Below are 71263 nucleotides of genomic sequence, written 5' to 3'. Positions count from 1 at the left end.
CATAAATAAGTAAATAAATAAAGCTAAATGCTCATGCACCAGTTCTTTGGGAAAATAGGTAGCCCAGTATTTCTTTTTGAAGAATACCCAAGCTAGGCCTATTTGTTTTCTCCGAATTACTGGGCTGCAAATCTTTCAAGACGAGGAGGGATGCATTCCGGCCTGGCTTAAGAGCATGGTCAATGTCTGTTAAAAGTAATATCAAAAAGGGGTTGAAAATTCCAAAAAAATTATAGCAAATGGGATATAAGTTTGTTTTTTTGTTTTTGTTCTTCACTGATATCTTATACGTATTTCATTGGATTTAACATGACATAGTACTAATTTATTTTTAAATTTGTTTTAGTATGGATATTAATTTTTGGATTAAGAGTATTTCGTTCCCCAGCAAAAATTTGCGAATTTCCAAAATTTCCCACATATTTAGTTAATTTTTTGACCCTGGTACTGACCAGAAAATGGCCAGCAATTCTAAAAATGGAAAACGGGCTGCAATAAATTCCATATGAATTAGAAAATGAGTAAAAATTATAAAAATAATAGCAAATGGGCTGTACGCGCCACAGATTTTGAGGCTGACTTGTTTACGCAAGGCGTTGTCAGTGAACACACGATTCTAGCAGCAGTGACTATTGGATGACCATCCAACGGCCAACGTGCTTCTTCAATCTCTGATCTTCCTGCTCCAGCCGCCTAAACTAGTGCCGGCAGGACTGCCTGCTCCCTCCTCTTGTGGCCCGCTGTGATCCCGCGCAGGCTTCCCCGGCCCACCCTACTCCCTCCGCTGGCCTGGCCGCACGCAATCAACTGCCTCCTTATTGCGCGAAAAAATGATTCCTCCCACTGACATCTGGGGCGCACCGGTTGGGAGGCTGACCTGTGGGCCTACTAAGTTGACGCGTATGCAGGGCTTGTCAACTTAGTCAACAAACGATTCTAGCAGCAGTAACTGTTGGATTTGAATCGAACGGTCCTGTTGCTTCTTCAATCGCTGCTCTTCTTGCACCAGCCGCCCAAACCAGCGCCGGGGAGACCGCCTGCTCCTGCCTCCAGTGGCCGGCTGTGCTGCCGTTGAGGCCTCATCGCCCCCTACTACTCCCACCGCTAGCCAGGCCCTGCGGCGACGGCAGCCTCACACCGCAGCCGAACCAGTGAACCCTCGTACTCCTCTCCGCATGGGCATGCACTGCCGCGTCTTCCCCGGCTCTGCGTCGTCCCCTTCCTAGGCCTCGCCGTCGTCCACCACCTTGGTGCTCTCGGCGTGGCGTGGTCAACGATATTCCATCGGAAGAGTACTGTACGTGGAGAGGCTGACAGCTGGGTCCACGGCCACAGCCCAATTTTTTGTAATTTGCCAAGTAAGTCGCTTTGTCAGGCCTGTTGGGCTGCAAATCTTTCAAGACGAGGAGAGCTTTCATTCGGCTGGCCGAGAAAATGGCCCATCAGTAATGAGAAATGGGTTGTACATTTTTAAAACACATCAAACCGGCAATTAGTTTCAAATATCGTTTTTTTTCATTTTGAGATTTTAAATTACATTAATTTTTATGCGTGGAGAATTTGTTGGATTTTATATTGATATACATTTATTTTTAAAATTAGTTTGAATGTGAGTCGAAATTTCGGGATTAAAAACAGTTCGGACCGCACCGAAATATGCAAAATTTCGTATAATTTTTTAACCGTGGCCACAATATGGGCTGTAATGCTAACAAAAAGAATATGGGCTCCAAAAAAACCTTAATAATTAGCAAATGGGCTGTAAATTATTAGAAATAATGGCAGATGGGTTGTATGCTGTTTTCCACAGATTTGAGGCTTTCCTAAAAAAATGTTGACACACAAGCACTGACTGTTGGATGACCATCCAACGGCCGTCGTGCTTCTTCAATCTCTGCTCTTCCTGCTCCAACCGCTCAAACAAGCGCCGGCGGGACTGCCTGCTCCCTCCTCCCCGCGGCCAGCTCTGCTACCGCGCAGGCCTCACCGCCCCACCGTACTCCCATCGCTGGCCTAACCATCCCTCTACTCACCCACACCTGCTGTTATTCTCCGGCGATGGCAGACGAACCAGTAAACCCTCGTAAAGTCGTACTCCCCTCCGCGTGGGAAACAACTGCCGAGTCTTCCCTGCCTCCGTGTCGTTCCCTTCCTAGGCCTCGCTGTCGTCCACCGCCCTGGTGCTCTCGGTGCGGCCAGGTCAACGTGGTCAATGACCGACATGCATCTGAAGTGGACTGTACATGGAGAGGCCGACAGCTGGGTCCATGGCCGCACGCAAGGAAATGCCTCCTTATTATGCGCAAAATAATGATTCCTCCACCTGACATCAGGGACCCACCGAAAGGGCCTCTGTATTTTGCGAAAAAAATGTTACCGCCGCTGACAGCACGGACCCACCAGCTATATCTTCGCACGCAAGGAAGTGCCTCCTTATTACGCACAAAAAAATGAATACTCCCCCTGTTAGCTGGGACCCAGTGTAGTGGCAGGCTGACTTGTGGGCCTACTAAGTTGACGGGGACGGAGGGCTTTGTCAACTTAGTCAATATGCACGATTCTAGCTCCAGTGACCATACGATGTCCATCCAACGGCCGTAGTGCTTCTTCAACCTCTGGTCTTCTTGCTCCAGCCGCCCAAACCAGCGCCGGTCGTACCTCGTGCTCCTGCCTCCCGTGGCCGGCTGCGATGCGGCGGAGGCCTCACCGCCCCCTACTACTCCCACCGCTGGCCAGGCCATCCCTCTACTCACCCACACCCCTTGTTATTCTGTGGCGACGGCAGCCTCACACCGCAGCGAACCAGTGAACCCTTGTACTCCTCTACGTGTGGGCATCCACTGCCGCGTCTTCCCCGGCTCCGCGTTGTCCCCTTCCTAGGCCTCGCCGTCGTCCACCGCCCTGGTGCTCTTGGCGCGGCGTGGTCAACGTGGTCAAGGAACGGCTTCCATCGGACGTGGACTGTACGTGGAGAGGCTGACAGCTGGGTCCACGACTGCAGCAAGGAAGTGCCTCCTTATTACGTGCAAAATACTTATTCCTCCACCTGACAGCGGGGACCCACCGGACGGGCCACCGTATTTCGCGAAAAAAATGTTTGCCCCTGACTGCTGGGACCCACCAGCTACATCTTCGCACGCAAGGAAGTGCGTCCGGGCAAAAAAAAATGATTCGCCCCCCTGACTGCTGGGACCCACCAGCTACATCTTCGCAGGCAAGGAAGTGCCTGACAGTCGGGACCCACCTGGTCGAAGCGTACGTAGCGTTGTCATTCTGGAGGCGAACGTGTACGTACATATATACTGGTGGATGTACAGGCGCGCACGTGTCGTAGTAGAGGTGCGTACGTGTCGTAGTAGAGGTGCCCACGTAGCATGTACACGTACGTACAGCGGCCAGGGTGCAAGAAAGAAAATACGGCCACGTATGTGTACATACGGGCGGGGTCTCGAACGCCTACTTGCGCATACGTACGGCCAGGGCTCGTGTACATGGCTGGGTCGAAACGGAGAAACAGCGTCGTCGTCGTGTTCATGGGGAGGCAACGAAATGCGTGGTGTTCATGGGGAGGCAACAAAATGCGTCGTGTTCATCGGGAGGCAACGGAACACGTGGGAGCCAACCGGCTCGGTCGGAACAGAATGTGTGGTCGTGTTCATCGGGAGGGCTTGGACGGAACAGGCGATGGAAACGAGGCCTGGCGTACCGCACAACGGAGGAAACGGACCTCCTATGTTCGGAACGGGGTCCTGTTGATCGGGAGGGGTGTGGCGTACCGCAAAACGGAGGAAACGGACTTCCTACGGTCGAAACGGGGGTCCTGTTGATCGGGAGGGGTGTGGCGTACCACAAAACGGACGAAACGGACCTCCTACGCTCGAAACGGGGGTCCTGTTGATCGGGAGGGGTGTGGCGTACCGCTAAACGGACGAAACGAACCTCCTACGGTCGAAACGGGGGTCCTGTTCATCGGGAGGGGTGTGGCGTACCGCAAAACGGGACTCCACGGGATACTGTTCATCTCCACCGTCGACCTCCTCCAGCCTCCACGGGCTACCGTCGACCTCCTCCAGCCTCCACGGGCTCCTGTTCATCCAGCCTCCACCGCGCGCTACTCCACCGGCTACTGTTCAACCACCCCTCCACGGGCACCCCTCCATCGTCTACTGTTCATCCAGCCCTCCACACCACGGGGTCCTGTTCAACCACCCCTCCACGGGCACCCCAACACCGTCTACTGTTCATCCAGCCCTCCACACCACGGGGTCCTGTTCAACCACCCCTGCACGGGCACCCCTCCACCGTCTACTGTTCATCCAGCCCTCCACACCACAGGGTCATGTTCATCCAGAGGCAACGCCACCGCTCACTGTTCATCCAAACACCCCCCCCCCCCCCCCCCGCAACGCTCACTGTTCATCCAATCGATCGGCTTCAGTTAGCAGCAGTAGTGAAGGAATCGCTCGATCGGGTTCAGTTAACAGCCATCGATCGATCGCTTAGGTTCAGTAACGCGTAGCCTGCAGTGCAATCGCTCGGGTTTAGTTAGAGCCCAACGCCTCGCTCGGGTTCAGTTAGAGCCAACGCCTCGCACACACGCGCGTACGTGTACGAGAGAAACGCGCATCGCTCGGCCCCGACCTCCCACCATAACCGGGAACTCCCCGAAATTTTCCTCGCCCTCGCTTCTACCACGGTTTTTTCCGTCATGGACGGCCCAAAGAATGTCATGCACCTGCGTCTCCGGCCCGCCCAGGACGAAAAGCCCATTTTCTGTCATGATTTTTTGTCATAGAAGTAGGAGCCCACCACATCTATGATGATACCGGGTTTTGTCACAATTATCGTCATAGAAGTGTCGTATGTATGACAGAATTTTTTTTGTTCGGCCCAAAATGTCACGGATGTGTCTTTTTTTACTAGTGATGACTTCCAGAACCGGATTACCGTACCACTCTGGTGCGGAATGTACTCTGGTTGACCTACGAGGTTTGGTAGTAAATTGATCTGAAGTTTCATGATCATCATCATTAACTTCCTCACTAATTGGTGTAGGCATCACCGGAACTGATTTCTGTGATGAACTACTTTCCAATTCGGGAGAAGGTACAATCACCTCATCAAGTTCTACTTTCCTCTGACTCACTTCTTTCGAGAGAAACTTCTTCTCTAGAAAGAATCCATTCTTAGCAACAAAGATCTTGTCTTTGGATCTGTGATAGAAGGTGTACCCAACAGTTTCCTTTGGGTATCCTATGAAGACGCATTTCTCCGATTTGGGTTCGAGCTTATTAGGTTGAAACTTTTTCACATAAGCATTGTCGCCCCAAACTTTAAGAAACGACAGCTTAGGTTTCTTGCCAAATCACAGTTCATATGGTGTCGTCTCAACGGATTTAGATGGTGCCCTATTTAACATGAATGCAGCTGTCTCTAATGCATAACCCCAAAACGATAGTGGTAAATCGTTAAGAGACATCATAGATTGCACTATATCCAATAAAGTACAGTTATGACATTCGGACACACCATTATGTTGTGGTATTCCACGTGGCATGAGTTTGTGAAACTATTCCACATTGTTTTAATTGAAGGCCAAACTCGTAACTCAAATATTTGCCTCTGCGATCAGATCGTAGAAACTTTATTTTCTTGTTACGATGATTATCAACTTCACTCTGAAATTCTTTGAACTTTCAAATGTTTCAGACTTGAGTTTAATCAAGTACATATACCCATATCTGCTCAAATCATCCGTGAAGGTCAGAAAATAGCGATACCCGCCGTGAGCCTCAACACTCATCGGACCGCATACAGTATGTATTATTTCCAACAAGTCAGTTGCTTGCTCCATTGTTCCAGAGAATGGAGTCTTAGTCATCTTGCCCATCAGGCATGGTTCGCAAGCATCAAATGATTCATAAGCAAATGGTTCCAAAATCCCATCAGCATGGAGTTTCTTCATGCGCTTTACGCCAATATGATCTAAACGGCAGTGCCATAAATATGGTGCACTATCATTATCAACTTTGCATCTTTTGGCATCAATATTATGAATATGTGTATCACTACGATCGAGATTCAATAAACCATTCACATTGGGTGTATGACCATAGAAGGTTCTATTCATATAAACAGAACAACAATTATTCTTTGACTTAAATGAATAACCGTATTGCAATAAACATGATCCAATCATATTCATGCTCAACGCAAACACCAAATAACATTTATTTTGGTTTCAGCACTAATCCTGAAGGTAAAGGGAGTGTGCGATGGTGATCTTATCAACCTTGGAATCACTTCCAACACACATCGTTACTTTGCCCTCAACTAGTCTCCGTTCACTTTGCAGTTCCCGTTTCGAGTTACTACTCTTAGCAACTGAACCAGTATCAAATACCGAGGGGTTGCTATAAACACTAGTACACATCAATAACATGTATATCCAATATACCTTTGTTCACTATGCCATCCTTCTTATCCGCCAAGTATCTAGGGCAGTTCCACTTCCAGTGACCATTTCCTTTGCAGTAGAAGCACTCAGTTTCAGGCTTGGGTCTAGCTTTGTGCTTTTTCATGGGAATGGCAACTTGCTTGCCATTCTTCTTGAATTTCCCTTTCTTTCCCTTGCCCTTTTACTTAAAATTGGTGGTCTTGTCAACCATCAACACTTGATGCTGTTCTTGATTTCTACCTTCGCCGATTTTAGCATCGTGAAGAGCTTTGGGAATTGTTTTCGTCATCCCTTGCATATTATAGTTCATCACGAAGTTCTAGTAACTTGGTGATAGTGACTAGAGAACTTTGTCAATTACTATCTTATCTGGAAGATTAACTCCCACTTGATTCAAGCAATTGTAGTACCCAGACAATCTGAGAACATGCTCACTGGTTGAGCTATTCTCCTCCATCTTATAGGCAAAGTACTGTCAGAGGTCTCATACCTCTCAACACGGGCATAAGTATGAAATACCAATTTCAACTCTTGGAACATCTTATATGCTCCGTGGTGTTCAAAACATTTTTGAAGTCCCGGCTCTAAGCCGTAAATCATGGTGCACTAAACTATCAAGTAGTCATCATACCGAGCTTGTCAAAACATTCATAACATCCCCATCTGCTCCTGCAATAGTTTTGTCACCTAGCGGTGCATCAAGGACATAATTTTTCTGTGCAGCAATGAGGAAAATCCTCAGATCACGGACCAAGTCCGCATCATTGCTACTATCATCTTTCAACATATATTTCTCTAGGAACATATCAAGAATAAAGCAGGGAGCTACATCACGAGCTATTGATCTACAACATAATTTGCAAATACTATCAGGACTAAGTTCATGATAAATTAAAGTTTAATTAATCATATTACTTAAGAACTCCCACTTAGATAGACATCCCTCTAATCATCTAAGTGATCACGTGATCCAAATCAACTAAACCATGTCCGATCATCACGTGAGATGGAGTAGTTTTCAATGGTGAACATCACTATGTTGATCATATCTACTATATGATTCACGCTCGACCTTTCGGTCTCCAGTGTTCCGAGGCCATATCTGCATATGCTAGCCTCGTCAAGTTTAACCCGAGTATTCTGTGTGTGCAAAACTGGCTTGCACCCGTTGTATGTGAACGTAGAGCTTATCACACCCGACCATCACGTGGTGTCTCAGCACGAAGAACTGTCGCAGCGGTGCATACTCAGGGAGAACACTTATACCTTGAAATTTAGTGAGAGATCATCTTATAATGCTACCGTCGAACTAAGCAAAATAAGATGCATAAAGAATAAACATCACATGCAATCAAAATATGTGACATGATATGGCCATGATCATCTTGCGCCTTTGATCTCGATCTCCAAAGTACCGTCACACTAGTAGAAAAGGGGCTTTTACCCCGGTTGGTAAGGGCCTTTTGTCTTGGTTTTTGAACCGGGACTAAAGGGTCATTACTAAAGCCCTAACCCTTTAGTCCCAGTTCTTACACGAACTGGGACAGAAGGTCCTCCATGTGGCCGCTGCTGCCAGCCCAGGCAGGGGGGCCTTTGGTCCCGGTTGGTGACACCAACCGGGACCAATAGGCAGGGCCTTTTGTCCCGGTTGGTGTCACCAACCGGGACCAATAGGCATCCACGCGTCAGCATTTCAGGGGCTGGGGTTTTTCTTTTTTTTAAAGGGGGGGGGGGGGTTGGGGGGTTAATTTAGGTGTTTCATATATTGTGTTAGCTAGCTAATTAATAGAGAGAAGTGTCCTCTCTTATCTCCGTGCTTGGTCGACGCTACGTACTATATACGTATGGAGAGGACTAGACACGCTAGCTAGTAAGCAAATGAAGGAAACAGAAGATCGTCATGAACATATGCATACAGAGAGAAGTGATATCGACCACGTCTCCTTCTCCGAGAGATTGGTCGAACAACAAGTTCTCGTATATCTATCTGACACTACCGGCTACATATATACAATAATTATCTCTTACAATATAATCTCCTAATTAAATTGTAAGAACACAAGGTCCACATAGTATTCTCCGTTTTCAGCGATCACGTGGTCAAGGAAGAATGCCGCCAATTCCTCTTGAATTGCTCGCATACGATCTGGTGCTAGGAGTTCATCCCGCATCCGAAAGATCTAATTTGAAGAAGGGGGTCAATACATATATATGAATAAATGAAACTCGACACAAATGATGGTAATAAAATAAAATTGTGAATATTATTGCTTACGCACTTCATATTGTTCGTCAGAGTAGCCCCGCTCACAGGTCGTGTGGCGGATAGACTCGCAAACGTAGTATCCACAGAAATCATTCCCTTGTTCTTGCCACAACCACTTTACAAGAAATAGAGGTCAATCTAACTGATAAGCAAGCATGCTAAATGGTATTGATGAAACTAGCGCTTGAATCACTAGGAGATGTGCGGAACATGCTACTATAGTACTTACTTTCGGGTGTGAAAATTGCAGCTTCTTCGGCAGTCACGGAGCTTTTGTGGTGAATTTTCTCCAAACCCTGCCAGACAAAGAAAACAATTACTTGATATAAGGAAATGAACAAAGATGCTGATATGGTGGATAATGATCGATTTAACTTACTTCTCGAGCATTTGATTCATGTCCGCATAGTCCTGGGGATCTTTTCGTCTCGAGTCTAAGACGGTTACTACTCCCTGCTCAAGCTTAATCTCTAGGAGAATATAGTGGAAGCTGCGCATGCATGCATAAGTCATCAATTACATTACCATAACCTGGACTAATAAGGGAAACCGAATATGCACAAGACAGTAACACTCACTTGAAGTTGTAAGGAAAGAGTATTATATCTTTGTTTTGATTTAATACCAACGATCGTAGCAAGTTGGCCTCGGCTTCTTTGGCATGTTTTTCAACCGTATATGCATCTATGAGATTTGTGTTAATGAACCCAATATCACCGATTTGTCTTTTCTTCAATTCGGCGATCTTCAATCTGCATAATATAGTGAGGATAATTATAAATAGATGCAATGAAAGAGCTGACCTATATAGAGAGACTTAATGACAGAAGTAGTACTACTTACAGACAGTAGCAAGTGATCGTTGATTTATCGAGGGCCTTTTGATTGAAAAACTGGAAGAACTCCTCAAATGGAACATTCAGCAGTTCAATTCCAACGAGGTCATGCTCCGGTTTAACTCTCAGCGTCAAAGTATTCATCCCATCAGACTCTCAGCAGGTTTTCATGTACCAATCATGTAATCTTCACATCATTGTTGTTAGAGATCTTTCATCTTTGACGAGAGGCTTCCCGTAATGGTATTTGTGTTCGTCCACCTCCATGATTTCATAATGTACATCGTCGGGCAGGTAATCTCCAAGATTGCTATAACCGGGCACAATCCTCGGATCATTAGCGACGATGTCGCTAGACACCTTGAGCGGGGGCACGATTGGTTCGCTTGTTCGCCGAGCTGGGCAATTTTTTTCCCAGCTCATCGTTCTTTTAACCTTTGATCACTGATAGTACTTCCCGACCGCTCCGCTTCGACAAATGTATTTGCAATAATGCGCTCATAGTTGCCTTTCGGCGGAGACTTTGGTGGTTTTGTCAGGGCAGCCAGAGTGCGCTTCGCTTTCACCAGATCTACCTTCAACTCCGGAGGTGGATGTTTCTTTGCTTTCACCCCTTCAAAGAAGTTTGTCACTTCGGCTCGCACGATCTTCGCGTTCTCCTCCGGGGTCCTCTCGTATGGTAACTTCTCTGGAATCTTCAGAGAAGGACCGAATCTGTATTGCCTCCCGCCTCTGGCAGCTGTACTGCTAGACGCCGGCAGAGCAGACGGGCCGGCTGCGGCTATCTTCTTTCCTTGCTTACGAGGCAGAGGAGAAGGACTACGACGCGCCGGAGCTGCCGGAGCAGCGGCGGGTCTCTTCCGCCCTTGTTGATGAGGCGGAGAAGAAGGAGGCTGGCTGCTCTGGCACGCCGGCGCGGGCGGAGAAGGAGGCGGAGTGCCGCCACGCGCCGGAGAAGGAGGCTGAGTGCCCTGATCACTCGCCGGAGGAGGAGGCGGAGAGCCGCCACACGCCGGAGAAGGAGGTTGAGTGCCCTGATCACTCGCCGGAGGAGGAGGCGGCGGAGTGCCCTTACTCGCCGGAGGCTTCCAGTTCGGAAGGTTAATGAGCTCCTTCCGCCATAGGCACGGAGCCTTCAGAGCAAAACCCAGCCGAGTCTCCCCTTCACCGGTAGGGTGGTCAAGCTGGAGGTCCTCAAATCCCTCCGTTATTTCATCCACCATCACCCTAGCATATCCTTCTGGAATCGGCCGGCAGTGGTAGGTTGCACCGGGTTCAGGAGGTAAGACAGAGCCAACAGCCGCCTTGACTTTGAAGTTCTGCCATTGCGCCATAAGGTGGCAATGTTGAGACTCCGTGATAGCATCCACGGGGTAGCTAGCAGGAGCCGTCAAGACATGCTCCGGCTGAAGCAGCTCAGTGGAAGCCACGCTGCTTCTACGCTGAGATGGCGGGGTAGCTTCGGGGGTAGTTTTGGCATGTCGATTGCCGTCTCGTTCCTCTAGCGCTTGAACCCTTTCGTGCACCTTCTGAATTTGGGTCTGCTCCACTTTTTTCCTCCTCTCCTGGCTTTTGTAACCGCCTGCGTCCGGAAAACCAGCCTTCCACGGAATGGAGCCTGGCATGCCTCGTGTCCGTCCAGGGTGCTCAGGATTCCCGAGGGCCATTGTGAGCTTGTCGTTCTCTCTGTCTGGAATGAACGTCCCTTGCTGCGCTGCATCGATAGAGTGCTGAAGCCTCTTGACTGGTATTCTCAAAAGCTCGTCCGTCCAAACGCACCTCCCTGATACAGGGTCCAATTTTCCGCCAGCCCCGAAGAACCAAGTCCGGCAACGGTCTGACCAGTTCATTGTCTGTGGTTCGATCCCTTTTTCAAGTAGATCATTCTCAGCCTTGGCCCACTTAGGCCGGGCTTTGAGGTAGCCACCTGACCCCGTGCGATGGTGAAGCTTCTTCTTCGCATCATTCTTCTTGTTTGTCGCTGACATCTTCTTACTCTTTTCCGATGTCTTGTGGGCCACAAATGCGGGCCAGTGATCTCTGATCTTCTCATACCGGCCGATGAATTCTGGTGTCTCTTCTTTGTCGACAAACGTTTTCAGCTCATTCTTCCACCTCCTGAATAGGTCTGTCATCTTCTTAAGAGCATGAGACTTGATTAATTGCTCTTTAACTGGCTTCTCCGGATCCTCCTCTGGCGGTAGGGTGAAATTTTCCTTCAGCTCAGTCCAAAGATCATCTTTCTGCATATCATTGACATAAGACACCTCGGGGTCTTCCTTCTTAGGCTTATACCATTGGTGGATGCTGATCGGGATCTTGTCCCTAACAAGAACCCCGCACTGAGCAGCAAATGCTTCCTTTGTCCGGATGGGTTACAATCGGTTGGCCGTCGCGCGCGATTGCTGTGATCTCAAACCTTTCATCCGAGCGCAACTTTCTCTTCGGGCCTCGTCTCTTTACCGAAGTTGTGCTTGATCCGGAGGGCTAGAAAAAAGAAGAAAGACGAGAGTTAATTACTATGTGTACATACCAAAACAATGAATGCATCAATTAGCTAGTCAGCACAGGCTTAACTAATATATTTACCTGGCCGGACTCTGTTCGGTCACCGGAGCCGTCACCACGGGCTCCTTCTTGCACCAGCATTGGGTCACCGGAGCCATCATAATCATGTCTTTCCTCCTCCACTCTTCGATCATCGTAGCCTGCTTCGTCACCTGTTCTTCCAGACCATCATTGTCGTTAAGATACGACAGGATATCACCTCCGGCTAAGATTATGTCCCCCAACACCTCTTCTGCTTGCTCGTCTCGTCCGTGCTCCATTGTTTCTGCAAATATTACAACATGGCAATTATTACACAAACATGACAGCAGGTGGATATATTAGTGCAAACGTAGACCTAGCTTATTCCGGGTTTGGGGTGGCCTCGGCAACGCTTCAAGGGTAGGGGCGCGGCGGGAGGGGGTAGGAGACCGACATCTTTTTTTCTAGGGTTTGGGTGTCCTTGAGAGTTTTGGTCGAGCGAGAGGGCCCGGGGGTGCTCCCGTGGTATAAGTTATCACGGTCGAAGTTATCCGGGAGGGGTTTATCCGGGAGGGGGAGGCAACTGGCGATGAAAACTGAAAATTTTCACAAGTGTTTGTTATATAGTCCGACGTCCCCCCCTCATGTCGAAGTTATCGGGGAGGGCCTGGGTAGATCGACAACGACGACACTCTTTTTCTAGGGTTTGAGTGGCCTCGATAGTTGGTCGGGCAAGCGAACCGCCTCTCTCTCATGCATGTCCGACGTCCCCCCTCATGTCAAAGTTATCGGGGAGGGGGTAAATTTTACAAAGTTATCATACAATCAAAGAACTCTATATATATCATCATCATCTATCATCACAATCAAAGAACTCTATATATCATCATCATCATATCATTTACATAAAAATTCTAAAGAAAAAATAACCTATATATCACAATATCAATATTTTTTATATAGATACATCCATACATACATACATACACATACATATACATCTACATTAATTTTATATATATGAACAAAAAAATACTAATTCTATGAACATAAAAAGGTCTATGAACAAAAAAAACATCACATCAATATTTTCATCCATCCATATATACATACATACATATATATATACATCTACATTATATATGAACAAAAAAATACATAAACTTTACTAATAAAAAAGACAGCGGGCCGGGGCGGCGGCAGCTCACAGCGTGGGTGGCGACGGCGACGGCGGGGGCAGGGCAGGGCGCGGGCTCTGGGGCGGTGACGTACGGCGACGACGACGGCGATGGCGGGGCAGGGGCGCGGGCTCGAGAGCGGCAACGACGACGGCGGGGGCGGGGCAGGGCGTGGGCTCGGGGGCGGTGACGGCAACGATGACGGCGGGGGCGGGGCAGGGCGCGGGCTTGGTGATGGCGACGACGACGGCGGTGGCGGGGCAGGGGCGCGGGCTCGGGGGCGGTGACGTCGATAGCGACGGCGGGGCCGGGGCAGGGCGCGGGCTCGGCGACGGCGCGGCGGAGGGGCCGGGGCACGGCCGCGGGCTCGGCGATGGCGATGGAGGGGGCGGGGCAGGGGCGGGGCGGTGACGGCGTCGGGGCAGCCTGGCGGCGTCGATGTGCTCGGCGTCGTCGGGGCAAACTGCAGGTGAACTCTGAAAAATTTACTAAGTGTTTGCTTATATAGCAAAGACATTGGTCCCGGTTCGTGACACCAATCGGGACCAATGCCCCCTTTAGTCCCGGTTGATGCCACCAACCGGGACCAAAGGGCGGGAAGCGGCGGCCTTTGGTCCTGGTTGGTGGCACCAACCGGGACTAAAGGGGGGCATTGGTCCCGGTTAGTGCCACTAACCGGTACCCATGCCCCCCTTTAGTCCCGGTTGGTGCCATCAACCGGGACCACATGACATGTGCTGCCCGCGTCGCGGCCAAAGTTTAGTCCCACCTCGCTAGTTGAGAGAGCTCGAGAGTGGTTTATAAGCGCTGCTGCGCGCACCCTCTCGAGCTCCTCTCAACTGCAGGCTTTCGGGCCTAACCATACACTATGTGCCTGTGGGGCCTACTGGGCCACGTGCGGGCCTGAATCCTGGCCCATGGTTGGGTTTCTAGTCGTATTCAGGCCGTGGTGGCCCAGTAGATGGCACTTTTTTTCTTTGTTGCTTTATTTATTTTATTTTGTTTCTACTTACAACAAAATACTTACTGTTGCTATTTTTATTTATTTTATTAAAGTTTATTTTTTAATTCTTTTTGCTTTTAGGTCAAAAAATTTATAAACTTTCTGTTAGTGCCATTAGTTTTCAAATTTAAATAGTTTAAATTTGAATTCTTTGAAATTTGTGTGAATCACTAGTTTGTGATTAACTTTACAATAAAAATAGATTTTGGAGTGATTCTTTTTCTTGCTATTTAATATTACTGTGTTTTATGATTCTATTCAAAAACAGATTTTGTTATTTTAGTTTCTAACAAAAAAATCTTTATGGTAATGCTTTTTGCTATTAAAGTTCCTAACAAAAACATTCTTTATGAAAATTCCTTTTGCTATTGGAGTTTTATAAAAGCTTTTTAGTTGATTCTTTTGGCTATTGAAGAATATTATAGTTTTGTTTTAGTTGACCATAACAGCATATTTTAATTGATTATTTTTAGTTCATTCTTTTTGCTATTAGTTCATGAGCTATAAATGACCCTGAAATTGAAAAGCACTACAAATGAACTCTGAAAAGGTTGAAAGTTGGCATGGTGTCATCATTTCACCCACATAGCATGTGCTAAAAAGTTGAGAGGGTTACGGCAAAAACTGGATGCACTTCGTGTACAAAATGGACAATCTCTTCCGAAGTATCAGGGTTTCAAACGAAAACTCATCACTTACAAAGGGATTTCATTTTTTTGAACTTATTTGAACTCCAGACTTTTTGTGTGTTCAAAATGCACCATTCAAAGCCACATCATCAATTTTCAACCCTTTCTGACTTCATTTGTTATTTTTCATGCATTTACTGATTTTCATGAGCTATATGACCGTGAAATTGAAAAGCACTACAAATGAACTCTGAAAAGGTTGAAAGTTGGCATGGTGTCATCATTTCACCCACATAGCATGTGATAAAAAGTTGAGAGGGTTACGGCAAAAATTGGATGCACTTCGTGTACAAAATGGACAATCTCTTTCGAAGTATCAGGATTTCGGACGAAAACTCATCTGTTACAACAGGCATTTCAAATGAACTACAAAAAGGTTGAAAGTTGGCATGGTATCATGATAATAGTTGTGGAGAGAAAGTCTTCGCTTGTGTCCTTTGCTTATTGCGCCGTAACCATGGATAATCTTCATCATTTATCAGGATGCTTGGATCAGCCTTGACTTTGAAGGGGGGAATTTCGTGAAACTTTTCATAATCTTCAGACATGTCTGTCTTGCCCCCCACTCCCACGATGTCCCTTTTTCCTGAAAGAACTATGTGGCGCTTTGGCTCATCATATGATGTATTCGCTTCCTTATCTTTTCTTTTTCTCGATCTGGTAGACATGTCCTTCACATAGATAACCTGTGCCACATCATTGGCTAGGACGAACGGTTCGTCAGTGTACCCAAGATTGTTCAGATCCACTGTTGTCATTCCGTACTGTGGGTCTACCTGTACCCCGCCTCCTGACAAATTGACCCAATTTCACTTAAACAAAGGGACCCTAAAATCATGTCCGTAGTCAAGTTCCCATATGTCCACTATGTAACCATAATATGTGTCCTTTCCCCTCTCGGTTGCTGCATCAAAGCGGACACCACTATTTTGGTTGGTGCTCTTTTGATCTTGGGCGATCGTGTAAAATGTATTCCCATTTATCTCGTATCCTTTGTAAGTCAATACAGTCAAAGATGGTCCCCTGGACAACGAGTACAGCTCATCACAAACAGTGTTGTCACCTCTGAGACGTGTTTCCAACCAACTCCTGAAAGTCCTGATGTGTTCACATGTAATCCAGTCGTCGCACTGCTCCGGGTGTTTGGAGCGTAGACTGTTCTTGTGTTCATCAACATACGGGGTCACCAAGGTAGAGTTTTGTAGAACTGTGTAGTGTGCTTGAGACCAAGAATATCCGTCCCTGCATATTATTGAATCCCCTCCAAGCGTGCCCTTTCCAGTCAGTCTCCCCTCATACCGCGATTTAAGGAGACCTATCTTCTTAAGGCCAGGAATGAAGTCAACACAAAACCCAATGACATCCTCTGTTTGATGGCCCATGGAGATGCCTCCTTCTGGCCTAGCGCGGTTACGGACATATTTCTTTAGGACTCCCATGAACCTCTCAAAGGGGAACATATTGTGTAGAAATACGGGCCCCAGAATGACAATCTCGTCGACTAGATGAACTAGGACGTGCGTCATGATATTCAAGAAGGATGGTGGGAACACCAGCTCGAAACTGACAAGACATTGCGCCACATCACTCCTTAGCCTTGGTATGATTTCTGGATCGATCACCTTCTGAGAGATTGCATTGAGGAATGCACATAGCCTCACAATGGCTAATCGGACGTTTTCTGGTAGAAGCCCCCTCAATGCAACCGGAAGCAGTTGCGTCATAATCACGTGGCAGTCATGAGACTTTAGGTTCTGGAACTTTTTCTCTGGCATATTTATTATTCCCTTTATATTCGACGAGAAGCCAGTCGGGACCTTCATACGGAGCAGGCATTCAAAGAAGATTTCTTTCTCTTCTTTCGTAAGAGCGTAGCTGGCAGGACCTTCGTACTGCTTCGGAGGCATGCCGTCTTTTTCGTGCAAACGTTGCAGGTCCTCCCGTGCCTCAGGTGTATCTTTTGTCTTCCCATACACGCCCAAGAAGCCTAGCAGGTTCACGCAAAGGTTCTTCGTCACGTGCATCACGTCGATTGAAGAGCGGACCTCTAGCTCTTTCCAGTAGGGTAGGTCCCAAAATATAGATTTATTCTTCCACATGGGTGCGTGTCCCTCAGCGTCATTCGGAACAGCTAGTCCACCGGGACCCTTTCCAAAGATTACGTGTAAATCATTGACCATAGCAAGTACGTGATCACCAGTACGCATGGCGGGCTTCTTCCGGTGATCTGCCTCGCCTTTGAAATGCTTGCCTTTCTTTCGACATTGATGGTTGGTCGGAAGAAATCGACGATGGCCCAGGTACACATTCTTCCTGCATTTGTCCAGGTATATACTTTCAGTGTCATCTAAACAGTGCGTGCATGCGTGGTATCCCTTGTTTGTCTGTCCTGAAAGGTTGCTGAGAGCGGGCCAATCGTTGATGGTTACAAACAGCAACGCGTGCAGGTTAAATTCCTCCTGTTTGTGCTCATCCCACGTACGTACACCGTTTCCATTCCACAGCTGTAAAAGTTCTTCAACTAATGGCCTTAGGTACACATCAATGTCGTTGCCGGGTTGCTTAGGGCCTTGGATGAGAACTGGCATCATAATGAACTTTCGCTTCATGCACATCCAAGGAGGAAGGTTATACATACATAGAGTCACGGGCCAGGTGCTGTGATTGCTGCTCTGCTCCCCGAAAGGATTAATGACATCCGCGCTTAAACCAAACCATACGTTCCTTGGGTCAGCTGCAAACTCAGCCCAGTACTTTCTCTCGTTTTTTCTCCACTGCGACCCATCAGTGGGTGCTCTCAACTTCCCGTCTTTCTTACGGTCCTCACTGTGCCATCGCATCAACTTGGCATGCTCTTCGTTTCTGAACAGACGTTTCAACCGTGGTATTATAGGAGCATACCACATCACCTTCGCAGGAACCCTCTTCCTGGGGGGCTCGCCGTCAACATCACCAAGGTCATCTCGTCTGATCTTATACCGCAATGCACCGCATACCGGGCATGCGTTTAGATCCTTGTACGCACCGCGGTAGAGGATCCAGTCATTAGGGCATGCATGTATCTTCTGCACCTCCAATCCTAGAGGGAATAGGACCTTCTTTGCTGCGTATGTACTGTCGGGCAATTCGTTATCCTTTGGAAGCTTCTTCTTCAATATTTTCAATAGCTTCTCAAATCCTTTGTCAGGCACAGCATTCTCTGCCTTCCACTACAGCAATTCCAGTACGGTACCGAGCTTTGTGTTGCCATCTTCGCAATTGGGGTACAACCCTTTTTTGTGATCCTCTAACATACGATCGAACTTCAGCTTCTCCTTTTGACTTTCGCATTGCGTCCTTGCATCGACAATGACCCGGCGGAGATCATCATCATCGGGCACTGGTTCCTCTTGATCTTCAGCAGCTTCCCCCATTGCAGCATCCTCGTATTCAGGGGGCACATAGTTGTCATCGTCCTCTTCTTCTTCGCCGTCTTCCATCATAACCCCTATTTCTCCGTGCCTCGTCCAAACATTATAGTGTGGCATGAAACCCTTGTAAAGCAGGTGGGTGTGAAGGATTTTTCGGTCAGAGTAAGACCTCGTATTCCCACATGTAGGGCATGGACAACACATAAAACCATTCTGCTTGTTTGCCTCAGCCACTTCGAGAAAATCATGCACGCCCTTAATGTACTCGGAGGTGTGTCTGTCACCGTACATCCATTGCCGGTTCATCTGCGTGCATTATATATAATTAAGTGTGTCAAAAACCATTACAGAACATTAGGAATAGATAATTAAGTGACCAAATTAATAGAAGTTCATCATCACATTAAAACCAAAGTACATACATAGTTCTCATCTAACAACATATAGCTCTCTCTAGAGCATCTAATTAATTAAACCATACATTGAAACTATGTAAAACATTTCAATGCGAAAACAAATGCGATCATAATCGCAACCAATGTAACAATTGATCCAACGGCATAATGATACCAAGCCTCGGTATGAATGGCATATTTTCTAATCTTTCTAATCTTCAAGCGCATTGCATCCATCTTGATCTTGTGATCATCGACGACATCCGCAACATGCAACTCCAATATCATCTTCTCCTCCTCAATTTTTTTTATTTTTTCCTTCAAGTAATTGTTTTCTTCTTCAACTAAATTTAACCTCTCGACAATAGGGTCGGTTGGAATTTCTGGTTCAACCACCTCCTAGATAAATAAAATCTATGTCACGTTGGTCGGCATATTTGTCATAAACAATAAATGAACCAAATAGTTATAAAAAGATAATATATACCACATCCGAATCATAGACAGGACGAGGGCCGACGGGGGCGGATACCAAAACCATCGCACTATGTAATAAGAAGGAATAATAAAAGTAACAAAATTAGACAAGTATCTATCTAAAGTAAGAATTTTTTTTCTTTCAGAAAGAAGATAAGAACAAGAGGCTCACCACGGTGGTGCTGGCGACGAGATCGGCGCGGGCGATCGACGGCGGTGAAGACGGGGACGGGACGTGACGGACCGCTAAACCTAGACAAATCTCGGGGAAAATGGAGCTCGAAGGTCGAGTTTCGAGAGGAGAAAGATTAACTAGTGTGGCTCAGACATTTCATCGAACACCTCATGTGCATAGGAGGTGAGCTAGAGCACCCAAATGCCCTCCCCTCGCCGGCCAGAAAAAACAGAGCACTGTGGAGTCCTCTGCTGTGGCGATGGGGTATATATAGGCAACTCATTGGTCCCGGTTCGTGGCACCAACCGGGACTAAAGGGGGGGCATTGGTCCCGGTTGGTGCCACGAATGGGTACGCATGCCCCCCTTTAGTCCCGGTTGGTGGCACCAACCGGGACCAAAGGCCTTGTGCTGCCCCGCGTCAAAAGTTTAGTCCCACCTCGCTAGTTGAGAGAGCTCGAGAGTGGTTTATAAGCGCTGCTGCGCCCACCCTCTCGAGCTCCTCTCAACTGCAGGCTTTCGGGCCTAACCGTTCTTTTTGCCTGTAGGGCCTACTGGGCCTTCTGCGGACCTGAATCCTGGCCCATGGATGGGTTTCAAGTCGTATTCAGGCCGTGGTGGCCCAGTAGGTGGCATAATTTTTTTCCCTGTTTTTTGTTTTCTCTTTTGCTTTATTTATTTTGTTTTGTTTCTACTTACAACAAAAAACTTATTTATTTTATTCCATTTTGTTTCTAATTACTTATGTATTTTACTTTATTTATTTTATTTTTATTTATTTTACTGCTGCTATTTTATTTATTTTACTACTGCTATTTTTATTTATTTTATTTACTATAGTTTATTTTATTTTATTAAGGTTTATTTATTTTTATTTATTTTATTAAGGTTTATTTATTTTATTTACTATAAAAAATGAACATAGATGCGCCTATAGAGAAAATTCAACCTAAATTCATAATAAATTTCTATGAAATTCAAAGAAATTTACTCTGAATTTAGGTCAAATTCCCTGTATAAGGGCATCTATTTTCACTTTGAGAGGAGCTCAACAAGGCAGAGAGGGACGGGCTTATAAACCGGTGTGAGCGCCCTTCGGTTGGCGAGGTGGGACTAAACTCTGACCGCAACTAGGACCAACCCTTTAGTCCCGGTTTGTGGTATGAACCGGGACTAAAGGGTGAGCCTCTGGTCCCAGTTCAAGCCACCAACCAGGACCAATGGTGGTGGGCCAGGAGCGAGGCCCATTGGTCCTGGTTTGTCCCACCAACCGGGACCAAAGGGGCCGGACGAACCGGGACCAATGCCCCCACGAGGCCCGGCAGGCCCCTGGCCGCACGAACCGGGACCAATGCTCACATTAGTCCCGGTTCGTGACTGAACCGGGACTAATGTGAATATTGCCCTGTGACCAAAGCCCAGTTTTCTACTAGTGTCATGATCTCTATCATCACCGGCATGACACCATGATCTCCATCATCTTGATCTCTATCAACGTGTTGTCACATGGTCGTCTCGCCAACTATTGCTCTTGCAACTATTGCTATCGCATAGCGATAAAGTAAAGCAATTATTTGTCGCTTGCATCTTATGCAATAAAGAGACAACCATAAGGCTCCTACCAGTTGCTGATAACTTTAACAAAACATGATCATCTCATACAACAATTTATATATCATCACGTTTTGATCATATCACATCACAACATGCCCTGCAAAAACAAGTTAGACGTCCTCTACTTTGTTGTTGCAAGTTTTACATGGCTGCTACGGGCTGAGCAAGAACCGCTTTTCCTACGCATCAAAATCACAACGATTTTTCGTCAAGTATGTGATGTTTTAACCTTCAACAAGGACCGGGCATAGCCACACTCGATTCAACTAAAGCTGGAGAAACTGACACCCACCAGCCACCTGTGTGCGAAGCACGTCGGTAGAACCAGTCTCGCGTAAGCGTACGCGTAATGTCGGTCCGGGCCGCTTCATCCAACAATACCGCTGAATCAAAGTATGACATGCTGGTAAGAAGTATGCCTATTATCGCCCACAACTCACTTGTGTTCTACTCGTGCATATAACATCTACGCATAAACCTGGCTCGGATGCCACTGTTGGGGAACGCAGTAATTTCAAAAAAATTCCTAAGATCACGCAAGATCTATCTAGGTGATGCTTAGCAACGAGCGGGAGAGTGTGTCCAAGTACCCTTGTAGACCGAAAGCGGAAGCGTTATATCAACGCGGTTGATGTAGTCGTACGTCTTCACGATCCGACCGATCCTAATACCGAACGTATGGCACATATGTGTGCAGCACACATTCATCTCAATGACGTCCCTCGTACTCTTGATCCAGTTGAGGCTGAGGGAGAGTTCCGTCAGCACGACAGCGTGGCGACGGTGATGATGAAGTTACCGGTGCAGGGCTTCACCTAAGCACTACGATGATATGACCGAGGTGTGTAACTGTGGAGGGGGGCACCACACACGGCTAAGACAAATCTTGAGTGCCTTTGGGGTACCCCCTGGCCACGTATATAAAGGAGAGGAGGGAAGAGGTGGCCGGCCCAAGGGGGGCGCGCCAGGTGTGGGGAATCCTACTAGGACTCCCTAGTCCAAGTAGGATTCCCCTCCTCTTTCCTATTCGGAGTAGGAGAGAAGGAAAGAGAGGGAGAGGGAGAAGGAAAGGGGGGCCGCGCCCCCACCCCTTGTCCAATTCGGTTTAGGCAGGGGGGAGGCGCGCGCCACCTCTTGGCCCTTCTCCCCTCTCTTCACTAAAGCCCAATAAGGCCCATTACTTCTCCCGGCGAATTCCCGTAACAATCTGGTACTCCAAAAAATACCCGAATCACTCGGAACCTTTCCCATGTCCGAATATAGACTTCCAATATATCGATCTTTACGTCTCGACCATTTCGAGACTCCTCGTCATGTCCGTGATCTCATCCGGGACTCCGAACAACCTTGGGTACATCGAATTCCATAACTCATAATACAAATCACCATCAAATGTTAAGCGTGCGGACCCTACGGGTTCGAGAACTATGTAGACATGACCGAGACACATCTCCAGTCAATAACCAATAGCGGAACCTGGATGCTCATATTGGCTCCTACATATTCTACGAAGATCTTTATCGGTCAAACCGCATAACAACATACGTTGTTCCCTTTGTCATCGGCATGTTACTTGCCCGAGATTCGATCGTCAGTATCCTCATACGTAGTTCAATCTCGTTACCGGAAAGTCTCTTTACTCGTTCCGTAATGCATCATCCCGCAACTAACTCATTAGTCACAATGCTTGCAAGGCTTATAGTGATGTGCATTACCGAGAGGGACCAGAGATACCTCTCCGATACACGGAGTGAAAAATCCTAATCTCGATATATGCCAACTCAACAAACACCTTCGGAGACACCTGTAGAGCATCTTTATAATCACCCAGTTACGTTGTGACGTTTGATAGCACACAAAGTGTTCCTCCGGTATTCGGGAGTTGCATAATCTCATAATCAGAGGAACATGTATAAGTCATGAAGAAAGCAGTAGCAATGAAACTGAAATGATCATAATGCTAAGCTAACGAATGGGTCTTGTCCATCACATCATTCTCTAATGATGTGACCCCGTTCATCAAATTACAACACATATCTATGGCTAGGAAACTTAACCATCTTTGATTAACGAGCTAGTCAAGTAGAGGCATACTAGGGACACTCTGTTTGTCTATGTATTCACACATGTACTAAGTTTCCGGTTAATACAATTCTAGCATGAATAATAAACATTTTTCATGAAATAAGGAAATAAATAATAACTTTATTATTGCCTCTAGGGCATATTTCCTTCAAGATTAAGTTTGACAAGAGCGAGGTTATCATCTTGGGCTTCCCTACAGAGGACCAACAAAGGATTTCTGATAACCTAAACTCTAGACTAACCTCATTCCCCATTACTTACTTGGGGATGCCGATGGCAGACTCGAAGATCCCAACGAGTGCATTCGACCCTTTGGTGGGACGAGTGGCATCTCGGGCAGAGCCCTGGCGAGGACGGCTCACCTCCAAAGGGAGCAAATCGATCCTTATTAGTTCCAACCTAGCAAGCCTCCCCATGTTCATGATGGGGATGTATATCCTACTTGAGGGCGTCCATAGTGCCTTCGATAAGGATCTCGGTAGGTTCTTTTGGCAGGCGGCCAACGGCCGCCAAAAGTATCACATGGTAAAGTGGGCGGATATTTGCATGCCTACGGATCGTGGTGGTCTGGGCATCACTGTCTCCCGCCGTATGAACGTTGCGCTCATGTTGAGATGGGTCTGGCGGATCTTATGCGGCAAGGGAGGACTATGGCTACAACTCATTCAGGCGAAATACCTTAGGGGTGAACCGCTCTTGGCATGCAACCGGACGGAGGGCTCACAATTCTGGCGAGCCATCCAAAGGATTAAGGAGGACATCCACCTAGGGATCTCCTTCTCCTTAGGGAACGGAAAAGGGATCCAATTTTGGCTGGATCCCTGGCTGGGTACTGAGCCATTACGCGTTTGCTTCCGTGGCTTAATCTCGATTTATGTGGATCCATCTATACTAGTGTCTACAGCTTTCCAAGCGGGACAGTGGAACATCCGGTTTCGTTGCACCTTTGGACAAGCCGAGAGTAATGACTGGAATAGATTGTGGGCCGCCCTCCCCTCATGCTTCCAGATTATCCGGACATGGTATCCTGGCGGCTTGCGCCGACGGAGGAGTTCTCAATGAGCACGACATACCATGCCCTTTGCCCGTCTCCGGCCACTCCCTGGCTGTCCCCATCATGGAAAGCCCCCGTACCTTTAAAGATTAAGATTTTTGTTTGGAAACTACGGGATCGCCTCCCCTCGGGGACAGAGGTACTTAAGTGGCACGGACCTGGTGATGGTCTATGCCCTATCTGTACAGTATCAGAGACCGGGACCAATATCCTCTTCTCTTGTACGGTGGCAAGGGTACTATGGACTTATGTCCGCGAGGCGTTGGGGCCCGACTGGGAGGCCTTAAATCTCGCGAAGTTTCTCCAACATAAAGCTTTACAGCTGTCGTGACATCGCCGCCTATTTTGGCTTGTTTTTGCGGCGATGTCGTGGACTCTTTGGACGACTCGGAATAAGATGGTGATCGAGAAGGTTTTTCCGAGGAAGGCATCTGACTCCTTCTTCAAATTCCTTACTTTTCTGCAGCACTGGCACCCGCTCTCGAGGCGGTGTGATCGCGATCAACTCGGCCTTATGATGGATGCGCTCTTGGCTTTGGCGCATCGACTATCGTCCTCGTAGTGCCGCTTCGCGGCTGCCACTAGGTGGCTTTTTCCTTTCTTTTATGTTTTCTTGGGCTTGACTGTGTTGTGGCCCCAGTCGTTGTCTGTCGGGTGTTGTTCGAACATGGATTGTATGGACCGTTGCTTTATTTATAAAGCGGGGTGAAAGCCTATTTCGAGAGAGATTTTTATTGTTTTCTAAAACAAATATGTCCATCCGCCAAATGAGTCCTTCCCGGTTGGGCTGACTTATGGGCCAGCAGGCAAAAACGAACATTTTGTGTCCGCCTAGCCGATCTAAACGAGTTATTTACCCAAAACCACCACATTATGGGCTAGGGTAACAGATCAGTACCACATTTGAGGCAGGGCACAAAAAACCACCAACAATGGGGCTAATCTGTAAGGCGGAGCACTGATTCTTCGTTTTAGCCCAGAAAACGGCGAATCTGACAGGTGGGGCCCGTCTGTCGGGATGACGTGGCAAATACCAAGCACACAAAAAAACTTTGACTAGCTGAGGTGGCAGAAGAGCTGCAGGCCCCGCCTGTCATTGACTACATGGTCATCTTCATCCCATCTCTATTTCTATGGAGCATTGTGTCGAGCAGCTTGTTGCGGCGAGCCATTTCTGCCGATGCAAGTAGAGAGCTCCATGGCCATGGCAGCCGAGGCCCTACCCGACGTCCAGATCCTCCTCTCCCTTTTCCTCTTCGTCTGGAGCTCGCTCCCGTCCTCCAGCCCTCTCCCCGCTGTTGTCCGAGGAGCTAGCCGTCGACGCCGCTCCGCGCTAGCGTGGCCACCGCCGTAGTTTTGCCGACAAATAATGTCCCAGAGCTTTGCCTCCTCGCGCTGGCCATCCTCAACAACGAACAAGAGCCTAGACGCCGCAGAACGACAGAATCGATCGCGTCTTCAACCTCGGAGCCGCCGGCGAATTCGCCACCTTCAGAGCACCCCCGGCCTCGCCGGCCTGCTCATCTGAATCACCATGATCCCCTCTCTGTCTACCCCTTTCCCCCATTGTCAATTCGTTCCATAACTAGTTCGTCCGCCATGCCCGAGAGCTCCCGCTGCCGTGCCTTTCCAGTCTCCACCGCCGTCGTTTGAGCACGAATTGGTCGCGTCTGAGCACCATACTGAGATGCTAGAGCTCGCAGGAGGCCATCTGGACAATTAGGCCGCTCGGTTGCAAACTGTAACCCGGCGCTCGCGCAAGCCGGAGCTCCGCCGCCGCCCAGCTCGCCGCCGTCAACTCTGCCAGACAACCTAGCACTTTCCACCACCACCAGTCGATGCGCACGGTCACCAGCATCCTATAAAACGCTGCCTAGCGTTGAATGGTTGCCGGAATCGTCACGGCTAGCGGCGGTTGCAGCCTGCAGGAGTGCTCCTGGTCTCGCCTGCGGTGGCGGCCAGGGCGGCTGCGGGCCTGCGTGCGTGCCACGGCCAGGGGCGGCTGCAAGTGCGCATGCGTGCCACGACCTGGGGAGATGGCAGGCGTGCGTGGGTGCCTACGCGCAACCGAGGTCAGCCATGGCCGACGGGAACGGCGAGAAGAGAGGAGAGAGAGAGGAGAAAGAGACTAGTCAACCTGCCCACGTGGAATTTTTTTTCCACGTCAGCCCGACAGGAGGGACCCACCTGTAGGATTCGCAGTTTTCTGGGCTAAAAAGAAGAATCAGTGCTCCGCGTTACAGAGTAGCCCCATTGTTGGTGGTTTTTTGTGTCATGCCTCAAATGTGGTACCGATCTGTTACCCTAGCCCATAATATGATGGTTTTGGATAAATAACTCGATCTAAACGGACAAAAACGGACAGAATCCGCATCTATTTGAGTTCGTCACATTGCATTGGCCTTATCGTCCTGAGGATAGTAGCTAACCCAAGTTACCTGATGCCCATGTGTCTATGCCTCAGAGACAGCAGGCAAAGAAGAAGCAAAGGATGGAGCGTGAGGATGTCATCGTTAACGATGAAAATATGACAGGCTCTAGAGGAGTGCCGCCGGGATCTATGTAAATATTAGTCTGAAGCTCCCGTGAACTGCAGGAAGACCATTTGTGGCACGTTGGTGTGGCGGCACGCAGATTTCTGTCCGTTCGATTGCTTAGCAATTTAGAAATTGGTTTGGTCTTTGCATGTGCTTTTGTACCTAATTATCTTATATGGGGTCCATGTGAGCAGCTTTTGGCAGCCCCACCCATCCTACATCCCATTATTTTTATTTTGACTTTCGAATTTGAGTCAATTATATCTTTTGAACCAAATGTCAAAATTATATTTGGTTTTTATATTTGTATTTCTTGTGACGAGGGCTTTTAAATAAGATCCATTTTGAATACATTTTGACGAGTTTTAAAAACTTTGTTAAGTTTCAAGTGCTAAAACTTGGTGCAAGCGAACAAAAAAATCACAAGTTGCAGAAACTTAAATTTAAAACTTGATGTGCCCTCGTGCGGAATCCAATAACTTTATAGACCGCGACCAAATCGGACGGCCGGGCAAGTTTCAACTAGTAAAATTTGATAGGAATGATGATAAATTTAGTAGGTTTCAAAAACTGAACTTAAACCTTAAACCTAAAGCCCTAAGCTCAGAACACCGAAACCCTAAAATCATATGGAACTTGGTAAAACTTGATGAAACTTGGCAAAACTTAATGATACGACTATCGAGTTTCAATATTTGAAACTTGGATTTTTTTTTTAAAGAAATGGACAAAATTGTCGAAATATATACAAGATTAGTCTTGTTCGAAAGTTCTCGTCGCGACAATAGAGATATATGCAAACGAAACATAATTTATGACTTTCGGTTCGAAATATAGTAGATTAAAATTAAAAGATGAAATTAAACTAGCGTGGGAGGTGGGGGGGGGGGCGTATGAAACTCTTGCAAAAGCAGAAAAAACATGCATGAATGGACCCGCCTTACAATAATCAAAGGCCTAAGACTAATCAATTTTACTAATCTTAAAGCAATCGGACGATCGGACGCGACTGGGAATGGTAAGCAGTGGTTGTGCAGTTTTCGGTGAGCTGCACTCGGGTGTGCAGTTTGTGCGCTCCTCGATGTCCAGAGGCAACATAAACCGAACGTGGATTTCCAGTATGAGACATGTTGGTAATGGTAAGACAGCAAAAATAATGAGGAGTTTAGGATTTCATCATATGGCAACTGAGAAGAGTGATAGGAGAAGCAGGGGCTTATAGATCTTATGGAGGAATGATCCGAATGTGCTTGTGCAGGTTGCTATACATGCAATTACATTGACATGATGGATGCAAAGATCGAGTTCGGTGCGGTTCGGCAGGTGATACATGCGTCTATTTCAGAGACATCAGGCAATGCCTGTCGCCGGCCGGTGAAGCCAATGGTCAGATGCTACGCACGACGTCTCATGCGGAGGCGTCAAGTCATGCCTGCTACCGGCAGGTGATGCATGGTGGCTCTGGCGGAGGTGTCATGTTTAGCCTGTTGCTGCTGGATCGAAGGTGGTGCATCAGTGGCGGGAGGCAGGCGGTATCGACTTTGTTGTCTTCCAGTGTCTTCTCCAGAGGTATCCGGCTATCGAGCCATCGGTTGCCGGATAAGAGATGATGGTACAAGCAGCTTCAACGATGAGTTTATGCACTCAGGTGGAAACATAAGCTATCTGATCAAGCTAAGTGCGCCTGCGTCGTGACCTTGCTAAAGGTGGTGGATTGAAGCCTGACTTTGGGGATGAGAATTCGGAGTTCAACCTTGTGTTGGAGTCGCCATCATCAGCGCACGTGTGATGATTCCTTCTTGAAGGCGTAGCTTAGGAGTTGTGTATTTTTCATTTTGATGTCGTCTTGTAACATAGGGTTAGTGGCTATCTAGTGGAGTCACTGTCATGAGGCATGCGGCCTCGGGTTTTCTTTTCACTTTATTTTCGGGCTGATATTGTTCGGCCGGTGGATTTTGCCTTCTTAATAATATATGGCTGCATGCATCATCCTCATGCAGAGGCCCGGGGCATCCTTCTTTTCCAGAAAAAACATTGACATGGTAGATGGTAGCGGCGTGTCATGGAGATTTACAGGATTATGTGGGGAGCTGAAATGGGAGGACAGACACTTGAGGTGGGACTCGCTGAGGCCGTTTAATTTTAGGTTGTCGCTTCCTTGTCTGGTACATAATGAGATACTCTATACAGATGATAAATAAGTTGGGCGTCCTAGGGATCAAATGGCAATGCAAGCGGCATGGCTTATTTGGTGGGAGCAGCGTCAACTGACACAAGGAGAACATGCTCAAACTATCCCTAGAGCACTGCTATGTCTATTGGAGCGTTAGCGTTGAACTAAAGGTTGGGAGGAGCCCAAAGAAATCCCCGGATCGACCTTGTCATCGGTGGGTTTGCCCGATCCTCATAGCATCTCCAACATGTGTTGAATAAGTTGGTGATGTAAAAACCGATATAGGGTAGGAGAGAAGATTTTACATCACCGCGGTGGTTGTTGCTCCAACAGATGATGTAAAGGTGCCATAAACGACCTTTTTTTCACCATAGTTGCGTTTTTGCATAGTTTGTTGGAGCAACGTTTTTGGCACAAAGTGGCCTAAACGGCCTTTTTCATGTGGTCCTCCATTTTTACAACAGCCGTACCCGTGTTGTAAATATTGAGCAGCAGGAGGCAAAATTAATTTAGGCCTGCCCAAAAACATTTGGAACACTGTTTACATATACAATAGCTGTTGGTGCAGGTTTTTGGGCCCAAAGTGGCCTAAGCGGCCATCATATGTTGGAGATGCTTTGAAGGAATGTGTATGTTCAATGTTGATGTTGCTTTCAAACACGGAGATTGGGGAGGGCGCTACCGGAGTGATTATGATACACAACTGATAGCTTTGTCGCCGCAAGGAGCTTCAACATTGAAAATGCTCTGCACGTGCTTTTTTTGAGAAAACGCAAAAGACTTTTGCATTTCTTTGTATTGAAAAGGAAGAGAGTTTGTTACAACCTCCTAAGAGGCAGGGTTACAGGCAAAATGAAAGATCAGTGGACATCCCATGATGGGGGGAGGATGACACGCAATCCTCGTGCGCCCGCGGTCGCCCATAGCGCAGCTTCGTCCTTGATCCTCACGATCAGAGTGTTTGCTGATGGGGTTGCTGCGTCGAAGATGCATTCGTTGCGATGCTTCCAGGTCATCCAAGGAATCAGCAGCGTCGCGGTGGAGAGGCCTTTTTGCATCGGCTTGGGCGTGGCATGTTGTGTCGTGCGCCACCAATCAGTTAGGGAGTCCTCGCCATCCGGCGCGTTGCAAGTAAGACGCGGCCAGGAGAGGATTTCGTGCCACACCAGCTTGGAGAAGGGGCATGCCAGGAACAGGTGGTGGATCGACTCGGGCGCTTGATTGCAGAGCAGGCAGCGGGCTGGGTGCGGCAGCCCATGGCGAGCAAGGCGGTCGGCCGTCCAGCAGCGTTCCAGGTTAGCGAGCCAGTGAAAGAACTTCACGCGGGGAGGGGGGCAGCTTTTCCATGTGAGCTTCCATGCGGGGCAGTGGGTCGAGCCTTGGAAAGTGGCAAGGTAGGCGGACTGCTGTGTGTATGTTCCTGACGCATTCCACATCCATTGCAGGCGGTCTGGCTCGGAGGAGAGGGTGATGGACTCGATTGCCCGCCAAGTTAGCAAGTACTGACCAATCTCCTGGATGCCAATGACGCCCTGGATGTCAGAAGCCCATCTGTGCGCCTGAAGGGCATCCGCCACCGTTCTGTTTTTGCGGCGATGTTTGGGGACGACAGCGTACAGTTGGGGCGCGATCTCCGAGATGGAGCGCCCATTGAGCCAACGGTCCTCCCAAAACAGTGCGCGCGGGCCATTGCCGATGATCATGGTGGTGGATGCGAAGAAGAAGGCACGTTCCTCGCTAGTGAACTACGGGTCGAGGCCAGCCCAAGCTCTGTTGTCATCCGTGCGGGCAAGCCAAAGCCATCTGATGCGCAAGGCCAAGCCCATGCGCTCGAGATAATGTATGCCGAGACCACCAAGGCGGGTGGGGCGGCAGACCCGCCGCCAATTAACATGGCAGTTGCCACCGTGTGCTTCAGCGCGTCCGGACCAAAGGAATCCTCGCTGGATTTTCTCCAGGAGCTTGATGATCTTCTTTGGGGGCGCGAGCACCAGGAGCTCGTGTATGGGGATCGTGCTTAGCATGGCCTTGACAAAGGCGAGGAGTCCGGCTTTATTCATGAGGTGGGCTTTCCAGGTGGGCAGCTTCCCGGCAGTTTTGTCGACGAGGGGTTGGAGTTGAGTGGCGGTTGGGCGTCGGAGGGTGTGGGGGATTCCTAGGTAGGTGATGGGGAACTCGGCGAGCGGGCAGCCCAGGGCCTTAGCGGCCATACCGATCTCCTCTTCCTCGCAGCGGATCGCCGTGGCGGTGCTCTTCTGGAAATTGACCCGCAGGCCTGATGCTCGGCCAAAGAGCTGCAGGATCTCCCGGACAGCGAGCGTGTCGCCAGCAGAGGGGTGGCAAAAGAGGATGACATCATCCGCGTACACGGAGATGATCGGGATCGCGCGGCGAGGGTGTAGCTGTTGCAGAACGTTGAGCGCGGCGGCACGGTGAAAGTCGCATCCCAACGTGTCAACGGCAAGCACAAAGAGCTGCGGCGAGACGGGGTCGCCTTGGAGCAGCCCACAATGGTGCCAAATCGCCGGTCCTGGAACCCCATTCAGGAGGATCCTGGTGCTCGCGGAGGACAGGGGAATAACGATCCAGCCAAGGAAGCGATCGCTAAACCCGTAGCGGCGCAGGGTCTTGAAGAGGAACGGCCATGACACGGAGTCGAAGGCCCGCGCAAGGTCGAGCTTCAGGAGGATGCGCGGGGCGCCCAGGTGGTGAAGTAGCCGTGCCGATTGCCGGACCAGTGTGAAGTTGTCGTGAAGGCTGCGACCGGGGATGAAAGCGTTCTGGATGGGGCTGACCGGGTCGTTTAGCTTGGGCGCAAGGAGAAGGGACAACACCTTCGCGAAGATCTTGGCCACGAGGTGGATTAGGTTGATGCTAATTTTTTTAAATAATACAATTTTTTTATAAAATTTGAAAAATAATATACGGTTTTGAGAAATTACACAAATAATACGGCGTCGGCCTCCTGTATGCCGACTGGAGCCAGTCGGCCAGCGGCAAGCCGAGTAGGGCCCAGTCGGCCACCGGTAAGCCGATTAGTGGCTGGGCCACCCGACGCACGGCCAGTCGGCCAGGTTGGATGCAGTCGGCCAAGGGGAGGCCGATAGGCCGGCCGATCGGCTTCTGGTAAGCCGATAAGTGGCTGGATGGATGGGGTGCTGCGTGTGTGATCGATGGATGGCTGCGTGGGCATGCGTGGGCTGATTGATTTCAGTATTATATATGTGCGAGTCCATGGGTTAGTCAGGCATACGGGTATTCGGGTACTCGCGTATGCATATGCGGCCGGCCAGTGTACACATATTCGATGTATTGTATATACACCACTACACCAGGTCCTGGACCACGTACAACCCGGCCAGGTCATGCGCGTACGCACTGGCTGTAGTGCTGTACCAAGTCATGATCCTGTGCTAGTACGCATCGTAGGTGGTTTTGTCATGCATCTGCACGTGGCCATGCAATACTGAAATCAATCAGCCAACACATACAATATTGAAATCAATCAGCCCACGTACCCAGCCATCCATCGATCACACACGCAGCACCCCATCCATTCAGCCACTTATCGGCTTACCTGAAGCCGATAGGCCGGCCTGTCGGCCTCCCCTCGGCCGACTGCATGCAACCTGGCCGACTGGCCGTGCGTCGGGTGGCCCAGCCACTAATCGGCTTACCGGTGGCCGAGTGGACCCTATCCGGCTTGCCGCTGGCCGACTAGCACCAGTCGGCTTACAGCCGACGCCGTATTATTTGTGTAATTTCTCAAACCGTATATTATTTTTCAAATTTTATAAAAAAATGTATTATTTAAAAAAAATTAGCTAGGTTGATTGGCCTATAGTCACCCAGGCTGGCCGCGTCGGCGCGCTTGGGAATCAGCGTAAGCAGCACCTGGTTTAGGCGGCTGAACCCGCGTCCCCGGAGCGCGTAGAGCTGCTGGAAGACGCAAATGAGGTCGTGCTTGACGACAGACCAGCAGGAGCGTAGGAACTCCGCGGTGAAGCCATCCGGACCTGACGCCTTGCGCGCTGGCAAGCGCTTCACCGCTTGCCAAATCTCATCTTCGGTGAAGGGAGCATCAAGGTCATCGAGATTGGCAGGCTCGATGAGGTGCTGAAGGTCGAGGGTGCAGTCACGGGGTCGATCAGTGCAAGAAGGGCGCGAAGGTCGCCGCGGCCATGTCGTCGGGATCAGTCAGCACGGCGCCATCAACCACCAGGGCATGTATCCGGTTCTGCTGCTTGCGGTAGGTGCATTGGCGATGGAAGAAGGACGTGTTCGCATATGGCGCAATCAATTTTGGACGTGCTTACGGCTGAAGCATATGCAGCTATAAATGAGTCATTCTTGGCTCAAGAGATGGGAGCCATATGATCATACTGCGATCTGATTGCGAGAGTGTTATCCAAACTTTATGTGATGGTGGTGTATCAGCAAGAGCAAGCTCTACCTGATATTTTTCATGACTGCAATGTACTCCCTCTGTTCCCTTTTATATGATGTTTTACACATTTCAGACACGCCCAAAACAGTTCAAAGCGGACTGGCTAAAATGTCTTATAAAAAAGGACGGAGGGAGTAACAGCTAGTGGATTTGACAAAGCTAGATTTGAACACTGCCCAAGGGAAGCCAATTCGGTGGCACATTGAGATAGTTAGGTACGTTTCTCTACCTCCTGAAGCTTGTACTTGGGTTTCCTCTTTGCCCTTTCTTCTGAACGATGTAACTGTCGTTGTTAATCACTAAAATGGCCGAGTAGCTTGCCGTCAAAAAATTGTGGATAAGAAATGCGCAATTAGGTGCGACCGAGTCTTCCAATATGAAACATTTTCGTTGTTTATGTGATCCCTTGTTGTTTACAGTAATCTTTGTCAGAAATATGTCCTTACAGCAAATCTCTCTCCGAGTCTGTTTACATAATTCCCAGTCCGGATCAAAGTCCTCGGCCCTGGATGACAGGAAAGCAGCATGTGATTGACCCAGGTCATGAAGGTGTGAGTTCTTCTGTACTAGCAGATGTGAGCTACAAAATTGTATGTTAAATGTACAGGTTTGTTGATTTAAACATTTCTGGAGAAAGAACTACAACAATCTGAAATTTTTGCTGGGATAGTGCAGTATGTACATCAAAGTTGGAACAGCTGCAGGTTCCAGTGCGACAGCTGACAGCCTGACACACCCTACTCCTGGTCCTCATATTGCTATGCTGAAAATGATCCTGCCTTCGCACTACCTTCGGTAAGAATCTCAGACAAGCCATCAATCAAAATTAAATCCTGCATTCCTAGTAGAAAAAAAAAAGAGTTAAAAGCCTAGGTGAGACATCGAAAAATTTAACAGATTTCAGCTAATTTCCAGATGTAAGATATCCTAATTACTTTGTTACAATTTCGGTGTTTCCATCGCCAAATTGAAAAACCGAAACATTGTTCATAAGCCAATGGAGACAACAAAGGGCGACCAACTGGTCAGTTCTTTTACCTTGTCACTGGCTGAACGCTGATGGGATTGGTCCACGGAAGGATGTTCAGATGGCACACTTAGTGCATGCAGACGGACTAGCTCAGGCAGCACAACAGATTCCAGATCGGGGCGGTCTCTATGCCGCAGCTCGCAGCATTTCAGTGCAAGCTCGGCAAACCTCTTCGCCTCCTCCACCGGCCAGCCAGTCACTCTGCTATCCAAGAGATCCTCAAAGGTCCCTTCTTCCAGTGCATCAGATACAGCGTAGGCGAGCCCCATGGCGTCCTTTGCGGTGATCATCTGAAGATAGATAATGCCGAGGGCATACACATCAGATTTTGTGCTGACCAGTCCCGTCTTCTGGTACTCAGGATCAATGTAGCAAAAGGTCCCCGCTGCGTCGGTCATCCGGTACTGCGTCTTTGTGTCATCCATCGATCGGGGGATGATGCGGGCGAGACCAACATCGGCGATCTTGCAGACAAAATCTTCGCCAAGGAGGATGTTCCCAGGCTTGAGGTCTCGGTGAACAAAGGCTTCAGGCTTCATTTGGTGTAGGTAGAGCAGGCCAGTGGCTAACTCCACTGAAATCTTGAAACGGAGCTGCCATGGCAGTGGCGGAGTGTTTGAACGACAATAGAGCCGGTCCTCGAGGCTACCATTCGGCATGTACTCGTATATTAGGCAACCATACTCGGGACAAGCACCCACTAGTTGTACCATGTTGGGATGCCGAAGGTTGTTCAGCAGATCAATCTGATGATAACAAAACTTATCAATTACATTACTGAAAAAGTAAAAATCCTTTCATTTTCTAATGTTTAAAAAAAATCACCGCATTATCATACAACTAAATGCTATCTCCATCCGAATAATGTTGCCTTTGACTTCAGTATCTGGCTATTTGTAGTGAGAAAATTGACTAAGTTGAAGTGCGGGAACTGTGGATGCAACGTTTTTTGTTTTGTTAAACATTGTAAGGGGCTGGTTCGGAAGAATGATATTTCCCGGTAAAATTTTGGTATTGAACTTTGCCAGGAAATACTTCTCTTCCAAACCGGCCCTAATGCCAATACATATCCTGACAACATTTCTCTTTTAGTTTGGAAAAGAGAAATTGTAGTGGCAAAAGGCAGTTTTGTCAAGCAAAATGAGCTATGACCATACCTCCTGTTGAAACTGTTTCAGGCCTTGAGTTACATTGGAGTGAAGAATCTTGACTGCAACAGGGGTATTATTAAGTGTAGCTTTATAGACTGGTCCATAACCTCCTTCCCCAACCTTCAGGTCTTCTGAGAAATTATTGGTCGCCTTCGCGATTTCCTTTGGATTATACAATCTGCACTCTAATCTAGTAGGGAGACACTCTAGTATTCTTTTAGTCTCAATTGGCCTTGGCAAGGGTTTGCTGTTCAGTTCAAGTTTATGTTTCTCCTCTGGAGCAGGTGCATATCTATCATTTCGAGGTGAGAAAATTTTTGGAGGCAAACGTCGCAACATTGGGTTAACTTGTTTCTGGGCACTGTGATCCATAAATTCCTCTGTGATTCTTTCTCTATGCTGAGGGTCGGAAGATAAAGTTTCAAGTGTCAATAGGTTTTGCTTTGGGCCACGAGCCGCTGAATTCGGTTTGGCACCTTGTCTGCCAAGTAAAGGACCATCTTCTCGTTCATAAACCGCATGCAAGTTTTCTGTCCCATCTTCGGTCCCAAGAGGTAACTGTGATCCCAAAAGAATGCTTCCTTCAGATCTAGTGCAAGATCAGAACCAAAGACACAAAATGGTAAACAATAACCAGTACCTCTTTGTAGTTCCGAAGCATATTGCCATTCCTTTTCTGAAATTGCCTCAGATCAGCTTTCACATCATCCTACAAATGACATGGTGTTGGTAAGACTTGTATATAACCGATTTTAGTAGTTCCGTATGCCATAAAGAATTAGGATACAAAGCTTCTGGTAGAAATGCTCGAATCATACTGCTTGATAGTTCGAAGCTGATGAAGCACATTCTCCAGTTGGGGTTAAAGAGCCATAGGCATTATATTCAAGACTAAGTGCATTATCATCAATGCCCAAGTATTCTTCATGTGGAGCCTGGAATGGATGCTCATTGTCCTTATTTAGCAAAAACAAGGTTTCTCTACGATTCTCAGGATATTCTGGAGACAAATGATTGCCTTGTTTATTCACAACTCTTATGAATTCACTTGGACATGAAGATGTTTTTGAAAGATGTGAATCGGCACTTTTCTGTCGAACTAGTGTCTTGAGGTTGCCATGTTGTGCTGCTTCATCAAAATGGGTACCGATGTGCGCAGCAGCGTGTGTCGACATCAGCCTGGCCCGAGATCAAATAGAGTAAGAAATAACTATCCCCATCAAAAAAAAATATACAAGCCAAAATAGAAACGTAATCCACAATTTTCACAACATTGAAGAGAACATTAAAATTCGAAATAGTTAGATTAACCGATATGACAAAAAATAAGATATCTGCTATGAACTTTAGCTGCATAGAAAATAGCTCGACTAATGGTCGTGAATAGTTGGGTTTATTATGATCTACTGGCTACGGTCATATTTTACATTGCTGCATTGTAGGGGGTAAGAGTCAAATTCGACATTCGAAAGGATAAAATTTTCCTTGCACATGATCCATCAACATTCTTTGGAAATGATCAAACGTAAACACTCCAATATACAGAAGGGAATAAGCTAATTGGAGCCAATGACATCCTTCAAATATTTGCATTAATACTTGGCAAAGTATGTACAGTTACTTAGATCATGAGGCATGACTAGATTGCCAAAAAAAATGGGGTTCAAGTTCTATTATATTTGAAATAACATATGTTGCAAATTATACATACCCTGGATTTCTCATAATATTCTATGCTGAAATGTTCATCATGTTTTGAATGTTAAATCCATTGTTCTTGGTTTTTGTTACTGGTACTTCAAATCTCATGATATTCTCAGAGAGGAAAAAGACTGAGGGGAAATCCCATACTATACATAGAAGGGAAAGACACCAAAAGGAAATTCCATACTGTATTAAATATTAAATATCAAGTTAGCTTATAATATATTAAATATCAAGTTAGCTTATAATATATAAAACTTAACATTTACTTATTGGCTTGCATACATTCTGTTTTGGAATTATTTAAACCATGCTGTGCAAGAAAATACTAGTTCGCAAGGTTTAGATTTGCTCATGGTTTTTAGTATGGTATGGCCATTGGCCACCTAAAAGGGCTTGGCATATAATGGTATGGTTGTAGGAGTGTATTGTGTATTTTATACTTCATGAATGTAATTGGTGTTTCCATATAGTTAGATTTGTTTAAGTATATGGTCCAGCATTCTCCATCGCATGAGCTTTGGGGTGAACTGTCTCGTGCATAATTCTACCTAGTATGAAAGCACAGAAAACTTGAGGTCAAGGCCCAGCTAGAGAAAATGAAAATAAATAAATAAATATCACAGCCTACTTTCAGTCCACATTAGGCCCAGGAGAGCCAGAAATGACGGCAGTGTTACATTGTAAACCTTTCTCATCAGCTTGAGCTTTTGGGTGAACCGATTAATGCACGTAATTCTACAAGATTTTCATTAAACCAAAACTAAGCTCAGCCACGAATCCCTGTACATGTAGTATTTACGCGACACCCTTCCCTGTATATCCTCAACCGTTGTAACTTTGTGCATATTCTAGTACATATTTTTCTACAAAATTTAATGCCATGATCTCCCTACAGTTTCCGGTAAACAAAGCTCAGCCAATCAACAGCTTAGAATGGACCATAATCTTTCTGGTAGGCGGGTAAGTAGAGCATTGTAGGAGACCTGTCTATCACCCTATATGTGATAGTTAGGGATGTAGACTCACCTGTAAGAAGGTTCTTCTCCAGGGAACTTGGGTGTTGGTTCACCTGCAAATTACACGTGTGCTTCATGAGCAAACAAAGAATAATCTACTAGAGATGAATATTGTACTCCCTCCATCCCAAAATAACTGTCGCTGGTTTAGTACAAAGTTGTACTAAATCAGCGACACTCATTTTGAGACGGAGGGAGTAGTACAGCTATAAGAATAAAAGTGTCAAGTGAAATACAAACTTTGTACAGCTAAAGGCCCATTGCCAGGTGCATCAGATTTCGTATCCTCTTTGCTTGTATCATTGTCGATTGCATGAGTGGCTGGCCTAAAAGTAGACAACTTTCCTTTTGCAATCACATACACCGAACAGAAGTTTGGTGCAATTTTTGTAACAGATGTAGCCACATCCATTTTCCAAATTGTTCTGCGATGGTTAAGAAAATTATTGAGCTCATCAAAGTACGGCAAGATTTGCTCTAAGAAAGAGTACCAGCAAATAAGAGATAATGATACGCAGAAGTTGTTGTAATGTACTTATATAAATCACCTTGCAAATGCACTCTTAGATGATGCTCCCAGCACAATCTTGTCAACATTATATTTTACAACAAAGTCCACAATAGCTTTTGACACATCTGTTCCATCAAGAATGACATCCCTGCATTGCAACTGTGGATATTAAAGTAAGTCAGCCAAAAGGGAGTTAGTAACTTATGATGGCACCCAATTGCTAGATTTATCTGCACATCAAACAACTGTGGCACTAACTGGGATTCATGAGCAGCCACAAATGCAGAAAGAACATTTACTCGATATTTTGGTACTTGTGGTATCGTTTTTTTTATATTGACATTTATCTAGTCCTACTTATATTACTATTAAAGCTTAAAATAAGCTTTCATGCTCGTTCCTAGAGAAATTCCCAAACAAATCTGAAAATAAAGGTAAATTTGTGCTGGAAATTCAGCTCGTTTAACAAAACGATAAAAAGCATTGATTTTTTTAAACACAGGGGCACAATAATTTGCTGAAATTTTGAATGTAACCAGACACAAAGTGATGATGAAATAAGAAACGTATACCCCTCTTCTGCTGCAGAAGCATTGGAAAGGCAGCATCAGCTCTTTGGTCTGAAGATCCAGCTGGGCAAGAAAACAGGCCGCGACATCCTCCTGCACGTGCGACGTGGAGAACTGCTTCCCACCTGCACACGAGTAGATCGCATGCTTGAGAATCTGCTATAATTCCGTACCATCAAATTCGATCCCATCGTTCGCACGGCCGGCCAGATGAGGCCCAAATCGAGAGCGTACCGGCGGGGTTGAGGGCGGTGTTCTTGCGGCGGACGTGGACCAGGAAGAAGGGCTGGGAGCGGGAGAGGACGTGGTCGGCGGCCCACTTGAGCGCGTGCTGGCTGCTCTTGTCGCCGTCGACGGCGACGGCCGCCTTCCCCTCCGCCTCGCCCCCTCCGCTGCCGCGCCCCTTGGGCCCCGAGCGCCTCATCGCGGCCGTGAGGGCGACCGCCTTCTTGCCCGCGGCGTCGTGCCGCTTGGCCTCCGTCAAGATCGGAGTGGTGTGCAACATCGTGTGGCGGAGGCGGGGGAGGGGGAGGCCGGGGGAGGGGACGCATCGGCGGCGGCGAGGACGATGGGATGGAGGATGGCGCGGTGGGGTGGGGTGGTGGTGGGGATCAAAGCGCGGGAATGGAGGAGAGGGGACGCCGCGAGCTTGGCGGGGAACGTCTCCCCTCGTCTCTCGGTCGGGTCGCTCCACGCCACACGGGGTTGGGTCTCGACTCGACTGTGGCCAGGCATGGCATGTTTTTCTTGAAAAGAAAAAGAAAAAGGTCTGTAACTTTATTCAAACTTGTGAAAACTAAAGTACAATGATTTGGATCGTAAATCCAAAAAGTATAAAATAACTCCTAGAACTAAGAATCATTGTGAAAATTTCAGAATCAACTTCTCTATGGTATTAATTTTTGCAACACGAAATGTTGCCAAGGCTTTGTGAAAGAGACTGTAGTTAGGTTGAAGAAGCGACACTGTCACGCGTGCATCTACACAAATTTGACTGAAACCCTCTTAAGTTACCTATCCATAAAGATGGAAAAACATGAGCGTCAAAGTGCTTGCCGGGATAATCACCTAAAAGTAGGGGGCATCGAAGCACAAGAACTTTAATAGAGCGCCATAGCATGACTCCGAAGCCACAATAGATCGCACCAACAAAAAGACATATAAAACACTAACACAGACTCATCAGATTTGTATGAATGAATCGACATAAACCTAAAATCTGCAAGGTTTGACGCACCAAACCTACAGAGACACCAACTACCTCGCTCGATGGTCCTGCCCCATAAGACTTCACCGTAGCAGGAGAAGACCATAGTACCTTTGAAAATGCAAATAATCCCTGGGTGGTTTTGATAATTCATAACAACATATGCATCATTAAATTAATGCCTACTCAAAGAATACTTCAAGAAAGTTCACTCTAGGTATGCCAATGAGATGTGAATGTGGACCCTCAAAATGCGAAGGACAAACATTTTCAAAGCTTCAAGACTACTCTACATCTTGGTTAAGTGATCAAATATCACATTGAGTCCATAGAAAAGCCAATACTATTAAAAGGGGGTGTAATTTTGATCATGAACTATTTGCTCAAATGCTTAGAGATATTGCTCCAAAACCCTCAGCCACACTCTCACTTCCTACTATGTATAAAACCCTAATGTCTGTCTCGGTCCCACCGAACCACATCCAGCCAGACCCATCGAGAAACACTTGACATGGCCACTGCCTAAACCCTAGTAATTCGGTTCCACCGAGATGACCCTTCGGTCTCACCGAAGAGCACTTGCCAACCTTCTGTTGCCTATCGATTTCATCTCGGATTTTTCGAGTGGTTTTGATCGGTCTCGCCGAAGTGTGGAAAGTGATTAGGTCATATTCACCCATCAATCTCATCGAGCTCTTCCATCCGAAAAGCCTAAAGTTCAAACCTTTTGCACTAGTTGGTCTCACCGAGTTTGTGCATAAAGGTGTGTAACGGTTATTTCTTTTGTGCTACCTATATATACCTCCACCCATTCCACCAACTCTCAAAGAGCAGCCAGGACGAAACTATCACTTCCCATGTCCAATTCCGAGAAAACCACCTAAACTTGTGTTGAAATCAAGGGGATTCCGCTCCAACCATTTGATCCTTGATTTCTACCCCCCTCAAGTTGCTTCCCACTCCAATTCTTCTCCTACTACCATGCCAAATATGTGAGAGAGTGACTGAGTGCTGAGGAGAATATCTTTTGAAGCACAAGAGCAAGGAGTTCATCATGAACAACAGCATCTATTATGTTTTGAAGATGTGGTGTCTCCTAGATTGGTTAGGTGTCACTTGAAAGACTCCAAGATTGTGGAGTTGAAACAAAGAGTTTGTAAGACCAAGGAGATATCTCCTAATTCGTGAAGATCTACCCCGAGTGAGGCTAGTTCTTCGTGGACGTAAGCCATGATGGCATAGACAATGTTGATTCTTTGTGGACCTTTTGTGGGTGGAGCCCTCCGTGGACTCGCTCAGCCGTTACCCTCTGTGGATTGAAGTCTCCATCAGCGGACATACGATAGCACCATCTATCAGAACCACGTAAAAAATCACCATTATTGCAGAGGCAAAGACCCAACAACACATGTAAAATCTACTTATATTGTTGTTCTCTTTTACCGTCTCTCCTAATAAGCAGGTATGAAAATTAATTTTGAGCCCTGAAACTTGTTCAAAAATACATGGAATGTATTTCAAGTTATTGGCTTCAATTAGGTCATTTTTCATAAGAAAACAGTGCCATCAACATATTGCAACAATGTCACACCTCCATCAACTAAATGGAAAACAAGTCCAGATATTAAATTATGTCGCCTATTTGACAAACAAATATAGGACACCAGCTATGATGTCAAATAGGAGGGGTGCTAAAGGATCCCCTTGTCTGTCATCCTTAAAGTTTGGGAAGTAGGCGCCAATTTGGTCCTAGTCTTGGTCGACGGCATGGGAAAGAAAGAAGTTCCTCGATGGCACCTTCAACGGGGGGCGGCGATGCGTGTGGGGGAGGAGCGCCACCAATTGCATGGAAGGCGGCGACCACGACGCTGTGTGTGAGGAGGGGGTGTGGATGCCACCTCATGCGACACGGCCGGTGAGCCTAACGCCGATGATTGGAGATGGCCACCGGCAAGAGTCGTGACGACGACGATGGATGCTTACGGTTTCAAATTTGGGGGGGGGGATGCCGTATAGGGTCCGGCGGGCCAACCCCCAATACATACAAAAGTGGGTATGTTTTGCTAAATGTCTATATTGGCTTTTATACGTCTTTTTGGAGGGGGTTGTATGGAAGCGGGGCTCTTTTAAATTTAAATACGCTCATAAAATGTAATCCAACGTTGGAGTTACCATGAAAATCACCTCAGCTTTGGTCTCACAAAGAAGAAACAATAATTTTACCACTAGCACATTTTCTTTTCAAGAGATTGGAAACCTCTCACATCGGACCAATAAGGACACCTGTCAGGTGTTCATTGGACGAGCTCTGCCTACTGACTCCGGTCAAAAAAGCGCGCGATAGCCCTGCTGGATGCTGATAAAACAGAAACAGTGAAAATCCCGTCCCACAAATCAAACGCCGGAGCGCCCTCCTGTCTCCCTTTCTCCCTCGCCTCTCCCCAACCCAAATCGCTGCAGTCTCCCCCGGGTGCGGCGACGACGCAGGAGCTGCCGCCGGCGATGTTTCTGGAGCAGGTCCTCGGGCACCTACGGGGCGACGTTCGCCGTAAACGCCTCCTCCCTTGGCGAGTATTTAACCAAAAACTACCACAATTCGCGGAAACGTGACAGAAAACTACCACTTTACGATTTTGTCCCGAAAACTACCACTTTTTTATTAATACGTGGCAAAAAACTACTAAGTGTAAAAACTGCTCGCTTTGCCTGGGTTAAACGCGAATCTGACTGCCCGACCCCACACATAAGCGGGCTAAAAATGCAATCGGGTCCCTAGTTTTTCTTCAAAAAAGCAATCGGGTCCTCCGCCTCCTTTTCCTCCTCGTCGCCGGCCTCCTCCTTCCCCAGCCGCTTGCCGCCGGCGCACGGGAACGGCTGCATCTGGAGGAACTCCATGACCTTCACCAGCAGCTGGTCCTCGAAGTTGAAGTGGTCCCACCGGCCCTCCTTGTACCCGTACCGGACCACGCAGCGGAACATCCGGTGCTCCGGCCGCCCGATCCTGCCCACCAGGAACCGCTCCTCCGGCGGCACCTTGGGCACGGTCGGCGTCTGCAGCGACACGAAGACGAGCACCCGGTGGAACGCCGGGAAGTTGGTGACGAAGTGCGCGAACATGGGCGACACGCCGGCGACGGAGTCCGAGTAGACGAAGCCCACCCCCGGGACGCGCACGAGGCCCATGCCGGAGCTGAGGCCGATGAAGTGGTCCAGGCACACCTTGTTCTGCAGCTCGTACTCCTGCTTCTTGGCCGTGCCGTAGTGCCACGCGGACATGACCAGCAGCGTGGCCAGCGAGAGCAGCGGCGGCAGCCAGCCGCCGTGCGGCACCTTGGCCAGGCACGCCGAGAGGTAGAGCAGCTCCATGGACCCGAAGCCGGCGGCGAAGAGCGTCGCCCACAGCACCGACCGGTTCCACACCGCAGCAGCAGCCGTTCCCGTCCGCCGGCGGCAAGCGGCTGGGGAAGGAGGAGGCCGGCGACGAGGAGGAGAAGGAGGCGGAGGACCCGATTGTTTTTTTTAAGAAAAACTAGGGACCCGATTGCATTTTTAGCCCGCTTATGTGTGGGGTCGGGCAGTCAGATTCGCGTTTAACCCAGGCAAAGCGAGCAGTTTTCACATTTGATAGTTTTTTGTCACGGATTAATAAAAAAGTGGTAGTTTTCGGGATAAAATCGTAAAGTGGTAGTTTTCTGTCAGGTTTCCGCGAATTGTGATAGTTTTTTGGTTAAATACTCTCCCTCGGCCCTCGCGGCCGAAGGTCTCCTTAATTTCCTCCTGCTCCGCGCTTTCACGGACTGACGGGCGTGGGTGTTGTGTGGCTAATGCAGAGGCGCTGGGGGGATGGTGTGACCAGGTACGTCCGCACTACTGCATGCTGCTGCTCTTCTTCTTGTTCGTAGAGCCCGGTGCTTGATCCTCTGCTTATTAATGGCGGCGGGTTCCTGATTTGGGGGTGATGCTGCAGGGCCCGGTGGGCTCGCTGGAGGATACGCTGTTCCAAAGTTGCAGCTTGTTCGCGTCCGTGGCACGCATCGCGAGCGGCGCGGCGTCAGGTTTCGGTGGAGGATTGCTCGCTCTCTGGTTTGCGACAGGACAAGGTGAATCCTTTGTCGATCTACAAGTAATCGATTGCTTGATTCGTTGTGGCCGTACCAAATGAGAACCAATCACCAGAAGTTTTTAATGCTGGACACAGTTACTTTGCGAGATACTGTACAAATTTGTGTTAAATTCTGAATGAAGGTAGCACTACCTCTTGTTCGATTTAGTTCAAAAGAAAAACTGCATGTAAGAATGTCTTAGCAAACATACACGTTAAGAGATATCTATACCTGTTTTGATACAAATTTACCGATGTCATGGATATGTACAGGGTCTTTGCTGTTATACTCTGCATGTAGAAATGATAGAGTGAGCTTTTATTATACCTGCAGAATGAAAAGAGTCAACTTCTATAAAATTGCGATATTATGGAAATAATTTTCAAGCAAAGCCCAAAAGGTATTAGTTTCACGCCACCAAATTGAATATTTTCTAGTACAATGCGAAGCTAGAGAAGTTTGATTGTATTTGTAAGCACCAAGATATGCCGCCTATTTAGGAACTGGGGTACCATATAGTTGTTATGCTTGTTAGCCTATGCTCCCACTCATTTAGTAAGCTATTCAGAACAGAATACCACCTCAATCGAACGGCTATTTCAATTCAGGAAAAATGAAACAAACATCCTTGAGTGCACAAGTGTTGAACAGAGTAAAGCTACACAACTATGATTGTTGGTATCATACATGCAGATGCTTACTTATACTCTTTTGTGCAGTTCAGAAATTGCTTGGGGTTCCACGTCCTCCTGGAATACTGATGTTGGGCTACGGTTGCGGTAAACCTAAAGGCTTTTAACCTGCCACTGGCCCCTGTAAATTAATATTCATAGTGACGTCTGTAAAAGCATTTTATGTTATATATGCACTAACAAGTACTTAGAACCTTTCAAATTTTGGGTTTTAACTGAACCTGCTAGTATGTTCCAGCTTCTAGTTTGTGCCATAAAACATGATCTGGACATGAACATGGACTCAACCTCAGAAATCATTTCATGGTTGACTCTTTCTTTATACGTTGTCGATGAAGCAAAGTTTTGTCTTTTGCACTGGAAGTGCTAATTCGATGAAGCTATATTTCAGGTTGTTTTTCCTTGTACATGAAGATGCAGTATTATGACCTCCAGAAGGAATTTGCTGCAATCCTTTTGGAGCATGGAGAAGAACACACGAAGAGGGAGCTAGCTAAAATGTACAGTTTGTGAGCTAATGACGCTTTACGTCTTTTTCCTCAATATCTGACTCGGCTGTTTCAACTAACAATTTGATCCATTCACAGAATACTCAATAACCATAGCGCTGACAAATCACTGGTTGAAGTTCTGAAGAGGCACTATGTAGCTGATCATCTGTTGAGTGATGAGCATCAAGAGAAGCAACTTTTCAGGTGGCGCCAACGCCATTCGTATGTGGACAGCGCTTTTATTGAAAGGTTGGAGGAGGAACTTATAGAAGTGGTGAAGAAGAAAGTTATAGAAAGGTTGGAGAAGTCTGAAGCAAACAACGCCGATGCTGAGGCCGAATCAAGTGCAAACGTTGTAAGTTTAGTTTGATTTGCAGCTTGTTAGATAGAAACAATACCCCTTAACATCGGTAGTACTACAAGAGGTCGAATAGCCAAATTAACCAACAGTAACTCAGTAAGTGCCTGCTTCTATGTTCACGTTTGCAGGGATTATTTGAGGAGGATCCACTGGCTTGTGTGCTTGGCACTCCAGACAGCAACAGGAAGATGAACATGTTGCACACAGGCACTGTCCTGATGAGACGGGAGCTGCTCATCGAAGAAGTTACTGGCAGCATCGTCTCCAACATCCTGAAAACTGCTGCATTATGATGAAATTGCTGCATTATGATGAAGCCTTGTCGGCGTCATGGAGAAAACTACACTTAAAACTTTCAGGTGTGCGTGCAACTTTACTTGGCATAGTTGCAGGTTGCGTTATGCGTGCGCGCACGCAATTCAACAAATGGACACGCGTTAGATTCTGTCGAAATTCACAGCATGCTCACGCAGAACTGTGGGCTCGTTTGCTGGATGTGCTTGCTAATGAACACATTTCTCGTTCCGCCGATGAGGTGTGGTGTACTTGACAAGGCAATCATCAGTACACTGCTAAATCTTTTTATGATGCGATGATATTTATATTGGTAATTGACACTCACACGCAGTTTCTGTGGAGATTGTCTATTCCTTTGAAGAACAAAGTGTTAGTTTGGCACGTGATCCAAGACAGAGTTCCGACTAGATGTTTCTGGTGATGGCAAATTCCCTTTACGTGGAGTGATTGAGCAGTGATCACCTGTTTTTTCCAGTGTTTCATAGTTTTTTCTCCTAGTGTGACATTAGAGACGTGATGGGTCAGGTGAATATGTGGAGGGAGTTCCTGATCTGGGTGGTGCGAGCAAATGAGAGGAGATTCGGGCTACTGCCCTGTTCTGGGGTCTTTGAGGAGGATCCCCCCCCCCACCCGCGCGTTCTGTTTGATTCGTTTTTATTTTCAAAAAGGGGCTCCCCGGTCTCTGCATCAGAACGATGCATACGGCTAACTTTATTAAAAAGTTCAACAAAGGTCTTAAAGTCTTAAAGACAGTAGAGAAAAGCTCACGGAGAGCCAAAAACAAGTAGTCATAAAGCCACAACCGGCTGGCATAAGAAAGATAGGAAAACTAATTGCCTATCCTATTATATGACTGCCATCCAAACCGGTTGAAAATATCCCGTGTTACCATCTCCCACCGGATAGATCCAGTAACCAAACGCTCCCTGGCCTCCGTCGGAGTGAGTAGCGACTACATACAGATCAACGCAGTGGCTCGAAAGATAACCTGCAAAAAATGAATATTTGTTGTTCTGTTAAAAATCAAATCATTTCTGCAGTTCCAGGCTGCCCATAATAAAGCACATACTCCTGCGCGAATGTGTCTCGCTGTTTCGGCCTCTATCCCGTTAAGGCACGTTCCAAATAACGTGCTGACAGAATTCGGGGGAGTAATATTAAAGGCTATGTGCATCGTCCGCCATAGCACTGTTTGATTCATAGAAGTGGAATCTTTAGGAATTCTTTTTTAAAGGATTGCATTCACTATGTTTTTGAGGAAATTTCCACTCGAACCTCTTATTACAATTTCCTTGTCTTATGTGTGATGTCGAACATTCACTGGGCAAGTTTCTGTAATTTCCAATCCAATCCTGTAGGATTCAAGAGGACCAGACACTCTTATCTGTTTTTTTTTTCATTCATGTGTTTTGAGAATTTTGTGAATCAAAGAGGCCCTTATTGGACACCCCGCCGAAGCTCTTCGCAACTTTTTTTTTCTGTCTTTTCGCAACGATATGTTATTTACCTTCTTCTTTAGCAAAACGTGGCCGCTTTAGAGCATCTCCAACCGGACCTCTCAAACCCGCCTAATACGCCCAGGCGGTCCGCCCGGTCACTGCCCGGTCATAATTTTTTGACCCCAGACGGGCCTCTCAAACGGCCCTCAAACGCCAAGCTGCCCAGGCTGACCGGCACCCCTCATATCCAGCCCAAATATAGGCGGATATGGGGGTGCCCGGGCGCACCCGGGCACGCCCGCCATGTCGGACCGACGAAGGGGTCCCAGCCGGAAACGCACTTAAACCTGGCGGTCCCAAGCTCGTCCCCTCCGTCGGACCGGTGGCGCCGCGTGGCGCAGCTCCGGCGGGCCGCGTAGTGCATTGCCCGGCTATTTAAGTCGACCGGCGCCACCGAAATCCTACCATCCATCGTCATTTTCCTCCCCCTGTCCGCCGCCACTGCCACTTTCCACTCCACCCGCGCCTAGTAGCCATGCCCCCACGCCGTCGCCACTACACGATCGAGCACCGTCTCTTCCTCCTTGAGCAGGTCCGGATCCGGAGGGAAGCGGGGCTACCTCTGCAACCAAAGGAGGATTTCGAGGAGGAGGAGGAGGTGAAGGAGGAAGAGAAGGAGTAGGTGGACGAGGAAGATGAGGAGGAGCAGGAGCCGCCACTGGACGTGGGGGAGGAGGAGGCGCGGCCGCTGGACGTGGGGGAGGAGGAAGCGCCGGCGATGCAGGAGGACGTGGATGTGTGGCCGGAGCAGCACGCCATCATGAACTCAATCCGCTCGGAGTCGACTGCGGAGGCCAGGCGTCTCCGTCGGCAGCAGATGGAGGCGGCGCGAGCTGCGGCGCACGTGGCTCAGGCTCCGGCCCCGGCGGCGCAGGCTCCTGCTCTGGCGACTCCAGCCCCAGCGCTGGCGCAGGTGACTCAGGCCATCTCCGACGACGACGAAATATGAGTAGTATAGAACATAGTACGTAGCAATATATTGTGGGTGATTTTGTATGGATTTAGGGAATAAATATGAGAACGTTGAATGTGGAGAAGTAAATATGAGGCGTGCCCGGTCAGTGCCCGCGGATGCGCTGAGAGGCCAGATTTGCAAAGTCCCGCTGTAGATGCTCCTACCTCATAGACATCGTGAGCTGTGAGGACTCATAGAAAGCATGAGCTTCCTCGCCAAAAAAAAATCCCTGGGCATCAGAGCAGCGTTTATCTGAAAAATTGCCAAAAAAGCCTTTTTATCTGAAAAGAAATAGATAAATTACAAAGCGGAGTCTAAATCCGACACAATGGGATTGCTACCTGAGCCCGTAGCCTACTTTACCTCCTCCATAGGCTGCTGGTCGATCGGTCGAGCAGATCTACGAGGCAATTTGTAGACATATAGATGGAATCTCCATGAGAACCTCGCCAACCTCTCCAGTCTCCACCGCTCCACGGATCACGTCTTCATCGTCGCGCCGTCTCAACGAGACCACGCCGCCCACCACCGCCATGACGCCTGAGCGATCACCGGTTCCACCCTCGCCCAAACGACGCCGTCACGATCCTAGGACAACCGCCGCGGCCGCAGCCAGCAGCACAGAGATCCCATCGACTGCCAGCGCCGTCCCGTTACCAGACGAGATCATCTTCGACATCCTCACCAGAGTGCCGGTGAGGTCGGCGTGCCGATTCCGATGCGTCTCCAGCGAGTGGTGCGCGCTCATCTCCGGCCCGGACTTCGCCGCCGCGCACGGGTCCCGCGCTCACGCCGAGCCCCTCGTTTGGGTTTACTCCTTCCGAGGCAAGGGCACCGAACTGCGGCTGGTGGGCATGAACGGCGGTGTTGTGCGTGTGATCAGGGACGGAGGTGGAACCAGGAAGCTCAGCGGTGGCGTCCTCATCTGCGTTGCTAATGATTTTTTCGGCACACGCGTGGTTGAGCCGGCCATGGGAGACGTACTCGTGACCTGCCCGGGGCTCAACATGCTGCCTGAACCGCTGGGCATGGGTAGGGACATTCGGAGGATACCCAAGGTCGCCTTCGGCATGGGACGCGCTGTCCCGTCCGGTGAGTACAAGTTAGTCCATCTCACAGACATAGACGACGTGAGATGCGAGGTCCTCACCGTAAAAGGCGACATCGGGTGGAAGCGTGCGCCGTCGCCCCCGGCCCATGTCACGTGCTCCTCGACCTGTGTCGCTGTTGTGAATGGCATCCTGCACGTCTTCGGGTCACGCGAGGGAGACAGCTGGGATGTACATTGCTTTGACCTCGAGAGCGAGAGGTGGAAGACGACGATCCAAGGCCCACGGATAGAAGGTGGCTACAACTTGTCGACGGATATCCGTATGGTTGAGCTCAAGGGTACCCTTTGTGTGGTTCAGTCGTCGTCGAAGACTCAGCTCACCGACGTATGGCTTCTGACCGATCCAAATAAGGGCATTTGGGACAAGGCGTATGCAATCCCTATGGATCCACACACCCAACACTACACCCCTCTAGGGATGACACATGACGGTGAAAGGCTGCTCTTTCAGTGCTCTTTTAATCATAAACCAGCACAAGCCGTGCGAATCTACGATCCTTGCACCAACGCATGGACGGATGTCACGGAGACATCAAGTAATTTTGCTTGCAAAATTGGTCTTCGCAATCTTCGTTTAGGTAGTTTTATCTCGGCCAAGACCTAGATGCCGACATGTATGACCAAATTATCTCTTCCCCTTTAAGGTATACCAAATTATCTCTTCCCCTTTAAGGTCTTATAGAATAACCAGCACAGTGGCCAGTGCACGTGCAACTTCTTAAAATGCCCTTATGTTATTGTATGAATACACTTCTAATCTGTTGTTCAAATTATAGAAAATCCTTTGTTTTTCATTTTTGGCACATTATGCATGTTCTGGTTGTTGTAATGAAAAACATCAAATTGTTAATGTATGGATTGAAATGAATTTTTAAAATGTAAAACTTAAAAATAACATTTTAGCATCCTATTTTTAATCTATGCTCGTCCCCGAGCATGTAGGATGATAGAAAAAAAAGATGATTTATATATGTGAATGCTACTTGTCAAGAACTTCATCCTCTGATGTATTACCTTTGGTGAACCTAAAACAAGAGTAGAGATACGTGGCAATGGTCTCTATTCTAACATTCTTAAACTATCTCAATGCATACAAAAGGAGTTCCCACTATTCTTTGATAATCAAATGTATTTAGTCAGTATTCCATTGCCAATGGTTTAGAAAGAATGTCAATATTTATCGGAAACATAGTAATGACCTTCATGGCAAAGAATATTTTACATGACAATCACTTAAATGCCAACCCTAGATACAAGACCAATACAATCACATGTTGTTTTTCTGCGCTACTCAATCAATCAAACAACTTAATATAGAATGTGAGCACAAGTCTAGGTTTCGCACCCTAATAAAATGGCGCAAGAGAATAATGTTGGGTTTGGAAGTAGTAAAAATTGAAGATAATCTTACATCACCGCGTCTGATCATTAGGCTAAGAATTTCTGTTGTGCTCTTTGTATCACAAACTAGCACGAGCCGTGCGAATCTACGATCCATGCACCAACACATGAACGGATGTCAAAGAGATAGCAAATACTTTTGCTTGCAAAATCGGTCTTTGCAAAGTTAGGTAGTTTTATCTCGGCTAAGAGTTAGTGACCTATGTTATCTCTTTGCTTTCGAGTCTTTATGGAATAACCAGCACAATGGGCAGCGCAAGTGTACGTGCCACTTCTTAAAACTAGTAAATGCATACGTGCAATGCACATTGATTTTTTAAAATTTTGGAATTCTACATTATTGAAATTTTAAACATTTTTATAAAATAAGCAAACATTTTCTAAATTCTAAACTTTTTTAGAATTTCTATTTTTTCTAAATTTCTGAAAAAATGAAATCAAGATTATTTTTTTCAAATTCTGAACAAAATTTGAAAACAAGAACATTTTTTAAAATTTATGAACAAAATAAAAAAGGAATGCAAAGAAAAAGGAAAACGAAAAAGAATAAAGGAGAGATAAAAAAAGAAAAAGAAAAACAAAGACGATGAAAATTAAAGAAAAAGAAAGAAAAATGGTTCCCAAAACTAGAAGACCCGTCAGGGTACTGTAGAAAGTTCCCAAAACCGGATAACCCTTAATGGGCCGGCCTACTCGGAACGCTCGCGCTGTCTCCCGTGCGTAGACCCTAAAATTTTTCTCAAAAAACAAAAAGTAGTAGCAAATAGGGTTTTCCTCGACCATGGTTCCCAATTCTGCCTCCTCCTACGACAAATACATCGCCGAGCCGCATATATATTGCAAAAAAGATAGCTTAGCGAGGCGAGTCGACTCGCCGCTGATCCAAGTTAGCAAGGCGCGCGCCGCACCTGACCTGATCACATCCGCCGATGGCCGGCGAAGAGGGTTCCGAGCAGAAGGAAGTGACCGCGGAGGAGACTTCCTCCAGCCCCACGCAGCAGACCTCGTCCACCGACGGGGTGCGCACGCCGGAGCGGTGCACCACCGAGCCTCAGGCGGAGGCTCAGATCGAGGAGCCGGTTTCCGAGCCTCAGGCCGAGGCCGAAGATCAGGAAGGCTACGATGACGAGGAAGCAGATCTTGATTACCAAGACGATGCTGACTACGACGGCTACGACGACGACGGCGAGGACGATTACGAGTATGGGTCTGAGTCTGACTACGACTCTGAATACGAGGACGAGGATGATTACGACTGGGAGTCTGAGTTTGCGAAGCACCGGCCAGTGGTCAGGGAGACGTTGTTAAACTTTCCTGAGGCCGCCAATCTGGAACCTCAAGAGCTGGACGCCGCGGTGGAGAGGGTCCTCGAGCAGTCCAAGCCCGAGTACAGGGACGTGACCGCCCCAGGCAAGGTTCGGCTGTTGAAAAACGACATAAGGCTGATCTTGGCCGAGAAGTGGGAGCCCCCCAACATCCACAAGCTTCCGTCCATAATATGCCCGCTGAGATGATCAAGAGAAGCGAGGAGCTGGACAAGGAGCTGCCGCCGGGGAACGACAGGGAGGCCGATGACAGGTTTGCAGAGTTGCAGGCCAAGGTCCGCAAGGATCTGATCAAGAAGGGGTACGCCGAGGTTGACGAAGACTACTATGACAACAGGGGCGAATTTTGGGAGGAGCTGAGGGAAGAGTGGAACAAGATTGACTTCAGGAGACTGGACTTTCAGCTCCCGGGTGCAGGGGCACCCTCATGAACAGTAAATTTAAAACGATATGACAAAAAGTCGAAAAAATCTGAAAGTTTGAGGGATGAAGTCTGATCAGACATTTAACGTTCATGCAAAGTTTTAGCATCAAAAAACATTTGTGGAGCCCTCACCAAAAAAAAAACAAAATCAGTGTTCAAAGTTATGTGTACTTTTGAGCAGTAATTTTTTTTTTCGGTGAGGGCTCCTCGAGTGTTATTTCTGGCTGAAAATTTGCAAGAACATCAAATGTTTGATCATATTTGGTCCCCAAAATTTCAGATATTTTTGATTTTTTTTAATATTATTTTGAAGTTACTGTTCATGAGGGTGTCCCTGCACCCGGGAGCTGTCACACCTTTCCCTTGACTTCAGCCGCTTCCGCTTCGCCAGCAGCGAGGATGGGATCATCCGTTACTCCGAAGAACTTGGGGATTTTATATGATGCTGCTGAACCTAGCCGTTCAACATCGTATCTGTCCCATCTATTCAAGCTTGTATGCAACAAAGTTGGTTGGTTTCTTATTAGCTCGTTGTGCCCATCTGCCTTATTCACCTGTCCATGCTTATTATGTTGATAGTGTGATCCATCTTATGTTGAACCTATGGTATGTGTTCGCCTGGCTCTGGTAAATTCGACGCCTAATATAACTATTGTACAACTCTCTGCTTGTGCATGTGTGTTTGGTTTACTGCTATTTGATCTGGACCACGTTTTAGGGGAATTGGGTATGATTTCCTAGTCGCGGTCGAAGATTAATCTTCTATCTACCATCTGCATCTGTATTTGGGCATATGTAAAACTCATGATCTGTATTGCCGGTTGTAATTTTATTTTTATTGCGGGTGAGCCGGTTGTAATTAAAGAAAACAAAATTTATTACATGTGATTTGACTGATATATATATATATATATATATATACACACACACACACACACACACTAGCTGATTAAAAAAATCATTGTAACTCACAACATTGCACATGTGGCTTATGAGTGTGTTTCCACAAATATCATCTTCTACTTAATATAACAAAATCCATATGACTCGTATTTAAATCACCATGACTCAACTTGAAAAGTCTACCTTCATACTATGGCTTTGTGCTCCACAATGAAGACAAACATAGGGCCTTTTTTCCACCCAACTTTGACATATATCTTCTCCATCCAATTTGGATAAAATGTATTACTCTATCCTAATTTATATGGCATGTGTGCAATTCGAAATCCCACTTTGCCCATCAAATTCATCAGCTAAACATGGATTATGTTACAAAAAATGCACCAAATTCGTATTCAAGAAAAGTTTCCAATGGTATAATTGTATGTCAAATAGCACATATATTACTGAATAAATTAGTAGTCAGAGTATCACATTAAAGGTATAATTGTATGTCAAAAAAGCAAGTTATATGCTCATCCACACTAAAGGCGCTAATCTTGGCGTGTCACAGCTTGGCGGCCTTCCTATCTCTCATGGCTCGAGTGTCCATGTATTTGGTGTTCTAGTGCCAAACGGGATCTGCATGAGGGGATGAGAGAGGGTGAGGGCGACGGGGTGGCGACTCTGCCACCGCCGCCGGAACCACCGCCTGGGGATCTTTCAGTGCCCTCCCAGCCGGGGATCCCGGGGGCTCTCATCGCCGGCGGAGGGGGCGCGGATCCAGCGAGTCGACGTCGTTTCCGCGCATGAGGAGGCAGAACGAGATCGGGATCGTGGCCGGACCTCGGGCTTTCTCCATCCGGCGAGATGGCGAGTCAGGTTTGAGGACGTTCGGTCGCCCGGCCATAGGCGCGAGGGTATGTTGTTTTCTTATTCACCGTCGAGGTGGACGACGGTGACTGATCTTGATGGAGACATCCTCGCCGGCCGGTACCTAGATTTTGGTGAGCATTTGGTCGAAGGTTTGCGACTTACGGTTGATGTTTTCGAAGTGTGGATTGTTCATGGTGTGCAGGATTCGTCGAGTGCAGAGGAGAAGATTGAGATCGTGGATCTCACTTCAGAGGCGACCGGAGTGGCGACTCCACAGGCGACCGGAGTTGTGACTGCGGGGCGGCCGCCCACACCCCCTGGTGTGTTGGAAATATGCCCTAGAGGCAATAATAAATTGGTTATTATTATATTTCCTTGTTCATGATAATCGTTTATTATCCATGCTAGAATTGTATTGATAGGAAACTCAGATACATGTGTGGATACATACAACACCATGTCCCTAGTAAGCCTCTAGTTGACTAGCTCGTTGATCAATAGATGGTTACGGTTTCCTGACCATGGACATTGGATGTCGTTGATAACGGGATCACATCATTAGGAGAATGATGTGATGGACAAGACCCAATCCTAAGCCTAGCACAAGATCGTGTAGTTCGTTTGCTCAGAGCTTTTCTAATGTCAAGTATCATTTCCTTAGACCATGAGATTGTGCAACTCCCGGATACCGTAGGAATGCTTTGGGTGTACCAAACGTCACAACGTAACTGGGTGGCTATAAAGGTGCACTACAGGTATCTCCGAAAGTGTCTGTTGGGTTGGCACGAATCGAGACTGGGATTTGTCACTCCGTGTAAACGGAGAGGTATCTCTGGGCCCACTCGGTAGGACATCATCATAATGTGCACAATGTGACCAAGGAGTTGATCATGGGATGATGTGAGTTACGGAACGAGTAAAGAGACTTGCCGGTAACGAGATTGAACAAGATATAGGGATACCGACGATCGAATCTCGGGCAAGTAACATACCGATAGACAAAGGGAATTGTATACGGGATTGATTGAATCCTCGATATCGTGGTTCATCCGATGAGATCATCGAGGAGCATGTGGGAGCCAACATGGGTATCCAGATCCCGCTGTTGGTTATTGACCGGAGAGTCGTCTCGGTCATGTCTGCGTGTCTCCCGAACCCGTAGGGTCTACACACTTAAGGTTCGGTGACGCTAGGGTTGTAGAGATATTAGTATGCGGTAACCCGAAAGTTGTTCGGAGTCCCGGATGAGATCCCGGACGTCATGAGGAGTTCCGGAATGGTCCGGAGGTAAAGATTTATATATGGGAAGTCTTATTTTGGTCGCCGGAAAAGTTTCGCACTTTATCGGTATTGTACCGGGAGTGCCGAAAGGGGTCCGGGGGTCCACCAGCCCCGGGGGGGCCACATGGGCTGTGGGGGGTGCGCCTTGGCCTATATGGGCCAAGGGAACCAGCCCCAAGAGGCCCATGCGCCAAGAGATAAGATAAACGGAGAGTCCTAAAAGGGAAAGGCACCTCCGAGGTGCCTTGGGGAGGAAGGACTCCTCCCTGGCCGCACCCTTCCTTGGAGGAAGGGCCAAGGCTGCGCCCCCCTCTCCCTTGGCCCTATATATAGTGGGGGGAGGGAGGGCAGCAGCAATCCAAGCCCTGGCGCCTCCCTCTCCCTCCCGTGACACCTCTTCCTCCCCGCTAGCGCTTGGCGAAGCCCTGCCGGGATCCCGCTACTTCCACCACCATGCCGTCGTGCTGCTGGATCTCCATCAACCTCTCCTCCCCTTGCTGGATCAAGAAGGAGGAGACGTCGCTGCTCCATACGTGTGTTGAACGCGGAGGTGCCGTCCGTTCGGCGCTAGGATCATCGGTGATTTGGATCACGACGAGTACGACTCCATCAATCCCGTTCTCTTGAACGCTTCCGCTCGCGATCTACAAGGGTATGTAGATGCACTCCCCTTCCCCTCGTTGCTAGATTACTCCATAGATTGATCTTGGTGATGCGTAGAAAATTTTGAATTTCTGCTACGTTCCCCAACAGTGGCATCATGAGCTAGGTCTATGCGTAGTTTCTATGCACGAGTAGAACACAAAGTAGTTGTGGGCGTCGATGTTGCCAATTCTTCTTGCCGCTACTAGTCTTATCTTGTTTCGGCGGCATTGTGGGATGAAGCGGCTCGGACCGACCTTACACGTACGCTTACGTGAGACAGGTTCCACCGACTGACATGCACTAGTTGCATAAGGTGGCTAGCGGGTGTCTGTCTCTCCCACTTTAGTCGGATCGGATTCGATGAAAAGGGTCCTTATGAAGGGTAAATAGAAATTGGCATATCACGTTGTGGTCTTACGTAGGTAAGAAACGTTCTTGCTAGAAACCTATACAAGCCACGTAAAAACTTGCAACAACAATTAGAGGACGTCTAACTTGTTTTTGCAGCATGTGCTATGTGATGTGATATGGCCAGAAGATGTGATGAATGATATATGTGATGTATGAGATTGATCATATTCTTGTAATAGAAATCACGACTTGCATGTCGATGAGTATGACAACCGGCAGGAGCCATAGGAGTTGTCTTTATTTTTTGTATGACCTGCGTGTCATTGAATAACGCCATGTAAATTACTTTACTTTATTGCTAAGCGCGTTAGCCATAGAAGTAGAAGTAATTGTTGGCGTGACAACTTCATGAAGTCACAATGATGGAGATCATGATGATGGAGATCATGGTGTCATGCCGGTGACAAAGATGATCATGGTGCCCCAAAGATGGAGATCAAAGGAGCAAAATGATATTGGCCATATCATGTCACTATTTGATTGCATGTGATGTTTATCATGTTATGCATCTTATTTGCTTAGAACGACGGTAGTAAGTAAGATGATCCCTCACTAAAATTTCAAGAGAAGTGTTCCCCCTAACTGTGCACCGTTGCGAAGGTTCGTTGTTTCGAAGCACCACGTGATGATCGGGTGTGATAGATTCTAACGTTCGAATACAACGGGTGTTGACGAGCCTAGCATGTACAGACATGGCCTCGAAACACAAGAGATCGAAAGGTCGAACATGAGTCGTATAGTAGATGCGATCAACATGGAGATGTTCACCGATGATGACTAGTCCGTCTCACGTGATGATCGGACACGGCCTAGTTTGACTCGGATCATGAATCACTTAGATAACTAGAGGGATGTCTATCTGAGTGGGAGTTCACTAATCAGATGAACTTCATTATCATGAACATAGTCAAAAAGTCTTTGCAAATTATGTCATACGCTTTAGTTCTACTGTTTAAGATACGTTCCTAGAGAAAAATTTAGTTGAAAGTTGGTAGTAGCAATTATGCGGACTGGGTCCGTAAACTGAGGATTGCTGCACAGAAGGCTTATGTCCTTAATGCACCGCTCGGTGTGCTGAACCTCAGCGTCGTCTGTAGATGTTACGGAACATCTGACATACATGTTTTGATGACTACGTGATAGTTCAGTGCGTAATGCTAACGGTTTAGAATTATGGCACAAGAGATGTTTTTGAAACGTCGCAGAACATATGAGATGTTCTGAAGACTGAAATTGGGATTTCAGACTAGTGCCCACGTCAAGAGGTATGAGACCCCTGACAAGTTTCTTAAGCCTGCAAACTAAGGGAGAAAAGCTCAATCGTTGAGCATGTGCTCAGATTGTCTGAGTACTACAATCACTTGAATCGAGTGGGAGTTAATCTTCCAGATGAGATAGTGATGGTTCTCCATAATCATTGCCACCAAGCTATTAGAGCTTCGTGATGAACTATAAATATCAAGGATAGATGATGATCCTTGAGCAACTCGCGATGTTTGACACCGCGAAAGTAGAAATCAAGAAGGAGCATCAATTGTTGATGGTTAGTAAAACCACTAGTTTCTAGAAGGGCAAGGGCAAAAGGGATACTTCATGAAACAGCAAGTCATTTGCTGCTCTAGTAAAGAATCTCAAGGTTGAACCCAAACCCGAGACTAAGTGCTTCTGTAATGAGGGGAACGGTCGCTGAAGCTGTACTACCCTAGATACTTGGTAGATGAGAAGGCAGGCAAGGTCGACAGAAGTATATTGGATATACGTTATATGAATGTGTACTTTACTAGTACTCCTAGCAGCACCAGGGTATTAGATACCGGTTCGGTTGCTAAGTGTTAGTAACTCGAAATAAAAGCTGCGCAATAAACGGAGACTAGCTAAAGGTGAGATGACGATATGTGTTGGAAGTGTTTCCAAGGTTGATGTGATCAAGCATCGCATGCTCCCTCTACCATCGAGATTTGGTGTATGCGTTGAGCATGATTGGATTATGTTTATCGCAATACGGTTATTCATTTAAGGAGAATAATGGTTACTCTGTTTATCTGAATAATACCTCCAATGGTCTTGCACCTAAAATGAATCTCGATCGTAGTGATACACATGTTCATGCCAAAAGTAATGATAGTACCACATACTTGTGGCACTGCTATTTGAGTCATATTGGGATAAAACGCATGAAGAAGCTCCATGTAGATGGATCTTTGGACTCACTCGTTTTTGAAAAGAATGAGACATGCGAACCATGTCTATTGGTATATATGCATGAAGAAACTCCATGCAGATGGATCATTTGGACTCACTTGATTTTGAATCACTTGAGACATGCAAATCATACCACATGGGCAAGATGATTGGAAGGCCTCGTTTTCAGTAAGATGGAACAAGAGAGCAACTTATTGGAAGTAATACATTTTGATGTATGCAGTCCAATGAGTGCTGAGGCATGCAGTGGATATCGTTATGTTCTTACTTCACAGATGATTTGAGTAGATGCTGAGTGTATTTACTTGATAAAACACAAGTCTGAATTATTGAAAGGTTCAAGTAATTTCAGAGTGAAGTTGAAGATCGTCGTGACAAAAGGATAAAATGTCTGTGATATGATCATAGAGATGAGTATCTGAGTTACGAGTTTGGCACACAATTAAGACATTGTGGAAAGTGTTTCACAATTAATACTGCCTGGAACACCACAGTGTGATGGTGTGTCCGAACATCATAACTGCACCCTATTAGATATGGTGCATACCATGATGTCTCTTATCGAATTACCACTATCGTTTATGGGTTAGGCATTAGAGACAACCGCATTCACTTTAAATAGGGCACCACGCAATTCCGTTGAGACGACACCGTTTAGAGAAACCTAAGTTGTCGTTTCTTAAAAGTTTGGGGCTGCGATGCTTATGTGAAAAAGTTTCAGGCTGATAAGCACGAACCCAAAGCGGATAAATGCATCTTCATAGAAAACCCAAAACAGTTGGGTATACCTCCTATTTCAGATCTGGAAGCAAAAGTAATTGCTTCTAGAAACGGGTCCTTTCTCGAGGAAAAGTTTCGAAAGAATTGAGTGGGAGGATGGTGGAGACTTGATAAGGTTATTGAACCGTCACTTCAACTAGTGTGTAGCAGGGCACAGGAAGTTGTTCCTGTGGCACCTACACCAATTGAAGTGGAAGCTTATGATAGTAATCATGACACTTCGGATCAAGTCACCACCAAACCTCGTAGGACGACGAGGATGCGTGCTACTTCAGAGTGGTACGTAATCCTGTCTGAGATATCATGTTGTTGGACAATACTGAACCTACGAGCTATGGAGAAGCGATGGTGGGCCCATATTCCGACAAATGGTTAGAAGCCATGAAATCCGAGATAGGATCCATGTATCAGAACAAAGCATGGACTTTGGTGAACTTGCCCGATGATCGGCAAGCCATTGAGATAAATGGATCTTTAAGAAGAAGACGGACGTGGACGGTAATGTTACCGTCTATGAAGCTCGACTTGTGGCAAAGAGTATTTTCACAAGTTCAAGGAGTTGACTACGATGAGATTTTCTCATCCGTAGCGATGCTTAAGTCCGTCGGAATCATGTTAGCATTAGCTGCATTTATGAAATCTGGCAGATGGATGTCAAAACAAGTTTCCTTACCAGTTTTTGTGAGGAAAGGTTGTATGTGATACAATCAGAAAGGTTTTGTCGATCCTAAGGATGCTAAAAGGTATGCTAGCTCCAGCGATCCTTCCATGGATTGGAGCAAGCATCTCGGAGTCAGAATATACGCTTTGATGGAGTGATCAAAGTTTTTGGGTTTATACAAAGTTTGTTACAAACTTGTATTTACAATAAAGTGAGTGGGTGTACGCTTTGATCACACTAATCCGGATGGCTCTGAGTAATAAACCGGATTCGTATAGTAGAGCAGATACTTGAAATGGCTCCAAGTAGCGTGTGGTAGCATCCACAAGATGACATAGATATTCGTAAAGCACACACGGATCTGAAAGGTTCAGACCCGTTGACTAATAACCTCTCTCACAAGCATAAAATGATCAAACCAGAACCCATTGAGTGTTAATCACATAGTGATGTGAACTAGATTGTTGACTCTAGTAAACTCTTTGGATGTTGGTCACATGGTGATGTGACCTATGAGTGTTAATCACATGGTGATGTGGACTAGATTATTGACTCCAGTGCAAGTGGGAGACTGTTGGAAATATGCCCTAGAGGCAATAATAAATTGGTTATTATTATATTTCCTTGTTCATGATAATCGTTTATTATCCATGCTAGAATTGTATTGATAGGAAACTCAGATACATGTGTGGATACATACAACACCATGTCCCTAGTAAGCCTCTAGTTGACTAGCTCGTTGATCAATAGATGGTTACGGTTTCCTGACCATGGACATTGGATGTCGTTGATAACGGGATCACATCATTAGGAGAATGATGTGATGGACAAGACCCAATCCTAAGCCTAGCACAAGATCGTGTAGTTCGTTTGCTCAGAGCTTTTCTAATGTCAAGTATCATTTCCTTAGACCATGAGATTGTGCAACTCCCGGATACCGTAGGAATGCTTTGGGTGTACCAAACGTCACAACGTAACTGGGTGGCTATAAAGGTGCACTACAGGTATCTCCGAAAGTGTCTGTTGGGTTGGCACGAATCGAGACTGGGATTTGTCACTCCGTGTAAACGGAGAGGTATCTCTGGGCCCACTCGGTAGGACATCATCATAATGTGCACAATGTGACCAAGGAGTTGATCACGGGATGATGTGAGTTACGGAACGAGTAAAGAGGCTTGCCGGTAACGAGATTGAACAAGATATAGGGATACCGACGATCGAATCTCGGGCAAGTAACATACCGATAGACAAAGGGAATTATATACGGGATTGATTGAATCCTTGATATCGTGGTTCATCTGATGAGATCATCGAGGAGCATGTGGGAGCCAACATGGGTATCCAGATCCCGCTGTTGGTTATTGACCGGAGAGTCGTCTCGGTCATGTCTGCGTGTCTCCCGAACCCGTAGGGTCTACACACTTAAGGTTCGGTGACGCTAGGGTTGTAGAGATATTAGTATGCGGTAACTCGAAAGTTGTTCGGAGTCCCGGATGAGATCCCGGACGTCACGAGGAGTTCCGGAATGGTCCGGAGGTAAAGATTTATATATGGGAAGTCTTATTTTGGTCGCCGGAAAAGTTTCGCACTTTATCGGTATTGTACCGGGAGTGCCGAAAGGGGTCCGGGGGTCCACCAAGGGGTCCACCAGCCCCGGGGGGGCCACATGGGCTGTGGGGGGTGTGCCTTGGCCTATATGGGCCAAGGGAACCAGCCCCAAGAGGCCCATGCGCCAAGAGATAAGATAAACGGAGAGTCCTAAAAGGGGAAGGCACCTCCGAGGTGCCTTGGGGAGGAAGGACTCCTCCCTGGCCGCACCCTTCCTTGGAGGAAGGGCCAAGGCTGCGCCCCCCTCTCCCTTGGCCCTATATATAGTGGGGGGGAGGGAGGGCAGCAGCAATCCAAGCCCTGGCGCCTCCCTCTCCCTCCCGTGACACCTCTTCCTCCCCGCTTGCGCTTGGCGAAGCCCTGCCGGGATCCCGCTACTTCCACCACCACGCCGTCGTGCTGCTGGATCTCCATCAACCTCTCCTCCCCTTGCTGGATCAAGAAGGAGGAGACGTCGCTGCTCCGTACGTGTGTTGAACGCGGAGGTGCCGTCCGTTCGGCGCTAGGATCATCGGTGATTTGGATCACGACGAGTACGACTCCATCAACCCCGTTCTCTTGAACGCTTCCGCTCGCGATCTACAAGGGTATGTAGATGCACTCCCCTTCCCCTCGTTGCTAGATTACTCCATAGATTGATCTTGGTGATGCGTAGAAAATTTTGAATTTCTGCTACGTTCCCCAACATGGTGATGGTCGGCGGATCGGAGGCCGGTTTTGGGCGCTGCTCAACTGCGGCGATGATGATGCGGACGGTGACGGGGATGCGCCGGCGGCATCCCCGCCGTCGCCAACGCCATCGGACCTGATTTGCGAGTATTTCAACTCTGGATACGATGAAGACGAGGTGGCATCCACGGTCGACGCGATCCTGCCTCCCGACGATCCGGCTAGGGTTGGATTACACGCGGGTGAGAAGAAGGAGATGGTTCGTCGTGTCGTTCATCGAAGGACGGCGGCTGCTGCGGTTAGGCCATGGAAGGGCCCCTTGCCTAAGGTTTGTCTCCCGAATCTTACGCTCTTCGATTTAATTCATCCGCAGTCTTGGATTACGGTTAAGACAAGGAGAAAGGGGCGTCGGAAAGCGGCCTTCTCTGCGCCGGCGGTGGCCGCGGCGGTCACGCCGGGGACCCCGGGGATCGGGATCAGAGCGGCTCGCGATGCGCGTTTGAAGTCTATTTTGGGCCATGGTGGGCCGAGTCCGAAAAACTCTCTCGCGTATCCTGCTGGGCCGGAGATAGCTGGGTATGAGGCCCAGGCTATTCCGGTACCCACAGCGACTACGTGCGCCGTCACATGCAGCGATCGGGTGGATCGATCTACGTGTGATCCATCATCGCGTGCTAGGGTTCATCGGCGCGGGAGGTCCGGGTTTCGCTCCTGTGGCTCTGGTAGGGCAAAGCGGATCCCTCCCCTCCTTTTGATGGCTGGACGCGGGACCGGGGGACCGCCGGGGAAGAAGCCCCCTCCGGCCGTGTCTGCTGCTGGTCGTGGCGGAGTTGCACCGCTGCCGACTGGGCGTGGCGCTGCGGCCCCTACGGTCGTCGCAGGGGCGGTGCAGGCCGCGGTGGGGTGCGGGGGTGGACAGCCCGGGCCTCGGCCGCCGCCACCGAAGAGAATCGCCTCGGCCGCTCCAGCAGGGCGGGGCGGGGAGGAGCTGCCTCCGGCGGCGGGGGCCGGGCGTGGAGCCCTCGTGCCACCAGGCCAGAGGCAGCCGGCTGGCGGGGGGTTCCACTGGGACCGGGCCGCGGTAACGCTCCTTCGGGCGGGAGGCCGCCGGCGCCCGTTGCTCAGCCGGTGGCAGGTCGAGGTGGGACTAGACCTCCAGCGCCGGGGGCGTCCCTGCAACCGGCGCCAGGAAAGGGCGGGCTCAGGCCTACGGCGCCCGTCGCTCCGCAGGCAGCGGGCAGAGGCGAGCCTAGGCCCCCAACGCTGGGCGCGGCTGGTGCAGCCGGTACTGGCAACGGTCAGTCTCAGGGCGCGCCTCCGCCTAACTTTGTCGCGCGGCCGGCTCAAAACTGGTCGGGACCATCTCAGACGAGGCAGATTTTCTAGTTCTAAAGACTCCCGTGCTCCGCCCCGAGGCCAATGGGGGGGACGATGGGTTAGATGTGTATGGCGATGGACAGCACCGGGGTTCCTCATCCACGGGAGGGGGGCGTGGTTATGCATGGCAGAGTGACGGGTCTGCTGAGAGACCGTTCCTCGGGCCTCCAGGAGGTTTTGCTGAGGGTGCTTCCGGTCCGGATCACCGCCAGAGAGGGGGTCACCGTGGGCATCGTGGTGGTCGGGGCGGTGGCCGCGGGAGGTATCATCGCAGACCGCCTCCGCCTTCGGCAGTTGTTGACCAAGTGACCGAGTGCGCTTCCACAGAGCTCCCTCCCCAGGCGATGGAGGTGGTAGCGGCTTTAGCCAATGTTGAGGTTCCGGCGACTGGGAGTGTGACTGAGGTTACTGACAGGTCTGAGGCTGAGAGGGCGTCTAAGTGGGCGCGTAAGAAGGAAAGGATGCTTTGCTACCGTTGTGGTGAGAAGGGCCACTTCATTGCTGAATGCGTGGCAGAGCTGTGTGAGTCCTGTGGTAAGCCGGCACATGCCTCGGGGGATTGCCCGTTGTTGCGTGACCAGGCTCCGTCTTTGACAATGTATGGAGTTTATTGTGCTGAGCTAATGTTCTTTGAGTCCCCGGCCGCGAGAGAGATTCCGGAGGAGACTTTGAGCTTGACCACCGGGGTTGTCAAAGCTACTCAGGGTGAGGTTTCCGAGGCTCAGATTGTGCAGAGGCTTCAGGAACTGGCACCGGGGGACTTCCATTGGGAGCTCGTTCCTCTCGAGGCCAAGTTTTTTAAGGTGGAGTTTCCTTCAGTGGACGATCTGCAGAGACTGTTGAGTTTTGGTTTATGCAGAGTTCCTGGCACTAGGTGCATTCTGGAGTTCCATGAGTGGCAGCAGGTGGAACCTAAAGGCAAGCCGCTTACGCAGGTCTGGTTGAGGTTTTCGGGGGCTCCATCTAAGCCTTTGCAGGATGTTCGAGTCGTGGCCAGTATGGGCATTATGGTTGGCAAGACGGAGAAAGTGGATATGGCCTTTACTCGTGCACATGGAGTGGCCCGCATCTTAGTGAGCGTTTTGGATATTGAGTTCGTGCCTGACGTGGTTAACTGGACTTATAGAGGAGAGGTGTTTCCTCTTGAGATCGAGTTTGAGGGCGCTGCCCTGTTTGCTGAGGCAATGATTGGGAATGATGTTAACATGCACGAGGGGGACGACAGTGCGGGAGCTGAGGGGGCACCGACTGACGAGTCGACTCGTGAGGGGACTAAGGGCTCTCGTCCTGCGGCTCAGACCGGGGATGGGACCGGGGTTGAGCCGGCACCTTCACCATCAGTGCCTATGACTTCGTTGCGGTTCGGGTCCTTTGAGCCAGCCTCTGCCCCTCCCAGACTTTGGAGTGACCGGGTAGATTCTGATGATGCGTTTGAGCAGTCACTACCTTTGTTGGAGTTCGAGGATGCCGGTGGGGCACTGGCTGGATGCTCAGTGCGGACATCGTCGATGAGGACTTTGGTTGGTTCCAGGGACGGGGAGTCGGTGGTTGCTCCACCGGAGGCCGACGTTCCGGCCATAACGGCTGCGGCTGAGGTGGGGCGTGGGGGAGGGGGGTCGGGGCAGGTGGCTCCCACTTCCCCCTTCACTATCCCGACATCGGCATCGCTGGTCATGACGGGACCGGCAGGTGCTGGGAGAGGAGGCCCGAGGCAGGCGGCCTCGGCTCTCTCTCCTTCGGGCGTGGCGGCGGCGGCCGCGCCTTCTGTGGCGTTGGGGGAGGGGGGTTTGGGGCAGGCGGCCCTGACTCCCACTTCCCCCTTCACTATCCCGACATCGGCATCGCTGGTCATGACGGGACCGGCAGGTGCTGGGAGAGGAGGCCCGAGGCAGGCGGCCTCGGCTCTCTTTCCTTCGGGCGTGGTGGCGGCGCCCGCGCCTTCTGTGGCGTTGGGGGAGGGGGGTCTGGGGCAGGCGGCCCTGACTCCTCTTTCCTCGCCGGCGGTCAAGAGGACCGCATCTCCTTCGGCTGTGGCGGCGCCCGCGCCTTTTGTGGCGTTGGGGGAGGGGGGTTTGGGGCAGGCGGCCCTGACTCCTCCTTCCTCGTCGGCGGTCAGGAGGTCCGAGCCTCCTCCCAGCGTACCCGTTGCTATGGGTCTCGGCTTGGGGCACTTGTCCGAGGGGCATGGGAGCCCGTAGTCGCCTCCTCCGGTATCCTTGGTTGACCCTTCGCGGGTTTCAGCGCGAGGAGTTACTAGGGAGGAGGTCGTTGCTTTTGGCGGGATCCCGGACCCGACCTCGACGAGGAGGCGGATGAGTGCTCGCATTCAGGAGCTTCCGGAGGTTGATGACATGCAGCAGAGGTGCGCTATGAGGGCGGCCAAGCTTCATGATGCTGCGATCTCTACTGGTATGTCCGTCAACATATCTAATTCTTTATTGTATTTTTCTAATGAGGAAATTATAAATAATGCAAACCAATTAGGAGTTTCACTCGGGGCTACAGATAGTGAGATTTCCAATTCGGTGAATGATTTGTTAGATTTGGAGGCGGAGCGTGCCTTAGAAACTATTCGTAATCTTGCAGCGGTTAAACCCATGAATGACAATGAGATTGATGCATTAGGGGTTAGAGTGCTCGATAATATGTGTGTGGATCTAGCACCATCCAATCATGAGTCTGAGGACGATGATATGCCCATAGAGAATGCAGTTGTTTGTTCCGCTGAGCCCGGTTATGAGGATCGGGAGTCAGGACCTAGTAAACCCAAGCGTAAGTGGAAAAGGAAAATTTACCCCGATTCTGCAGTTCGTAGGAGTGCTAGGATTCGGACTACTAAAAAATTTCATGATGAGTGATGAAAGGAATCTTTTGGAATAGCAGAGGTCTGAAAGACTTGGCTAAAAGAAGGTTTCTTGCTGAGGCATCTCTGGAGCATCGTTTAGATTTTATTGCTCTATCGGAAACTGGTAGAGACAACTTTGCGCCCCAGTTCCTTTCCTCTCTTGCAGGCGGTGTTGATTTTGATTGGCATTGCCTCCCTCCGCGAGGAAGATCGGGTGGTATCTTGCTGGGTGTGAGATGCGATTCGCTTGAAGTCCGGAGTGTAGTGATGGGCGACTTCGCGGTTAAGTTTCGAGTCAGGTCTAAGGTTGATGGTTTCAACTGGGCGTTGGTGGCGGTTTATGGTGCCGCACAGCCCGAGCTTAAACCGGAATTTTTGGCGGATCTTGTTCGGATTTGTGGGTCCGAGCAGCTTCCAATCTTAGTTGGGGGTGATTTCAACATCATTAGGAGGAGAGAGGAGAAGAATAATGATAACTTTGATGGCAGGTGGTCGTTCATGTTCAATACTATTATTGAAAGCTTGGATCTGAGGGAGATAGAGCTTTCTGGTAGAAAGTTTACCTGGGCTAACTCTTTGCCCAACCCGACTTACGAAAAGCTTGATCGTGTTCTTGCGAGTGTGGAGTGGGAACAGAAGTTCCCGCTTGTGACGGTTCAAGCTCTTTCACGGGGTTTTTCCGATCACACACCCCTGTTCGTTGACTCAGGGGAGCCGAACCACGTGGGAAACAAAAACACCTTTTCTTTTGAGATGGCCTGGTTCGAACGCGAAGGGTTCCTAGACCTGATCGCTAGGGAATGGGCGAAGGGTGTAGGCGGTAGGACCGCGGTCGAGCGTTGGCAAAATAAGATTAGGAGTTTGAGAAGCTTCTTACGGGGTTGGGCTAAGCACCTTAGTGGGGTATATAAGATTGAGAAGGACGGGATCCTCTCTCTTATACAGAATCTGGACGTTAAGGCCGAATCCACGATTTTGATGCCTGCTGAGCTCCAGGTTAAAACTGAAGCAGAGAAGAGGTTGAAAGAACTTCTCCGCGAAGAAGAATTGAAGTGGGCTTTGCGGGCTAAGGTTCGCAAAATGGTCCAAGGGGACGCGAATACTCAATTCTTTCATCTGATTGCTAATGGTAAGCACAAAAAGGAGAGAATATTCCAACTTGAACAAGATGAGGGCACTATTTTAGGACAGGATAACCTAAAAACATATATAATCGAGTATTATAGGCAGTTATTTGGACCTCCGGAGGATAATTGTGTATCTCTCGATGAGTCCAGAACTGAGGATGTGCCTCAACTTTCGGCTGCTGAAAATGATATTCTGGTTGCCCCGTTTTCGGAGAAGGAGGTGTTTGATGCTATAGCACAGTTGAAAAATAATAAGGCTCCCGGACCGGATGGATTTCCGGTGGAGTTCTACAAGAAGTGCTGGCATATTATTAAGGGGGATTTGCTACCTATGTTTCATGATCTGTTCTCTGGACAGCTTCAATTATTTCACTTGAATTTTGGAACTATCACACTGCTTCCTAAGAAGACGGATGCTGTGAGAATTGAGCAGTTCAGGCCGATTTGCCTTCTCAATGTTAGTTTTAAAATATTCACCAAGGTCGGGACTAATAGGCTCACACAGATTGCGCATTCTGTGGTGCAGCACTCCCAAACTGCTTTCATGCCGGACAGAAACATCCTTGAAGGGGTGGTCGTCCTTCATGAAACGCTCCATGAAATCCATTCCAAGAAGTTAGATGGTGTCATTTTTAAGGTGGATTTCGAGAAAGCGTACGATAAGGTTAAATGGCCATTTCTCCAACAGGCATTGCGTATGAAAGGTTTTGATGAAGCCTGGCGACGCCAGGTTGAATCATTTACGCAAAAAGGGAGTGTGGGAATTAAAGTGAATGACGATATTGGTCATTACTTCCAGACACATAAAGGCCTAAGACAAGGAGATCCGATGTCCCCTATCTTGTTTAACATTGTGGTTGATATGTTAGCCATCTTGATAGGAAGGGCTAAGGAGAATGGTCAAGTGGGTGGCTTGGTACCTCATCTGGTTGATGGAGGTGTATCCATCCTTCAGTACGCTGATGATACAATCATCTTTATGGAGAATGACCTGGCCAAGGCGAGAAATATGAAGCTGGTGTTATGCCTTTTCGAACAATTGACCGGGTTAAAGATTAACTTTCATAAGAGCGAGCTGTTCTGCTTTGGTAGAGCCAAAGACGAACAGGAGGCTTATAGGCAATTGTTTGGGTGCGATTTGGGGGATTTACCTTTCTCTTACCTAGGTATTCCAATCCACCATAGAAAGCTGACCAATAGAGAATGGAAGTGCATCGAAGACCGGTTTGAGAAGAAACTGAGTTGCTGGAAGGGCAAGCTCATGTCATATGGAGGCCGATTAATTCTGATTAATTCGGTCCTCACGAGTATGCCTATGTTTCTCTTATCGTTCTTTCAAGTCCCGGTTGGTGTTAGGAAAAGACTGGACTTTTATCGATCGCGTTTCTTTTGGCAGGGTGATGATCTAAAAAGAAAATACAGACTTGCAAAATGGGATATCATCTGTAGACCGAAAGACCAAGGGGGTCTTGGTATTGAGAATCTTGAAGTTAAAACAGATGCCTTCTTAGCAAGTGGCTATGGAAGCTTTCTTTTGAGACTGATGCCATGTGGGCCCAAATCCTTCGCAGCAAGTACCTACAGACAAAGTCCTTGTCCCAGGTCACAGTCAGGCCAACTGACTCGCCTTTCTGGGAAGGCCTGATGAAAGTCAAACAATCTCTGTTTAATAGGACAAAGGTTGTTATTGGCAACGGCGCTAGTACACGCTTCTGGGAGGATACTTGGCTCGGCGAGACACCCTTGGCCATTCAATATCCGTCTTTATATCGCATTGTTCAACGACGTGAGGTGTTCGTTGCTACGGTGTTTCAATCCATCCCCCTTAATATTCAGTTCAGACGGTCGTTAGTGGGCAATCGTTGGGAAGATTGGCTCCGTCTAGTTCGGAGACTAATGGATGTCCATCTTTCTCAACAACTTGATGAATTACGCTGGAAACTGACTAGGTCTGGAGTATTCACGGTTAAATCAATGTATATTGATGTAATTAATTCGAGCTCCATTCCTACCTCCAAGCATGTTTGGGCTGTCAAAGTTCCTTTGAAAATAAAAGTGTTTATGTGGTTTGTCCATAAACAGGTTATTTTAACCAAGGATAACTTGATTAAGCGTAATTGGACAGGACCTACGAGGTGTAGCTTCTGTGATCGGGACAAGACGATCAAACATCTCTTTTTTGCTTGCCCGTTTGCCAGAGTACTTTGGCGGACGGTTCACATTGCTTTTAATATTACTCCACCGATTCTATCACTACGTTATTTGGGACATGGCTCACTGGGATTGAGCCTGAATTAGCGAGACATATTCGTGTTGGAGTTTGCGCTTTGTTGTGGACTATCTGGACTTGCAGAAATGATTTGGTTTTTAACAGAACATCACGTATTCACTTTTTGCAGGTTATTTTCCGAGCCACGGCTGTGATCCGTTCATGGTCGCTACTCACTCCGATGGAGGCCAGGGAGCATTTGGTTAATGGATCTATCTGCTGGGAGATGGTAGCTCGGGATATCTTCAACCGGTTTGGATGGCGGTCATGTAATAGGATAGGCAACTAGTTTACCTATCTATCTTTAGCCAGCCGGTTGTGGCGTCTTATCTTGGCTAGTCTGTGTGTCCAGCCTCTTTAGCTCTGTGTGAGCTGTCTTTTTATTACTTTTCAGTCGGAGACTTTGGAACCTTGTTGGAACCTTTTATTTCGTTAATAAGATGGCCGTATGCATCA

At 48.0% G+C, this 71263-nt stretch overlaps 4 protein-coding genes across 6 annotated transcripts; 2 read left to right on the top strand and 2 right to left on the bottom strand.

Moving 5' to 3' along the window:
* Positions 1-33699: 33699 nt before the first annotated feature.
* On the bottom strand, positions 33700-40014 carry LOC109762518 (U-box domain-containing protein 52). Of its 3 annotated transcripts, XR_002232746.4 has the most exons (11): positions 39543-40009; positions 39312-39433; positions 38777-38898; positions 38469-38653; positions 38239-38281; positions 36324-36684; positions 36146-36214; positions 35512-36063; positions 34363-35100; positions 34007-34157; positions 33700-33829 (listed from the first exon to the last, which is right to left on the bottom strand). XR_002232746.4 is itself a non-coding variant. In XM_020321377.4 (10 exons), exons 1-10 carry the CDS (start codon positions 39811-39813, stop codon positions 34151-34153), a joined length of 2478 nt encoding a protein of 825 aa, XP_020176966.1. In that variant the 5' UTR covers positions 39814-40014; the 3' UTR covers positions 33700-34150. The 3 variants fall into 3 exon arrangements, 2 of the variants coding, with proteins under 2 accessions (XP_020176966.1, XP_020176965.1); XM_020321377.4 differs by having other exon boundaries at positions 33700-34165; positions 39543-40014; XM_020321376.4 differs by having other exon boundaries at positions 33700-34157.
* Positions 40015-43287: 3273 nt separating this feature from the next.
* LOC141025862 (probable potassium transporter 13) lies at positions 43288-43881 on the bottom strand. Its single transcript, XM_073501793.1, has one exon. The coding sequence runs from the start codon at positions 43879-43881 to the stop codon at positions 43288-43290; it is 594 nt and encodes a 197-aa protein (XP_073357894.1).
* Positions 43882-44257: 376 nt separating this feature from the next.
* LOC109762517 (uncharacterized) lies at positions 44258-46773 on the top strand. The gene is made up of 6 exons (XM_040392050.2): positions 44258-44371; positions 44483-44615; positions 45343-45397; positions 45702-45810; positions 45898-46156; positions 46291-46773. The coding sequence occupies exons 1-6, from the start codon at positions 44340-44342 to the stop codon at positions 46453-46455; spliced, it is 753 nt and encodes a 250-aa protein (XP_040247984.1). The 5' UTR covers positions 44258-44339; the 3' UTR covers positions 46456-46773.
* A 2673-nt stretch (positions 46774-49446) lies between these two features.
* LOC123494461 (F-box protein At1g47340-like) lies at positions 49447-50628 on the top strand. The gene has a single exon (XM_045230336.1). The coding sequence runs from the start codon at positions 49447-49449 to the stop codon at positions 50626-50628; it is 1182 nt and encodes a 393-aa protein (XP_045086271.1).
* The last annotated feature ends 20635 nt before the right edge of the window (positions 50629-71263 follow it).

Source organism: Aegilops tauschii, chromosome 6, assembly GCF_002575655.3.
Source record: "Aegilops tauschii subsp. strangulata cultivar AL8/78 chromosome 6, Aet v6.0, whole genome shotgun sequence".
Taxonomy (NCBI): domain Eukaryota; kingdom Viridiplantae; phylum Streptophyta; class Magnoliopsida; order Poales; family Poaceae; genus Aegilops; species Aegilops tauschii.
This window is presented reverse-complemented; position numbering and strand designations above follow the sequence as displayed.

Coding starts and splice junctions, on each gene's coding strand:
- LOC109762518 (XM_020321376.4), bottom strand. CDS start 39,813: ATGTTGCACACCACTCCGATCTTGACGGAGGCCAAGCGGCACGACGCC. Junction 38,899..39,311: donor GCTTCTGCAGCAGAAGAGGG/GTATACGTTTCT, acceptor TAATATCCACAG/TTGCAATGCAGGGATGTCAT. Junction 34,158..34,362: donor AGCGTTCAGCCAGTGACAAG/GTAAAAGAACTG, acceptor CTAGGAATGCAG/GATTTAATTTTGATTGATGG.
- LOC123494461 (XM_045230336.1), top strand. CDS start 49,447: ATGACGCCTGAGCGATCACCGGTTCCACCCTCGCCCAAACGACGCCGT.
- LOC141025862 (XM_073501793.1), bottom strand. CDS start 43,881: ATGGAGCTGCTCTACCTCTCGGCGTGCCTGGCCAAGGTGCCGCACGGC.
- LOC109762517 (XM_040392050.2), top strand. CDS start 44,340: ATGCAGAGGCGCTGGGGGGATGGTGTGACCAG. Junction 44,372..44,482: donor TGGGGGGATGGTGTGACCAG/GTACGTCCGCAC, acceptor GTGATGCTGCAG/GGCCCGGTGGGCTCGCTGGA. Junction 46,157..46,290: donor CCGAATCAAGTGCAAACGTT/GTAAGTTTAGTT, acceptor TCACGTTTGCAG/GGATTATTTGAGGAGGATCC.